Here is a 72,089-nt window from a genome sequence, read left to right as displayed (position 1 = left end):
GTTTAGCCTCACTTGCTTCCCCAGGAAGACGAAAATAGCACAGGCTTCGACTCCTGCCCACACCAATTGCCTATTAGCAGCCATATATGCACCTTTCATATGTCGTTGTCATTTTTTTCCTTCAAAATAAGAGCTCGGTAGTGTTAGTAGATCAGTAGTGTTAATTGCATAGCATTGTTTTTGTGCGAAAACTCTTAAAGTGAACACGCACAGAAGCTACATGCTGCCACTGTCTTTTTTTTCTTTAAGCCGCTCACCCGGCATTACTCTTCAATTATTTCTACTCAATTAGTTTTCATTTCCATGAACCTGTTTGACTTCCAAGCTGGAAATTTTCAGATAGAGACTGGAATTAATGACATAGTTAGACGGTTCAAAACAGTCTGTACGTCCTTCAAAGGTCTGAGCTTCAGCACTGCCAAAAGAACTGTAGAGGAGGATGTTTAGTCTGAGACCGAGATAATAGATGCTGGGTTGTGCAGATTTGTATATTAGTGCGTTTTAGATTTTTCTGTTGTTTCCCACATTAATTTGTATTTTTTTTAATTCATTCCATTTTATATTTTATTCTATTTAACTTTAATTCAGATTTATTTTTTTTTCCACTTCAATCAGGACAAATAGGTCAGAATTGTAGCTACAAAGGTCCCAATATTGATTTAATAACCCTGGATATTTGGGCTGTAATGTTAGGAATAATTATAACTGTATAGCTAAACAGTCATACCAGGATAAAGTTGTAAAACATTTGTACTTTTGAAAATGAAAGGATTCAATTTTAGGAGTGTAAATATTAACCTATTGCTCCAGCAGCATCGCATTGCAAGTTCTTTCAGTTTTGTAAAATGTAAAAGGTTAGGAAAATAAAAGTTTGAAAAATCTGCTGAAACTCAAACTTCTTCACTGAATGGAAGGACACGCACAGAAGAGCCCTGTTTAAATGTTAAAGGTCAAAGATCAGGTTGGGTGTTATGTATATATATATATTTACACACACAACACTTTTTCTCCTTCTAATCCGGTGATGCAGTTACTTTAGACGCCAGTACTGATATAGCAGAATCAGTTATTTATACCAGTTTCGTCACTTCCCCACAGTTTTTAGGCTTTGGAAAGACAGGTTAGACTCTCCGCTCCGACTGACTGGATAATGGCCTGGCTTCCTCATTGGTAATATATAATAAACACATCCTGAAACGTACAGAAGAATTTGAAACCTGAATCATTAGAACCTCCACAGGCCTAATGACGAATGTGGGAGACATTTTGCCGCAGTTAGTGGGCCCCCTGAAATCATCGGGTATGAGCCCCACACCCAAAACCCTCCCCAAAAGGAACTGATCCAATACTGTTTATGCATTCCTTCCATACGCGACGTGTGCACATTACATTCTGCATTGCAAATGTGGGTGCAGGTAATGAAGCTTATGCAGTGTGAAAAGGCCAATTACTCTGGTGTGTGCTAGCTGGGACAAGAGTGTGCTTAGGCTCCCTCCAGGCTACAGACAGAACCTAGTAAACACCTCATCAGCTGATGAGACGCACACACACACATGCTCACGCACACACCACACACACACACACACACATAGATCCCCATTGCATGACTATTGTGAGATACAAACACACACTGAAGCGAACATACTGTACCTGCACTTAGACGTATTAATCAACGTTCACATGTGGGCATGTGTAAAGGAATGTACTTTATATAAAACAAGGCACATAAAAGGAAAGGCAAATATGTGTCTGATGCAAAAAAAAAGTGTAAATCCAAAGGGGAGCAATGTGATGGACACACCCAGCTGTGAATTCAAAGTAAATGTTTAAAATATGGAGCCAATCAATCTGCATATTCACTATCCTAGTCGCTCCGCAAGTGGAAGGGTGGAGCAAAGGGCTGGAGCTAGGATGAAAGAGGAAAAGATGGCGTCTTTGTCTCTCATAATCCTGTCAATGTTTTGCAGCTGCTGTCCTTTTTGTCACATCCCTTTGCTGTCCTGAACCACGACGTAGACGCACATTGTTCGGCCGCACGCACGCACGTACGCACATTGGGAAAGTAAAGATTTCCATCCATTTTTTTTCCAGAGGACACTGTTATATGTGACAAGAGGAGAAAAAGAAGGTGAGAGAAGATTAGAAAGGAGAGAGGGGGGCAGTCAGGGAAGGAGACAGAGGAGAGAACAGGAGAGACTGGCAGCAGGGCGTCGCTTGTGTCACCAGTTGTAGAGGGTCATAGTGGGGGAGGTGAAAATTAAAGCACGCAGGTGGCGTCTTGCACCTCGGCCCAGACTGACCCCCCTCTTTTCCCCTCAGTGGTGTTGCTGGTGTGTGTGTGTGTGTGTGTGTGTGTGTGTGTGTGTTTGTGTGTGTGTGCATGCATGTGCAGGATGGGTTTTAAGGGGGAGTGATGGATCATGGGTATCTCAGGGTGCGGACATACACAGGTGAGTCACAGGTGTAGCTGCTGTCACACACACTGCATATTTCAGGAGTTTGATCATGGGGCAGAGGGGCATTTGAGCGTGGGGCGCGCCATGTGCCACCCTGCTCGGCAGACAAATTATTCTGATGGCTCATTGTGTGGAGCAGGGAGCTTTGAGCTGAGCCGTGACCTGCCGGCTGTGCTGAGAGACGAGCAGTGATTTCAGCTTTGCTTTTCTGAATCCTTTCAAAATAAAAAGATTATTGGTCATTTGCATGTCAAACAACGAAACCAGAAGTTCTTAATGGGGACAAAGGAAGAAGGATAGAAAACATGTTTAGTGTTATAACATACAGTATGTTGTAGATTATACCACTTCTTCAGCCTGGTAGATGATATTAGCAGTAACTTCATACAACATGTGCATGGTTACTAATCCATACTTTTATTTTTTGTGGTATGGTGCTGCAGCATTCTATGTTTTTTTTTTACATACAATGTTATAAAGAAATGACTAATTCTCTTTACCAACACTGAAAATCAAATCAAAAAATAGTAAAAATCACACATTACAACTTGTATTCTTATTACTTTTTCTACTTTCATTAGTGTTATAATTATAACCTGTATAATTATTGTTGCTAGTAGTAGTAGTAGTGTTGTTGTTGTTGTTGTTGTCGTAAATGTTGTTGACTATTATTTTTAGAATCTTAATAAACTTTAAGCATTATTATGATTAGATTATATATTTAAAATCCCAGTTCAGCTCAGCTCTGTGTAATAAAAATAAAGAAAAAAATAAAAGAAAGTGTATTATCACAAGCAAAAGGCAAATGTAATCACTGTTTTTGTAAATCATGTAGTTAAATGATGCAAAATAGTTTATGTGAGAAGCTAAAAGAGATTCATGTTCTGGCGGATATAAATGACAGTGTTTGAGTCTGTCCCAATGCTCTGTGTATGAGTGTGTGTGTGTGTGTGTGTGTGTGTGTGTGTGTGTGTGTGTGTGTGTGTGTGTGTGTGTGAATGTGACTTTTATTCACATCCTATCTTGACCTCCGTGACTCAGCATGGGTTTCTGCGGCTGTATAATCGGGATGCCCTGGCATATGAACCATAATCATCTCCCTTTCCATCTCTCAACATTAAAGGCCAGTCATTTTTTTGTACCATGTAATAATAGGGAACTACCGATTCATGCCCCACGACAGCTTGTAACTTTGTACAAATCACATGCCAATGAAAAAGCTGCTCGCTCCTCAAACCCAAAGTTAAAAAGGCATTTAAGATATTTTCTGTAACTTTGCTTTGTAAGTCTGTATTAAAAAGTGCAGGTGGAAAATATAATACATAAACACCTAAAAAAGGAAGTTACACAGGCAGGCGGCATGAGGGGAAAAATCAGGGGGGGTTCAGACAAAGAGGAAGATGCAGATAAAGGGGAGGAAAGATAAAAACGGAGACGTTGAAGGTCAGACAGAAGGAGTGACAGGAGAGCCAATCTCTGAGAAACTGAGCTCCAAATAAAGCATGTGAGGGAGGGAGTAATCTCTCTGCTCCGCCAGAGGAGAGGAGGGTGGGGAGCTTGGACCTCAGTGCACACACACACACACACACACACACATACGCGCGCACAGACACATTTCCATGCAAACAACTTGGCCATGCCGGGCGGTTAGGTGGGAGGATGTAAGGGAGAGGGCTACACCCTTGTGTGAAGCTTTGTTGTGTGACACATAGACAGCCCACCCTAGCATTCCCACCCCTATATTTGGCCTTGAATACAATTGCAGGTTTGAGAGTGACAAATCAGACCGGGGCAGGCAGGCAAGCAGGCGGGCGGGCAGGCGGGCAGGCGAGCAGACAGGGGTAAGGGCAAAATTACAGCGGCTGTTTTGTAACCTTAGTAAAAGCAAAACACAGACACACACACAGAGCTGCACTTGTCCGCCAAGTCGGTTATGAATGATTAAAAGTTAGGTGTGAGAATGGAATGACATTTTTCTAGTCTATACACGCTGTGATGAGTCGATGACCTGTCCGCGCTGTTTTCCTCCCGCTATCCACAAATGCATGCTGGGAAAGATTCCAGACTCCTGTGACTGTGAGGAAATATAAATAGATTCAACGTAGTGAAATCAGAGCGCTGCAGCTTGTTTTGAGTTCTGATTTGATAATTACAGTTATATCTCTATGATAGTAAAACGGTTGAGGAAACCCAGTATAGAGGCTTAACCAGTGAAAACACACACACACACACACACACACACACGGAAGTACCCTACAAAAGAACTTTATCAGTATTTGCATTTTTCAGTGCTATTTGTTTTATTCGTATTGGAGTGTAGGTGTGATATGCACGATTAAGCAGAAGGACTCTGTGCGTGCGTGCGTGCGTGCGTGCGTGCGTGCGTGCGTGCGTGCGTGCGTGCGTGCGTGCGTGCGTGCGTGCGTGCGTGCGTGCGTGTGTGCGTGTGTGCATGTGTGTGTGTTTGGGTAATTATACAGTAGTGGATTGGTGGTGGGACAGTAAATCAACTGTAGAATGACTTGGATTGGTCTGCTGTGCCGGCAGCACTCCGCACCCTAACCGGTCATCAGGGAGGGATACACTCAGAATAAATACTGTGTGTGTGTGTGTGTGTGTGTGTGTGTGTGTGTGTGTGTGTGTGTGTGTGTGTGTGTGTGCGCGCGCGCGTCAGTGTGTTGGATGTGTGCACTTCCTCGCTCATTGCTGTATTCATGTTTGCATGATGCTATTCTCTCCCTGGATGTGCAAAGCAGGTCCGTGCACGTGTGATATGGGCGTTCATGGGCGTGTCCGTTGCATGAGTGTGTGTGTGTGTGTCTGTGTGCAAACTCTGGTGGTGTGTCAGTAGAGTTCCTCACCCAAACAGGTCATGAAATAGGGACTCTCGACTGCTGCCTTCGCACCGCACCGGCCACTCGGCCTGCAGCCACACGGTTAGCTGCTACTAAAAACACACCAGGGCCTCAGAGGAAGAGAGGGTTCAGCACGTCACTCAAACCCTGGAGGCTTCGCTCATATGTAATGACACCACGTCTCTATAAAAGAAGAACTGATTATTTCCTCTCTTTGTTTTTTAACCTGTGGTGGAAGAAGTAGTAACAAAAAAAGGCAAAAGTACTGAAAACAAATCCTCAAAATTATTGTAATTATCATATATAATGTAAATATCAATTTTCTCACTTTCAGATGAGCTGAATGTTACTTGCAAGTTAAAATTGTCGAAAATATTTAACAACAAGGCTTCTTTTACCAAAGAGACACAATGTTTTCTGACTTAATGACTCTTTGTATGCTCAAGAAAATTTGAGTATGTTGAATTTCCAAGAGTAACTATTGCAGTCAGATAAATGAAATGAGGACCAAAACAATATTTCCCGTCTCAAAATGGAAATACTGAGAGTACAAGTACCCCAAAGTTAAACGTCATTATCATAATCTCCACCTTTGCTCTTACTGGCATGTTCATAATTGCATACATATATTGCTTTATTTAATAAAACCTCTATGTTTGTTTGTGTATGTGTGTGTGTGTGTGCACGATGATGATGATGATGAAAGTGCCACCTCTGCCAACACAGAGAACGTGACGGACAACAAAACTAGATATGAAACACAGGCATGTTCCAGCATGAGTCACCATCACCCTCACAAACAAACACACACACACACACACACACACACACACACACAGACTGTCCACATTATTGGAACCAGTGATTATTGGCAATAAACATCAATCAGCTAGATTGCGGTGTGTACTCTGTTCCTTATGAAACCTGCGTGCATTTTATCGTCTCCGTCCAAGTCCCCTGTTTCACATGTGACACAGAAAGCAAATTGCATTATGGGAGTGAATCAATGACGGCCTGAGTACACACACCTACACACGCCCACCCAACAAACACTCACACACACACTGTAATCACGATCACATCTTTTACCACAGCTACAGCATATTCCCTACCTTCCCCTCACCATGACAACACATGACCAAAACCCGACTGCAGACAGTGTCACATTCATGGTACACACACAGACAGACACACACGTACTTTCACACACATACCCGACTCTCCAGGGTCAGAATTAGTGGGCCCAGATTTGGGGTCCCACCCTACAGGTGCTTCAGCTTTTGTCTACACTGAGATCATAGCAGCTAAGTCTTTCAGTTTCAAGGAGGAATCCATCATAAGGTGTCAAGTTTTAATTCCACCACTTGCAGCCCAGCCCGATTTCAGCCCAACTGAAAACAATACAAGAACAAAACTCAAAGAATCTAATCACCCTTAAAGAAAGCAATATAAAGTTGTGGTTGTCACACTGAAGCAGATCTAAGAATAACTCCTTACACCTCAGTGACTAAAGCCATATGCAAGGACACTGCTAACACCATAGCAACTCTACATTAAGAGTCCACACCACCACTTCAGCAAGCAAGTGAACCTGCCAAATCAGCTTAATTTATTTAGTTAAACATAAAACAAGAATTAGATATCCATGATTATCCAAGACTCTCACAATACCAGTGGTTACCAGTGATTATTTTTGAATTTGAGGGCTTGGTCAAGAGAATGAAACAATTATTGCCGAATTTAGATATTAAATGATTCTTTTTTTGAGTCATACTGCTGTGGATATCTGACTGCTAAAAAAAAAATGCAAAATATTTTTTTTGGCAATATTTGGTTGCCAAGGAGTTGTGACAAACATGCAGAGTTAGCTGAACAGTAAACCTTTATTAAGTTAATATGAAGTAAGTAAATCTGATTTTGAACTTCAGTGGAAATTAAATGAAAGAAAAACAAGCATAGTACAAGTAAACATAGTGTATCTATCAACACACCAATATAGATGTGATCTTATTTTATTATATTATAATAACATTAATATCTGCTTTGCCATCATGTTTGTCAGTGCCAATTTTAATTTATTTCTCTATATTGCATTTTATTTTAATGTAAACGGCTTTTGCTTTAGCTATTTTCTTCTGTATTTAGGTAGTGTTTTCATAAGTCCTGATGATGGTCATGATGGTAAAAAGTATTAGTTTGTTTGTGTATTTAAATATTAGTTTATACCCTTAATCCCTGCATATTTTACTATTCATTATTGATTAGAATTAACAATACATCTCTCTACTGTGAAGACTCTGGGGCACATTTTCAACATATTTTAGCACATTTTCGCATCTCTAATTGTAAGCGGAGCTGAGAGCTGTAAATATCCTAATTAAAAAATGGCTGAAACCATCACAGACAGAGAGAGTGAAGTGAGGAGATTTAATTAAAAAAGGGCCAGTAGAGCCTTCAGTCTCTCAGCCTTGTGTGGGACGAAGTCTGGCTGGGCGTAAATGCAGTGTATCCAGACACACTCCTTTTTTTCCCCCTCCCAGACATGACACAAACAAGCTCCCTTACAAACACACACACACACACACACACACACACACACACACACACACACACATTCTGCTGGATCATTTTAACGCCCGTCACTGACCCTAAGGCACCTCGTGCTATCACTCCGCATTGCACAGTTCAATCAAGGTCAGTTAGTGGGCAGAGAGTTCTGCTTTAACACCCCTAGTTGGAGTCCTCCCACTCAACACACACACACACACACACACACACACACAAAAGATTGAGTTAATATGAAACCATGTATCTATATCATGCAGATAAAGATGCATGGGAAATAAATGAAAAACAAAATACTATGGCTACTTCGTATCAAAATCATTGAGCAACAGCAGCGTCTGGCACAGTGACAGCCAAAGCCAGAAAAGCAGAATATCAGTAAACAGACAGCAGACAGTATGTGTGTGTGTGTGTGTGTGTGTGTGTGTGTGTGTGTGTGTGTGTGTGTGTTGATGTGTGTGAGAACATTTTTCAGCATAACAAAAGTGCAGTGAATTAATTACTGCATATTGGAAAATCATCAAACTTTTTGATTTTGGAGAATTAATAATGATCATATAACGTTGGTAACAGCTATGGCAGCAGCTCCAGATGCTTTGTCTTCTTACTTTTCTTTGGTCTCCACATGACTTGCACCACATAAGTACTTTTTCGTATATAAGACAGCATAATGTGCATCAGTACATGTGTAACGGGTTGATAAATGAAATTAATAAATGATTTAGTTATATAAATAATATATAGTGTTAAATCCTACGTAAATGAATCAGGACTTTTATTTTGTAATTTATGTGCATTGGTTGCATGTGGGTATCCTGCGGCAGAAAGAACGTCACTGTTGCAGGTGAGTTGGGCAAGTTTTATTGATAAATTCCCCTCTAAATCGTATTAGTGTGATGTTTTTTAATTTTATTTTGTATTTCCAGTTGCGCTTGAAGCACGTTTACATTGTATGGATGTACATTTTAATTCGACATTTATCTTGTTTAGGCGGGCCAGATATTTGTTGTATACCCTCTGAATATTACTTCCTGACCGATACAGGTTAACCAACAGTGTTTGTTTGTTATGTAATGCAAAGTTCGCGTGTATTGTGTGTTCAACTCGTGGCATAGTTAGCATAGCATGCTATTCTAGAATGTATTTTTACGTTCGGGATGCAGTACTTATTTATGACCACAGGGGTTTAGTATTTACTTCTTTACGGGTTCATAACTTAAAATGGATGAAGTAGTGTTGTTAATTGTATGCAAGCTGTCCAATTTCTTTTATGTATGAATGTTTTAATATACTTTTAGATAAAGATTAGAAACATTAAGAAATAGATATGACTTGCTTAAATACTTATTGTAGTGTAAATGTAAATGTGTTAAATGAGCAGAAAGAACTTCTACTGCTGCAGGCAGACCAAGTTTTGTTGTATGCCGTCTGAATATTATTTCCTGACCCATGCAGACAAATAAATCCCTCTTTATCCTGACTATGAGTTCATCAATTGCCAGAAACACAATGCAGGTTACACATGGATATTAAGGAGAGCTGGTTCAGTGAAACAAACTCCCTGCAGACTGACGCAAATGAACACGATCTCAGGAAACTTGTCATGGACATCTGTCAGGAACGTTCAGACTTCCAGAGTGGGTTTAATAGATTTAAACAAACACATTACGGCGTGTTGGGCAGTGTCCATTTCTGGTTTGTGGTTACGTGAAAACACAGATCCGTAAAGTGTTTGTCCTCCATCTTTGAGCCATGAAGCTTGAAGAGATACATTTATATCATCTCAAATAAATCCATATCTATTGTGACTTTTAATAACAAGTACTGTGGCATTTTTGCGAGTCAATTTCAACAACAACTCCAATCTGCCTTGGGTCAGAGGTTGAAGGTCAAAGGTTGCTTCTCCTTCTCTCCCTCCCTCCCTCACATCCTTCCATATCCGTCCCCCACAGCAACCACCCCCCACCTCTCCCCCTAAACCCTAATCCTCCACCCTCCACCCTCCAAATCCCTACCTGTCACCCTCCCCTCCCCTGTCTCTCTCTCTCTCTCTCTCTCTCTCTCTCTCTCTGTCCCTCTGGTGCCTGACACTTCTACCGCCTCTCCTCCTCCCTTAATCTTCCTTCATGTTTCCCCACGCCAGCCACCGCCATCTTCCTCCTTCGTCTCGCCTCTGCTACCTTTCGCTCTTCCCGCTGCCCCCCCACCCCCCCTCCATCCCTCTCTACTTTCCGACACTCTCTATGTGTTACTGGTGAACTTCCTTCTGTGTTCCATCTGCCCCTTTCCCACCTCTCCCACTCCCTTTCAGCAGACCCACCTACTCAACGGGTGCTCGGCGTACATGCAGACAGGCACAAACACTCGGCCCAGAGCTGTCAACACACTCGTCGGACAGCCCCTGCTCTACTGCAGCTCAGCAGCAGAGGGAGTGTCGGGTGTCTGAGGGCAGGACAGAGGGGGGTGAGAGTGGAGCAGCCCCCCACCGCCCATCTCTGTGCTTCTCACACAGTCTTACAAGCATACAAGCATTCTAAACTCAATAAATTTTCATAAAATGTCTAAAATTTACAACCCATTTAGGTACAGACCTTACAGAAACATTTCATGAGTTTCTTTCCATGTTAAAGTAAAAGTATGTTGCTGTAAAGGTAGAAAGTAGAAATACTCTAGTCAGGTACAAGTACTTCAAATCTGAACTGCAGAAGACGGTTGAATTCTCCATTCATTTCAGACTGGAACAGTAACACTATAGTAATACTGGTATTGTGTCAGATTTACAGTTGTACAGACTTGACTTGACCTGCACATTTTGACAGCACAGCTCCATACCAAACAGCCATGATTTGTCTGCTGCCCCCACCTGCTGGTTAGAAAGCTATTCTGTTACTCAACAAATCGAATACTGGCCAGTCTTAGTGTGTTTATTTATCTCTGTGTTAACATGTGTGTGCGTGTGTGTGTTACACAAAGAGCTTTTCAGTCACCTCCACCCACTTAGTTTCTTGCTATCTAGTTTAGATTGATCTCTCTCCCACACCAAAGTCCTGCAACGAGGCAACCTGGGAATAAAAGATCACAACCGCAGCAGCAGGCCGCTGAATCAGGACCACGAGGCCGGATGAACTCCACGTATTGACAAGTGCGAGCGATCACCCCCCCTTCCCCTCACACACACACACATTTTATGAAACCACCACATACAGTAATAACAGTTTGCCGGTCAGTGTTGTTTATATCACACTGTTGCTCTCACAAGCCACAGGAGGGGAGAGTCTGTGACCTAAAGAGCCTGTGCTGGGGCCTATACTGTCTAATTCCATGTTTATGGTTTTGCCTTTTATAACACACACAGACGGAGCAGCCCAGGCCACAAGCACACGGAAATATCATCATGCGCCCTCTCCACTGCTAATTGGTGCCTTGGTACCATCCCTCTGGTTAAGACTCGGCTTCTTACAGCTCAACCTGAGGATCCACGCCAATTTCTGCCTTTGCCTCTCGACTGTGTTCACAGTGCATATCCACAAGTCAACCAAATATCTAATTATATATAAAGAAAACAGTCACATTTGTAACAAGGCGTACACTTGTACATGTAAATGGATTACACATGGCTGCTGTGACTGAGCTCATTACACTCGCTCACATTTTACAGACTGGCTTAACGCATTGCCAATTCCTTTTCTACAGGGAAAATGCAATATTATCTCATCTGTGGGTGTTAATGCTATTGTTAAACATATTAAATGAAACTCGTGTTTCCATTCTAAATGGATTAGTTAAGCTGAACAACTTTTCAAAGTAGTGCGTGCCCTGCAACAAGTGTTGAACATTTTTAGACTGCTGAAATTATATAGCAGGCCAACATTATGGTTTCCTTGGCAACAGTGCAAACGACTTTCAGCCTACCATGTTTTGCAACTTGTAGCTTCTCACAGCCTCAAATCAGTGTTTCTAAAGAGCTACTGATTTGTCTGAATGATAAGATTTACAAGAAAACAAGTGGTTAACCATGGTAGAAGCAATAGATAAGAAAACGTGAAGAGACACACAGAGAGCTACAGAGAGAAAGGGATGGATGACTTGAGGTGCTGCGATGCTGCAATGCTGTGATGTGAGGAGGACAACAAAGTAATTACAGGCTAGCTAATGACCGACAGACAACTGGGTGAGGGAGTGAGAAGGAAAAGGAGACAGAAGCAGGAGGGAGGGGTGTATAACGGGTCGAGTAACCTGCTGGATCCTCCATAACGCTGTGGTAGTTAATTAGTTTCCGACTGTGGTGAGTAACATATTCTGGGGCCACCTGGAGCAGTGAGGGACTCAGGATTTTCACCCAGCTGTCCGTTTGTCCACTTCCAGCCTCGTCTGTCTGTCTCCTCTGCCTGCTTGTCTGTCGGCAACTGCATATGTCTGTCAGCCTTCCTGTTTTTTTAAGGTTTGGTCATGTCATGTATTATTTATAAACATGTACACAAACATGCACCGGCATCTTAACACACAGAACATGCTTGAGACCAAGACAGACGCCGGGGCACTCAGTTCCTCTACGCGTACTCTGCTCATTGTCCACAAGGGGTCGTAATTAGGCTGAAAAGATTATTTTTCAGGTTTTCACTTATCTGCAGTCATTTGTGTTTTGAGGATAATCAGACACTGGAGTGTAGAATCCAACAGGGCGTTTAGTTGTATGCAAAGCTGAAAGTGGTATCAGTCCAAACTATTTGAATAGGTTCATTTGCAAAGTTTGCTGAATGTGTCATTGTACTTCACCAGAGCAGAGTTTCTGCCATTTACCTACAGTGCAATTATAATTACTACTAAGAAACAGACCGTTACTACTAACTAGAATTATTACTGAGAGTTACCCCATGATTCAGTATAACCAAATTTTATCAACTTCGCATTAATTGGTCCTGGCTTTTTTTTTCAGATTTTATTTCCCCAAGATTCTTTTTCAATATTATCAGATTTGCCCCATTCGCATCAATTGATCCTCGTGCCAAACCAAACTCTCTGTTACAAGCCATGCTAAATAGCAGAAGGCAACCATAATTGATCATTTAAAATTAATAAAGGGGAAGAAATCGTGATATCCTATAGCAGTACTTAAATAGTTTAGAACCTCCGGACAAAATGTTGACCAAAAGAATGAGGGAGTAAATATGCCATCTTCATATTCAAATAACACTGATTATCAGTTGTTGTGCACGAAGCGGATGTGTTTGTTTATTGCCACGTTATGCTTGCATCGCAATTATTTTGTAGTTCTATTTTAAAATATATATATATTTATAATAAATGGAATTTTTGTCACATTTGAATTGTATTTTTCATTTCATCATTGTCTCAAATGTTTTTCAATATCATCAATTTAATGTTAATTACAGTCAAAACTGGGTTGAACGAATGTAACGTTACTATGCCAGTGTTTATGCTAAGACCTCCATTTCCCAGAATGCACCACTGGGGGCGCACGTGTCAGCGCTGCCAGCAAACCGGACTGTACGTCACATTCCTGCATTCCCTTTTTCCTCAGTGTGGGACGACGGAGTTACCAGCAGATAATCCTCTCCCCACATCTCTGGCCGCAGAAACACACCCATGACACGGCGGATTTGATCTCAGGAGGCGCTCCCGGGTTCACCTGGGACTCGGAATCTCACTTTCGGGTGAGCCTCAACCTCATTTTAAGCCCGCGGACGTGTTTGTCTGATAGAGCAGTTAGCCATAACATTGGTAACCGGATAACAGCTCCGTAAAACGATGTGGATTTGCGGCGAGTTAATGACTGCTAATGACTTGGATATGATTCGACCTGAGCGTTGGCAAACCTGTTGATACGCCGCAGCAGACGTAAGATGCGTTAGAGTCGTTATGCTTCGGCCTGTTTTCATTGGTGTATTTGGCTCTGTGGCTAACATTAGCCGGTTAGCCGCAAAGCTTGCGTCACCTTTGTTACCGGCGATACGCGGGCAGACGCATCAGGGCGTGGGAGCGCCTCTTCACTGATGTGGCCAGATGTTGCTTTGTTAGTTTGTCAGGACACATGCAGAATAACTGCTACTAACACTCTATTACACCACCGGGCTAACGTGCATAACATCCCAGCCTCATGGGCGTGGTTACGGGAGTGCTAAATAGGAAAAGTTGTTGGATTGAATGGGATCGGGTGCTCAGCTTTCTATCTGCTTGCTTTCTGTAAAAGATGCTTGCAGGTTGCAGGAATAGCTGCTAAAATCGTTAGGTGACAGGCTCTCCTGGAAATTAGCTGAGCTGGCTGCAGATCAGCAGCTCGTCTCAGCTGTTGACCCTCACAACAAAGAGGGAGGATCACTGCTGCTGCATGCCTGCCTGCCTGTGCAGCCTGAGGCAGCACACTGGAAACACAGGCGGCCCTCCTATAGAACGCATCCGTAATCTGTCATGATAGATTGACTGTAGGTAAAAACCGGTTGGAGTAGTCTACCTCTCACTACGATGTCATGAACCTCATTCCTATGGAGTGTGGACTTGCATAACAAACTTGACCCGCCATCTAAAATCAGGCTGACTTAAATTGTGTTAAACAGAGGTGTGTAACAATTCAATCCACCAGTCAATTCTGTCTCCATGCAACATGTTTTGTCCAGTCTGTCAAAGGTATAGCTGGTGCACTATTGTGTTATAGAAGAAGGGGAAACTCCCCCCACAAGTATGTAGACGCAGCAGAACAACATACTTGAAACATTTGATTGTAATGCAATCCCACCAGTAGATACACAGCCCCAGAAAAGAAGGCAGGCCTAAACATTTATCTCAAACAGCGCCAACAATGTGAGTGGTTGTTTGGCTGTTGTATCAGATGTTGTAATAACCACTCAGCCTATCACACTCCACTCCTCTGACTGTCTTCAGGTAGTTGCTAATGTCTGATTTATGTACAACATTCCTGAGACTCCTGCCATACACAGACAGATTGGATCAGAGTGACTGTGGTGCATTCAGTCAAGGAATCTCTGCACGCTTCCACCAGTCACCTAACGGATCCTGCTGCCTCGGCTTTGACCGGGTCTCCCACACTTTCATGCAGGAAAGTTTGTCCTGAATTATCTGTAATTACTCTGCGGCTGCTGTTCTCTGACTGAGAGGAGGTTGTGTACGCGATCATCTTGACGCAATTTGGCCTTGTGTTCATTCGTTAGTGCCTACAGTGAGTCAGGCCCAGGCATGCTCTCATCCTGTGACTGTCATTACAGAGACATGTCAGTGTTTGTTGAGTGTCTTGTTATCTCAAATCTATCCAGACTGATTAGACTGATTGATTAGTTACACTGTTACATTGTATGAATATGGAGAAGTCATACATTCAGTGGATAACACATTTCAGTTTTGTGGAATATTTACCCAAACAACAAACAAATCTATTAATTTTACTCTTTGTCAACATAAACTGTTTCTTTGTCATTCCTGACCGAACTAGGCCAAGTCTGTGCTCCATATAAAGTCATGTTGGGTTTGTAGTTACAGACTTGTGCTGTGTCTGGTTGAGCATCATGAAGGACATACTGTATGTGTTAAAGCACTAGAACATGCTACCACCTGTTGATACAAGCAAATACTGACGAGGGCAAACCATTATGATAACAAATATATGTGTGTGATTTTACCAGTAACAAGCAGTCGTCTTGGTAGCAATGCTGAATTAATAAGGAGACAGTATGAAGATCAATCTAATGCTCCTTTAGTTCTCAGGCATGCTGGTTTTGCTTGAGTGTTGAACATGTTTGTGACACACACTCGTTGTCGGCACGACAGAAACACTAACTTATCGTTGAATCTGGTTGTTGGACTTTAATCCGAGTGTTGACATCCAGAGACCACAGTGAACATCAGCTCAGGTTAGATTGACAGAGCCGAGTCATGGGGCCGGTGATCACACAGGCCAACTGCTGCAGTGATGCAATGGCGGATGGAGCCAGCGGGGTTTGTAAACTCTGGCCTCCGAGGTCAAAAATTGATCGTCCCAATCGCTGATTACTCGTTAGAAATAGTGTTGCGGCAGTGAGTAGGGAGGCAGTGGCTCAGTGGGTAGAGCTTCCGCTTGGGAACCGGAGGGTTGCCGGTTCGAGCCCCTGCCGAGGCGCCCGTGAGCAAGGCACCGAACCCTCAATCGATAAAAGCGTCTGCCAAATGGTCGTAATGTAATGAGTAGCGGTCTGTGTGTGTGCTCCACACTCAGCCTCGTGTTATGTAGGGAAAAGTGGAACGCTCAGTCTCGGGCTGCGTAGAGAGAACTCTAGCCTCCTCTCTGTGCTTACTGCTGCTCATTGTGTTGCAGCATATGGATGAGTGAGTGGGGGAATAAAGGATGGAGATCACAAGGGGGCATGATTCAGGGAAACATACAGTTGCTTTGTAAGAAGAGCGTATCAGATGGTGGCCTTAATCAAGACCTAAACCTTTCATTCACAAGCGTATGGGATCGTTATCGGCTTCACTTTGTCATTGTCGAGGTGTTTTTATGGCAGACCTTTGTTTGCAAAGCAGTGTGTGGTGTCATAATGGTGGATTGACCTCCCTGACAGTGACGGTCACCGCTGTGTTTTAACACAACCTTTGTCCCCACTGCTTTCACTTTTGTTGCCCTTTCACTTTGAGGCCTCAGTTCTACTACTCCTTTACCTCTCTGTGCATAGAGTAAAGCCCATGAGCTGCATAACACACCCTGTCTTGTTTGCCAGGGTTGTGTGTGTGTGTGTGTGTGTGTGTGTGTGTGTGTCCAAACAGAATAGCATTGTCGGGCTACAATGCCATCACTTCTACAGCAACAACAGTACAGTATTTTGCTCGTCCCCGATCCTCTCCCATCAGGTCGCACCAGGCGTGTAAGTGGGCACAATGGGGCTATTGTCAAAGGGGGGCATTGTAGACGCACACCGTGGACCCCCCCCTTTGTGGTATGTGCAGTGTATGTGGCAGTGGGGCCGCTCCTCCATTTTCAGGCCACGCTCGCTATGATAAAGTCCTGTTTACTCACAGCACTGTGTCACAGCCGAGGGAAGGTGGGAATTAAAACGACCTCATTTAGAGAGGGGATGTCATCTTTCTCCTGTAAGAATACATATTTCTAGCTTGGAGTTAGATCAGCGTGGGTGTCACAGGGTGAATATTTCTGGTTAGAAATAGAAGCAAAACAAGTCGGAGAGGGAAAACTGTTTTCCGTCTTTTGACAGCTTTGTGGCAACAAACCAGCCGGCACACGCAATACGAATCACCTTTTAGCGGAAGGAAACGTATTCAGTCTGTCCGCAGTGTTGACAGGGTGATGATGATGTCGTCAGCTGTGCTCGCCACGGCAAGTTATGGCATCACAACTCCTGCCTGCTAGTGTTGCAGTGTGCGACTCTCGGGTCACGTATCGCCTCAATAATATGGAATTTTTAAAAGGGATTTACATGAACACGAGATTAGATCGGCCACCGGCTAGACTGCCTCTTCGTGAGCTGTGCTGTTTGTATGAGTAGGATTATGGTTCTCGCCGTTTAGTGGTTGTGTAACCATATAATGCTGCTAATCACTGCTGTCTGAATGCTTTTATGGATAAAGTAGTGTTAACATAGTTTTATTGTTTTTTTATCACACATACAAAGCTTGTGTAGGGTTCATAGAGGATTGTTAGAAGTTGGCGATTCCTTACACAGAGAACAGCACCTGTGGTCAGCTTCAGTCAGGCTTTATAATATGTCACATAATGTACGCCAACAGTCTTTCCACAGTGGAAAGAAAGCCTCAAAACATCCAAACCGCTCTCCTGATCTCTACTCTGCATGGAGTCAAGCTCGACGGACACTTTGGTGCTGTCACAATGCAAGACTTTACAGTTCAAACGAAACAATTCCATGCACATACTCGCAAACAAAGGAAGTGAACGCGTCGGTTCAGTCCTGCACTTTCAGCGTCGGCCTTTACTTGCTTTGAAAACAGAAAAGAACAAGGGACACCATAGGGGTAAGTAGCATCAATAATGGCTGCATTCCATTTAGATGTGTCAGTGCCAGGGCTCTGGTGTCACACACACACACACACACTGATTCACTGGCACGACTAAACATCGGAAAAGAGGAAATTGCAACATCATCAAATCTCAGTACTTTCTTTCACAAATCAAAGATCTGTGCGTATTGGCGTGTGTATTGGCCTGCTGTCCTCTTATTGGGCCATTGTGCCGTCGGTCGGTGTCGTTTTCCGCCTCACTGTTTATTCCAACCCCAAATAGACTTAACACATGCCAGTTAAAGTGCATGTGTGTCGCCGCCTGAGCTCGGCATTTTGACAGGGGCAGCCGGTAAACTTTGTGTTGATGCTGCTGATGCGCCGGAGCTTTACTGCAGCAGAGCCCAAACTGTGGCAGGAGGCTCTTTGTTAGAACAGCTGGTGAGCAGGAGTGAGAGAGGGGGGGGAGACGGCAAGGGAGGAGGCAGGAAGAAGCAGGGGAGGAGCTGTGGGGGGGTGGGGGGGGTGGGGGGGTGTGCGGTGGTAAATGTAGTTTGGGAAGGAGAGCAGGACGGACGCGAAGAGGAGGCCGTAGACCGTGTTGACACAGACACACCTCTTTCTCTCCATCTCTTCCTGTGTGTGTGTGTGTGTGTGTGTGGTGATTTTCATTCAGGTAAACATTCTAGTAGCTTCTTTTATCATGCTGATTCCTCATTATTGCATCATCATCATCTTGCAATAGGAGACCCCACACCAGTGCCTTATTTTGAAGTGTGTGTGCGTACGCGTGTGTGTGCGTGCATTGGCTTTAAGAATCTGGTAAATGTGAGACACATCCTCCAGTACTTTCCCTAGTTTCTGTATTGTGCTCCCTTCCTCACAGTCTGTCTGTGATGGGGCATTCGAGCCACCATCCCTGTCCTCCTCCTCCTCCTCCTCCTCCTCCTCTGCGTTTGGTCCTTTCATCTACACTTAACCCAGCAGCCCCTTTCTACGCCTGGACCAGATGAACCACTTGCTCTCGACCTTCGCTTGGCTCTCCTGCCTCCTATAATCTTGACGAAAGCTGGGCTAGTGCGCAGGGACGCATCCACCAGTGAACGTGACCACAGCATGACACCTCGTATCACAACTGAGGACTCTCTAATGTTAGATATGGGCATGTACTGTATATTATCGAAGCTCAGTCACTAAGTAAAGAGTGAGAAGTGTACGGGAGCTGTGTGAATGAATGGATCAATAGTTATCGGCAGCAGTTTTGCTCGGGGCAGTAATTCTACTCTGTTCCAAGGACAGCAGAAGGACATGCTCCTGTTCATTCCATTACTCTATCTGAGTTACGTGTTTGCTGGGTGTCTGTTGCCGTTTACTTTGCTCAGTTTTCTGCAATAAGAACAGCAGCTGCAGTTCTTTGCCCTTAAAACTCGTCCTACAATAAGAAGTTTAAAATGTCCAAATTTAGAGGCCGTTGTCGCTTCACAGTAGAAGCCATTCTGTTCTCTGCACTGTGAGTAAGGCATCATTAATTCACCACATTCATACTTTCGCTCTTTGCTTCCTTGTTTCCCTCTCAGAAGCACTTTTTCAACCCCTTAATGCCTGTAGACGTTTGTTTGTAATGCATTTGTACATATTTACATGGATTAGTGGGTTAGTTTTTGTACTTTGATGAGTATAAGCTTCTAACTAAACCCAATACAAAACTGCCACAGTAAAGTCATGACTGTGTAAAGCCGCAGGTTGTCAGCTGCTCCCATCAGGGGAACATTTGTTCGTCGGCCACGTCTGTCTGCAAGCTGCCAGTCGTGGCTGAGACAGGGATGTCCCGGCAGCCAGGGAATGACAGGGCTTTGCTTATTGGGTAGGTTCCATCTTATTAGAGCTGAGCAGGGAGGGAAGCTGGTGGAGACGAGGCGGGCCTTGGGGAGGGAGGGGGCCGGTGGGGAGGCGGGGGGGCGACATTGCTAACACCGCTGGGACAGGAAAGGGAAAGAGGAACAATAGTCACATCAAACGCAACTGGAATTCACCCAGCTAACTTAACGAGACGCCATCAATGTTTGGGGGGGATTATATTCTTCACACCATGTCAGCTTAGAACATGTTGACCCTGCTGCATTCATGCACACAGATTAAAGCGTTTGTCCTTAGACGTATATAAAGGAAACGTTGAAGCAGGAGGCGGTGGTAGATTTGTGTAACTCAAGTAAAAACCAAGACACCGATTCCTCCGGTGTCCAAACGTACAGAGCAAAGCAAAGGAGAAGATGTAAAGTAATCGACTGGAGGGAGGCATACTTGTCCATATGGCATTTAGTGGGACTGTTGCCAAAAGTGTAATGAAGGCTTTGCTTTATAGCCCGTGTTTGCTGAAAACGCACAGGGCTCCCCGGCGGGCGAGTCCCGGCGGCTCAGCAGATACGGTGCTGCGTGCTCCGCGGCATAAATCCTCTTTGCATGGCTGGTGATCAAGGCGTGATGTAAAGGAGCTTAGCAGCAACGGGCAGACAGACAGGGAGAGCCGCTGCACTGTTCTGTTGGCCGGCGGTCAGGTGATCGTCACAAAAACACAGCAGGGAAGAGGAGGTCAAGCAAGAAGGGAAATGGAGGTTGATGCTGCGATGCGTGTCACAGGGAAGAGAGTTCCACGTGAGGAGGAAATACTGTTATTACAATTTGTTGTTGGAAAAATGAACTGTAAACAGATGAACTGTATTTATGCCTGTTTGGTCATCATCTGTACCATAAAGTAGACATGGATGCAGGTGTGTGTGCTGTCGCTCCCTCGCAGTCTTTTTCCATTTTAAGCTACCTCGCTCGCTCGCTCGCTCGCTCACTCACTCACTCTCTTTATCCTCATCTTCCTCCCCGCACAGGTCACTCTCCTCCCTCCCTCCCTCCCCCCTCCTCCCCGTCCGCTCATTGCCGGAGCCGGTTGCTATGGAGAACACTTCCGTGGCGTCTGCATCGTCTGAGGCCGGGAGCTCTCGCTCGCAAGAAATCGAAGAGCTGGAGCGCTTCATCGACAGCTACGTGCTGGAGTATCAGGTGCAGGGGCTTCTGGGGGACAAGGCGGACGGAGACGTGGATTTGGACAATGGTGTCAAAGTGCCGCAGGTTGGAGCCCCGTTACTGATATGGATGACACGCTTGTAACAGCTAACAGGGCTAGTTGGGCCTTTAGGGCTAAATGTGTTCTTACTGTCAAAGTTGTAGGTTATAGTTTGATGGCGGTGGTTGTGCTTTAAGGAAATGATGGAAAATGTCAGCTGGCAAAGTGACGAAGCACCAAATGAACGGCAACTGAGACATTTCACATTTAAGTTCAAGTTCATGAGCCTGACAAGATGGCGTCTGTCTATTTCTATTAAAAGTCTATAACTTCCATACAATGTATACAAACCATCAAAGAAGGTGTGTCAGGATGTATAGAATATAAAGGTTCCTCACCTAATGTTAACTTGCGTAGGGTCAGTGTTTACAACTATAAAGCTATTCTGGAACTATAAAGCAAGGCTATCCCATAATATCTATCAAAGCTGTGAGCCACTGAATTTAAAGTTGATGTTTTAAAGGTTATAACTCAGTAAGTCAATAGAAATGAGGCCCTCATAGACTTCAACCTGCACACGTTGCTGCTCTATATTCCTCCCTGGGATCCTCTTCTTCTTGCTGCTTTAAAAAAGGTCAACACACCGCTGTGACATTGACTTTCTCCAAATAGCCCAGAGACTGTTAGATTAGATGAAAGTGCATTTGGATTCAGACAAAATGCCCAGAAAATCCAATTCAAGCTAAAATGGTTGTCCACTTTTATTTATCGCTGTGTAAACAAGTCCTCCATTTTTCGTTTTTTGCGTTTTCCCTTTCTTCAGTGGACAGATGACTGCATTGACAAGAAGGATGGCAGCTGGTCGTCTTCAAGGGGGAGAGGCTCATCCAAACCAGTATGTGTCCGTTCCACTTCCTTCCACTTCCAGGGTCGTGCTCATTTCCCTGTAAACCCGATCGACCACCCGAGTTTAGAATCTCCAACACAAGGAACAGAGCTAGCATGAAATTGTTATCAAGTAAATTGAACAAATCCCAGGTACAGAGATATTCTACATTTAACTATTTCTACTCTAAAAATATGAATAGCTCAATGTTTAGACTCTAATATGTCCTGATCAAAGGAGAACACTTCTGTTGCACCAAAAACACACATAAATCACCGGCAGTTAATTTAATAACGGCTCTCAAAGTGCACAGTCATCTTCACACCGTGTTCTGCGCTAATGCATGAGGCTCCCTGGAGCTTCATCATCATCCACCCGCCGGGGATCGCTCAAGACAAAGTATGCTTTTAATGAATAGCACAAGATGTTACCACGCTGGAGACGCTTATTGAATGAGTAACCCTGCATGAATTATAAAACCGGTTCCTTAAGGTTTGTGTGTGTGTGTTTGTGTGTGTGTGTAGCTTATGTCTGCCTACACACTCCCTGTCTCTCCCAGACAATCTGCAGTGGCTTTGGGTTGCTGAGCCCCTGGGATTCTTGAAGAGGACGGCAGCAACATTAAATCAACAGCATTAGTCTTGAGTGATGATTTGCTATAATTAAGATCTCATATTTATTATAAATGTATTATGTTCTTTTAGCAGAAGGTGTAGGCGACCCCACTTACAATTATTAAAGCATTAGAAGTACAGAATTGGGTGAAGTTGTGTATCTACATGACTTAACTTGGACCATCTTTAGTCATGTGGATTTTGTTGTATGGTTTTAAAATACTTTTTGCTTAACTTCACGTAATTCCCCATTTATTCCCCCTTCCTGACTTATTCCTCTCTGTTCTTTCCCCATCCAGGATGAGTGGGAGCACAGCAGTAATGGCAGCACAGGGTCTAGGCCCAGTTCAGGGTCCAGACCAGGTTCTGGTTCCCGCTCTGGCAGTCGGGGCCGAAACAATCAGTTCAAAGGCCCTGCCATGATACAGGTACACGTGTGTGTGTGTGTGTGTGTGTGTGTGTGTGTGTGTGTGTGTGTGTGTGTGTGTGTGTGTGTGTGTGTGTGTGTGTGTGTGTGTTAAACAAACACATAGGATGCAGCTCTATGTGTAGAATGATAAATAACATCTTTCAGCTCATCATAATATGTATTCAGTTATTATAGAAAACTAATATTTTTTCCAGCTTTGTTTAGCCATATCTTCAATTCTTAGCAACAGAAAATGTGTATGCAAATGTAGAGTCATTCCACTGGTGTTAGTAATTGTTAGATACAAGATCAGCTCTGCTTTATTGAAAGTCTGTCATTAGCAGATATGATCACAGCTGCTTTTGTAGGTAAGTTAAGTTACACTGGCTGTATTTCACAGATTGTACTTTCCCTTCCTTGTGTGTCATGCAGAACGGAAACAGAGATTGCTCCTTTGACATCCTGGGCACAGACATCTGGGCTGCCAACACAATGGACTCACACGGGTAGGTGCAGTCTCATGCGGTCTGGATGCTGTAATCGCTCTTTATATTTCCCTGTCAATGATTTTGAGTTTATTTCATGTATTTCAAGCCGGTTTCTGATTTTAAGAAACTTGATTGAAGCTTTGGCCGGCCAAGGTTTCCCAGTGAACCCGGATGAAAACTTGTTTTTATTGTAGATGTCCCAAAAGTTAGACAGTGAGCTACACTGCAGAACTGCACAGTGTGTCCCAATGAAAAACACAGCAGTGTTTAGTTTCAGTGTGCTTCTCCTAGAGGCCAAGTTTAGATTACATTTGGCCTCAAGAGACTGGATTGCAAAGTCACAGTCATTTTTCTGCAACACTGGGCCTGAAAGGATTGCAGGTTACTTACAATGCAGGTTAGTCCCTTTGTGTGTGTGTGTGTGTGTTCATGCGTGTGTGTGTGTGTGTGCATGTGCGGAAAATTGGTGGAGAAAAAATAGAAAAGGAAATGAGTGAGACATGAATCAGTGGTACTGGAGGCAGGGTTGCCACGGTAACAGCTTCTCCTGCCTAGGTTTATGCAAGTTAAAACTTCTAATCACATACATCCCCACTCGCCAATACACACACACACATACACACACACAGAGTTTTGATTAATGCCAATTTCAGTGGCGTTACTGTGACACCATTTGAGCAGATCCTGTGTTTATGCTGCTGGTTTCTGACCCTGGGTTTGTCTTGGTGTCTTTGTTGCAGTGGTGCAGGCTGGGATGTGCAGCCAGAAAAGCTGGACTTCAGTCACTTTCACAGGAAACACTTCAGAGGAACGTCAAAGCCCCTGCCGCATATCGACAGAGAGGGGTAAGGTCTGCCTAGGGCTGCCCTGCACCTTTCATGTTTTATGTTCAGTATTATCATTGTGTCTCTTGTTTTTAGAAGAGTCCCAAATAAGTCGCTATGTGTTGTTTTGTCATTTTCCGTCCTAATTATGTCACTAATAGAGCCGGTTCATGTCACAGCAAGATGATTCCTCAATAGTTCCAATTTACTAATGATCACCGTCTCCCACCCCACTCAGGATGAACAAAACCAAGTTTGAGGAAGATGACGGCATTGACATGAACGACATAGAGAGGTTCTTACCCCATCTGCGCTCTGTAAGTTACACATTTTCACTGAATGTCTATTTAAATGCTCCCTCCTTTCCTCATGATAATGGAAATTTACACAGCAGTTCCCATGAAAGGTATACACTGATTTGACACAAGTAACAGAGCTATTAGTTGTCAGAGAGTGACCCCTAGTGGCAATAAGTATGTAAGTACACTGAAGAGACCAGTTGTTCCAACATATACTCCCACAGCACACACCTTGCCCTGAGTATAGAGCAAATCTTGCTTTATATTCAAGGCTTCACTTTCAGTAAATTATAATATTATATTAGTAATGATTAGTAATATTAAAAATGCAATGATGGCATGGATCATTATGGATTTATTTTCAGCTGAAGAATATTTTCTACATCTAATAAACTCATCAGAAAAGAATCAGATCAGTCAAATAGTTACTGTTGTCATATGCAGTAACAAATGAAAGCAGTGGACCAAATATGATGCTTTGGCGACCCCTAGTGGTCAGTCACCGAGCTTCATGTGAGTGGAAAGTAGAAAGAGATTGCGTTATACTGGCCCTTGCTGGCGATCTGTAGACACAACAGTTAACAAACTTGAGCTCATCCATAGAGATTGGTGAGGGTTAGAGATTAGTGGGAAGACTAGTTCTCTTCTAATGATATAAAGGGGAGATTTCAATATTAATTTGTTGTTTTAGTCGTCTTTATTTGTTAAGTACGTATGGAAATTATGACTGAAATTAAAAAGGTTGGTGTGGATTTAACTGGTGGTAACTTTGTGTTAATTGTGAGTCCTTTGGCAGGGAAAGCTAAATGAACCATTGTGTTTTCCAAAGCATTGTGTGATCCATCTGGGGTTGCCAGGTTCACTCTCGGTCACGAATGTCACCTTTTTTTCCTGCCCTGCTTATTCAGTCAAAAACGTCTTCCTCTTTCCTTCCCCTCTTGGCTTCTGAACTGAGGTGTGTTTTGCTTCTCATAGTGTTTGAGCCAAGAGAGCTCTAGATCACTCTCGGCCTCTAGTACAGTCGCATGGCTGTGTTTACTTCCTCATTTTGGAGTTTGCGAGCCAGGATTGCCATTTCCGTTCATTCTTACTGAGCCAAAAGAAAGTTTGGGCCACATATTATGTTGGCTCTGTATGCTTGAGTTAAACTACGGGTGGGTACTGGGACACAGAAGCCATATGTAAGGAAACCGTCTGTGACTTGCACCAGCCTCACAGCCCCCAGGCCTTTCCACCCCCGGTCAGATAAGACTTTATAGCTGATGAAAGATTAAATAGATTCAATTTTTAAGCACAAAAACCTTTTTACACAATGACAGGTGTGATTTTCTTATTCCCCGGTGAAGATTCACAGCAGAGGAAACCCGCACACACAAAGCACCTCCTCCCGTGCTCTCTGCGTGGAGTGAGGAACACTCTCTTATCTTATCTTATATCTCTCTCCTCTGCTGCCTGCTGCTTTTAGTGTCACGTGGACCTTTTTTCCCTCTCATCAATAAGGTCAAACTTTAATCTCCTGTAGTGCAGAAGAAGCGTGTGTAGGGTAATGTTGTTGCATGTTTAACAGGAGGGATCCATTTTTGTTTCACAGGGGATGTATCCTTATAATCAAGGTAACCAAGCAGCAACCATTATACCTCTCTTCCCTAGTCTGCACCGACAACCACCGCACACCGAGGCAACGTCACACAAAGTCCCCATCTACATTCCACACGTCCTGCCAATATCCACTTCCCCTTTCCAGGAGCCAGAATAGATTTACAAATAGCCTCTGGATGTGGAAAACATCTCATCTGTGTGTGTGTGTGTGTGTGTGTGTGTGTGTGTGTGTGTGTGTTTGTGTGTGTGTTGGCGTGTGAGAAACTTGGTGAGAAAGGGCTTCCTCCCTCTGGCCTCAGATTCTTCTGCTCCTTTGTCAGCCTCTCTGGAATGTTAACCTGCACACACAGCAACGCACGCTGACCCCGTCCTCACACACAGTCATTATGTTGTCATGACGGGGCTAATTATTGATCTGCGGAGTCAAGCCAGACTTACAAAGGGTCCTGAAAGCCAGTAGATAGCCGGTAGAAAAAGAAAAAAAAATCAAGGTAATGAATGTAAAATGAAAAACCTACTTTTTTGCTGAGTAAGCAGTTCTGGTATTCGATATCTGGCATCACAGATACATGGCTAAATAATATCAAGTTATTTAAATGGCCATCGCAGCTGCAAAGTGAAAGTCCCAGTCCCAGTTTGCTATTATTATATTGTAGGATAACAATCAAATTTGGCTCGAACCTAAATTTAAATTTGTTTACAATGTTCCACACGGTCAAGAAAAGGCTGTGACTAAATGATCTCCAGTCAGGCCCGTTCATATATTGTTAATCGATTTGTTTGCACAGTCTAAACAAACATAAGCCTCCTCTTTAGTCTCACCGTGTTCACGCCTTCAATATATCTGTATTTATACTCACTGAGGAGCATCTCAGACTTATGAGCGCCGTATACGAGCCCCACAGGCAGTGTGAGTGTGTCAGGTGTGGCTATGTGCTGTCTGGCAGCCACACTGGAAGACCCCCAGCAACAGTTTACCACTGAATGTTACATTTGCATGGAGCCTTTCCTCTACAGACGAGAGTTTGACTCGATCCAAGATATGATAAACATATGCGAACACTTTTCTTAAGCTGTAAACACATGAAGTCAGTGCGATGTCCCACTGTTTGGTGTTGCTGCAGCTTGGGGTGGATTTTCCAGGTTTTGCAGCTCTGCCCCCGTGTCTACACAAGATGTTGTTGCCATCTATGTATTATTTTACACCTGACAAATACAGTAGATGGAGCAGATAAAGGCAGTAAAGAGCTCCTGGCCTGGAATTAATTCAATTTTCATCTCGTAATTTTGATTTTAATTCATTTACGTGTGCAGCTCTACCACACAGTCCTTTTCTCTTACCATCTGGTCCCTTAGTGACAAATAGCACAGATGCTTCATCTCACTCACGCTGCCTGGCTCATCAGCCTGATCTTGTCAGCAAACCCCTCGATGCTCCGACAGACACAGTTGTGTGCGCATACGAGCGTCCTCGTGTGCAATCATCCGAGCAGCATTTGTTTAATTCCAAATATAGTCACCTTAATGCGTTGTGTGTTAGGCGCCGTGCTTTTATTTTCGTGAAAATATATCCCGTTAAGCCGTTATGTCAGCTGTGATGCGCGTCTTGAAGGAGTACGTGCAGAGGAGAGCGGGTGTATGTGACAGGATACATTTCTCATATATTAATTTAAGGTACACAGACATCATCCTAGCCCCAGTTGAATACATTCTTTCTTCCATTTGATCATAACATCCTTTACCCTGTGGGTGTTGGAGTCTCTTGGGCGCTTCTGTTTCCACACAATGTACAGTATATGAATGTCTGCGACCTGACATTCCTCCCCTCGAGGTCACACTGCCTGTCAAGATCACGTTACTTCAGTACCATCAAGTGCACAGATCATAACGACGACCAGGGATCTCTGGAACGTGGCCACGAGAGTTCGCCCCATCTTGGTACCCTCTCAAAGGAAAGTCGTTACCAACATTAACGCAGTAAACCATTGTCCTCAGTGATCCAATCTGGGTTGACTACGCACGTGCTACTCTCCACACAGTACTCGCACCAGAATTCACTTCACAAATATGAGTATTCTGCCGCATCATCAGCGCCAGAGTACTTGAGAGGGGAGGGTACCACAGAGGGAACAGAAGGGCAGGCTGGGACTCACGCGAACGAGAACATGACTAGTCAGAGAGGAGACATCCGGTCTGCGGTCGGCGAACAAAGCCGTCCAACTAACAGGGGAACAAAGAAGGAGTCTGGGGCCGAGATGCTACAGACTGGTTGGCCCCTTTTCGTCTGGAAGTGTACGTGCTGCTGAGCAGGACGCTCTACGGAGGAGGGATGCTGGGGGCGGCGTGGGCGGCTGGGGTTTTTTTTTGTTTTGTTTTGTTTTTTGGCAGTCTGTCAGTCAGCTGTCAGTTTGTCCAAGACCTGCATTCCACTCGCACGATTTACTCCCATTAGCTCATCCTTGTCCAGTACCCTGGGTTGTTTTCCATATGTTACTACTCATCTCACACACATTCTTCTCTGTCATGTGTATGTCTCCTTTACCACATCTCCATTTAGTCCTTCCTTTTCCAATTTTTCCTATTATGACCACATCACACACATAATCTCCCCCTCTCTCTCTCTCTCTCTCTCTCTCTCTCTCTCTCTCTCTCTCTCTCTCTCTCTCTCTTTCCCTTCTCTCCTCATGTCGTCCTTCACTCCTCCCCTCCATCCTTCGAAATGCTGGTGGGCAGCAGAACAATATCTGGAGGGTCACGGTGACCGGCAGCCCCCTCCCTGCGGTCTCTTCCTGCGATTGTCCCTAATTCCTACTGCTGCTTGGCTCCGCACACATAGCGGCTTAATCACCACTGCGCACACACTCTGCTGCCCTGGACTCTGACAGGGCTGGGGAGGGGAACACATGCTTTACTACACTCACCTTAAAGCATCCACTCGCAATCCTAAACCTATTTTAAGCTTCTTCTATTTTTCACTGTAAGGGTCTGAGGTGATCTGGGTGTTACACACAAATACAGCTCCCACACGCACACACAAACCATCTGCCGCGACAAAATGAGGTGACTGTCATCGTATTGTAAAACAGAGCCCACACATGATTGAAGTCTCGCTCCATCATTCAGAGAGATGGCTGGAGCCCGAGCTGTAATCATGCGACACCTGCTGTCGCTGGAGCGGCCGTTCCATAATTGTGTTTCCATAGGGTACGGCCAGTTTTTTTTCTTTTTCCTCCTCACTCCCTGACACTTTGATCCTATGTTGGCTTCATCTCCTGTAGCGACACACCTGAGTCCTTTGATGTAGCTGCCGTGTCTGTCTTTGCACCGCCGAGACTCCGGCTTTAGATCAGGAGTTAAATGAGACTCGGGTGTCAGGACCTCACGCGGTTGCCTCTTATCACCCATCGCTTAGCCTACGTGTCAGTGGCAGCTCGAAAAACTCTCTCTGTTTGTACTGTGACAGGCAACAGCTGCACGGTGACTTACAAACAGCCCACAGAATAGTGTGTGTTAAGGCTGTCAAAAGAAGCCAAATTCCAATATTAATCCTCCACAGTATAGATTCTACAGCCTGCACACACTCTATACTTCTTACAGAGGAATACTTCAACTGTTTAGAGATAAATGTACTATTTCAGTGAGGTTATTTTCATTTATCAACACCAGATTGTATAACATTACACATATCGTTTCAAGGATACAAAATAGCCTCGATTTTGTGTCTTTTCGCCAAACCATCACCAACCAAACTCAATATAATAGACCTTCAATAAAGAAGAAGCAGAATCTATTCAGTTTTTCTTGATGTGTAATTTTTCCGGCTCCTATTGTTTATAAATGACACAAATGTGAAAATACAGCAAACAGTGTTTTCCCTAAGCTGGTTGGAAGTAATTGGGGGGGGGGGGGGAACAGAAACAGCCTCTCTGTCTGTCTCTGACGTGCTTCGCCGCGATGTATTTACAGTCGCTCTCGTCCCCGACGCCGTCTCGCTCGCGATGAGCTGTCCTATAATGCCGTCCCTAGGGCAGCTTTAAAATTTATTGGATTTGGCATCTGGGCCCTCACACACATAAATAAGCTCGGAGAAACAATGGCCCGCAGACAGCAAGAGCTCTGAGCATCGCAGCGGAGTTGTTGTGCAGTGGAAAAGACAGGAAGACGCACACTTCACTTTCAACGCTATTTGCAGGGAAAGTTCTATTAATGGTTTTTCACAGTGTACTTGAACGCATCAGCAGTGACTACCTGACCCAGAGGCATTAGCTATTTCATACACAAGCTTTACATGTTACTTTATGGGGCCTATAAAGCGGAGGATCGGTCACTTATGGCTTTACACAAAAGGCACTTTACCACTTTTGCCTTTGTTGATGAGTTAAGCGCGGCTGCTTTGGTAAATGGATGTTGTGGGCAGAGTCAAAGTAGGATCACATCCTCTCCCTTAGTGTTTCAGGTAGCCTCTCCCAGTGACCCGTGACACTCCCAGCATCGCTACAGGCTACACAAACTTCCTCCCGTGGCCGACTCACACACCCAAGCACATAATGGATATAATACACACACACACACACACACACACAAAACTTGAAGCATCTAATCAACGGTCAACTCAGCGGAGGCCGAAACAAATCTGTGTATTCTAAGCACACCTGGTAACGGTATTCCCAACACCCCGAGCCCACACACTTCACATGCAGAGCGCTGTGTATTCAGACGGAACCGTTCCTCCAACTCCTCTCTTGCTCATTATTTTTCCGTCTTTCACTCACAAACAGACGACCAGATCAGGAGGGAGATGGGCTTTTTCCTGCCACTTCCTTCCCTCTGGAACTCAATTTCCTACAACATTAGTCGGTCAAACTCTCCTTCATCCAGTAAAATCACTCAAAAGAGACCGAACTCTTCCTCCAGTCTCGTCTCCCACGTAAGCTATAGACGCACATCCATAGGCAGTCTCTCTTTTGTCTCCTTTTATCCCCATACGTCCTGCCGTCCTCCACACACGCACATACACACACACAGCGAAGGCACCCACCCCGTCCTCGTCACGTCCACAGGACTGGCTCGGCCCGCCGCGGGGTGAGAGGTCGCCTGGCAGGGGACCAGGACAGCACACGCCTCTCTTTGATCTTGGCCTGGCTGGGCTGCTACCTGCAGATAGTGTATTCGCACACAGCCGGGCCGCAGACAGAATTCTGCATCGCTCACTTCCTCCCTCTGTGTTTGTCACATGCGCTGTAATACATACTGTGCACACCAGGGGCCTGATCTACTTTGTGTTTTCACCCTCCCTGACCAAACTCCAGCAGCATTTGAAAGGCACTTGGAGGCTCTTCGAGATGATAAAAGGCTCATTTCTTAGCGGTTGAATAACTCCACGTTTAACACCGACAGCAGGTAAAAAGTAACTGTGTATCCGCCACTATTTGGTGGTGGAGGAATGGTTTCATTCTTCTCTTTACTTTGTGTCCGTCACTGCATGCGTCACATTATACAGACCTCATGTCCTCAGCTGTGATTCACTCATAATGACTCATTTTGAGTTCATTCATGACTGTGAATCACATTGCAGTCTGTTATACAGGGTGTATTTTCTTCATAGACCTGTGATCTAAGAAATGTGGAATTCTGCTTTATTTTACTGCAAAACATGACATAATAATAATAATAATACATTTTATTTGTTGAGCACTTTTCATAGTTAAAAACAATCTCAAATGTTTGTAGTTTAGTTCAATAGTACAGTTTAACGGTTTAGTTAAATATGTGTAGTGTTTTGTGTTTACATATACTGTACATATAACAGACATTTGTGCTTGTTTGTGCACGGTTCATGACAAGCAACATTTCTGTGTGTGTGTGTGTGTGTGGGTGGGTGTGTGTGTGTGTGTGTGCTTTCTGTCATCTGGTTACCATTTGAAGGCAGAATTGCTGCTAATGATATCCTAGAGGAAAGCTACAGTAGCTAAACATGCAGCCGCTCCTCCGTTTCTCCCGCGTACCTCCGCCCACTTTTTCTCCGCGTCAGATGTTTCCAGTTTTTAACAGCTGAAGTTTGCGGTGGGGGGGGGGAAAAAAGCAGAATTTCACAGATATTAAGTCTCGGGGGGTCTAGACATGTTCAGTGATGTCTGCTAAATTGCTCCGTTCAATGTAAAGCTTTGTGTTAAGAGACGCGTGTTTCCCTTTGTGTGTGTGTGCGTGGAGGGGGGGTGTGTTACTGTGTGTTACTGTGCCACACAAACACAGTGCCCTCCGTCGCCCCCTTCTCCCTATACTTACTGCCCCTCACATCTGGATTCTATAAGACTCCCACAATCCCCAGGCAGCCTTGCTGAGAGTGAAGTAGGTTAGCGAGAGCGCCACTATCAAATATCAAGTTCCCTCTCAAACTCATTTGAATGTATATACGTTTCTGCCATTCCAAATAGATGTTTGTATGTGTGTGTGTGGAAGAAAAAGTAGAGGACAGAGAAATCCCACTTGCCTCAAATTGTTTTTTTCTGGGGATTTGTACCTGGAACCCTACGTCGGCTTACGTGTTATATGTTTTAATGTTATGCAGTGACGGTCACAAGCGTGTATGTACCCATGAATTCAGTCCCAGTGGATTAAAGACCGACGCCTATAGCAGCATAGCAAAATATTTCACTTCTATTGGAGATCTCCCCCTCTTTCCCTGGGTTCTATTCATGACTGTGCAGAGTCTCTTGTGACATATAAAGCTCCAATGGAAAAGACATAAGGTGAGGTGGTACCGCCGAGAGAGGAGAGAAGAGGGAGGATTGAGTGGGACAGATTCATCCAAATATGCACTATGACTGCTGCTAGATCCAATAAAGAGAGAAGTAGACAGTGATGTCATTACATGATGGAAATTCACCGGTCATGAAAGCAGACCTCGGATCTGAACTTTTGATCTCTCAACGCGCACACACACACACACACACGCACACATGCTATATACAGTATATGGCCATTATAGCAAACTGTAGGGTGCTATTTCTATAGCAGCACAGCCGGGAATGAAACCTTTCTCGTATGAAGTACAGAGCATAACTTCATACTTCATGACGTTGATGCTTCCAGGCTTTTGCACTCACAGTGGGAAAGGAAAAAGTCTCAATTGTCAAGTTTGAAAGTGGTTTCAACGCCACCTGCTGTCACTGGTTTCTTCATATTTATAAATACCGCTGCTGCATTTCATTTCATTGCATTTCATTTCAGTGGTGAAGCATCTTAACATATCTTGTTATTTCTCCCCGCAGGTCTTCCCGCCCCTTCCTAATGAGGCTGAGATCGCACACACCAAAAAGCTCTTCCGACGCAGGAGGAATGATCGGCGGTAATGACGCACACATGCCTACGCTTGCACACACACACTCACTCTCACACACACACACACACACACACACACCTCGGTGAGCGAGAATGTTTTTTTTTCCTGCGTTGATGTCAGACCAGCGCACATCCAGGCCAATATCCCTAACATCTCTCCGCAGCCAAAGCAACGTCAAGACAGGAATGCAGGCTGCAAACTTCCACTGCAGACAGGAAGAAGAGCATACGAAGGAAACCAGACACTTTTTCTCGACCACCCGCACACTATTTCAGAGTTCTCCGTCCAATCGTGGACTTACACGTTGCGGTGTGTTCAATTCAACCTGTCAACCTGTCAACCTGTCCTGCAAAAGCTGCAACCCTGCTCCTCTCTCGCACCAAATTCTGTAATGGCTCGAGTCCTCCGATTGAACTCGCTCAAAAATTTCCACCCAAGCCTGACTTCATTGAAATCTAACCCCGGTCCTTAAGAGAAAAATCTCTCTCTCTCTCGCTCTCTCTCTCTCCCTCTCTCTCTCTCTCTCTCTGCCCTGATGTCACTGGAAAACTGCTCTTCAGTTGCTAAGAGACAGGCAAAAGAGAAAATATTTGGATTGTATCTGCGGTTAAAAGAGGACATTTTTAATGTACCAAATGGGGAAAAACACTTTTCATCGTTGTACTTAAGTGGAGAGAATAATTGGCTCCGTTCTGGCCCATTGTGTTTACTGTATGTGTGTGATGGGTGCAGAACGAGACCCTGACTACAAGGAACCAGCACAAATATTGAGTTGCACCAACAGCAGTTTGCTAAGGTTTGACTCTTCTGTTTCGTCTTTGAGCTCAAAGGATTAGCAAAATCTCCCCCACCCCTGTTTTCTTTAGCACTCTGCTCACAAGCACTCCATAGTTTCTTTAGTGTTCCGCTTTACATTTGTGTGTGTGGTTAATGGATGTGTGTCAGCGAGATTTAGAATACTGACTCATGTTATACGGTCCTTTTTATATGATTATAGTTATTATTGTTGCTGCCATTAAGTGCCGTAGTCATGCTGCAGCTAAAATGACCATTTGTGGGGGTGGAGCTGAACATTGCACACTTACAGAGTCTTTAACAATTCAGTCATTTTCATAGAAAGTGAGCCCATGCAGACCGGAGGGGAAGGCTTCGTCTTGTTTCAAGAACAAAGCCAAGAATGCCCTGGTGTAATTAGTACAAGCACAGTAAAAAGAAAAGAAAGAAAAAAAGGAAAAGACGCTGCGTAGTCTGTGGGCTTAATGAAGGAGAACAAGATTCCTAAAATCTCTTTGTGTTATTTTTACACCCAGGGTAATCGCACATTTCTTCAAAATATCTTATTTGTTCAAGGAAGAACTCTGACGAGAGAATTGACGAGACACAGTTTGTATACCAAATAATTGAGAAACTCGCCTCTAAGGAAATCAAACAATTTTGATGGTGGACTTGTAAGAACCAAGGTTGGTTAGTCACTTCCTCTTGTTTCACAGTAAGATAAGGCCTCTGCAAAGTTCTTTTAACCTCATTCAGGGTCTCCATCGCCTGAAAAGAGGCTCGACACGGGCCGACCAGATGTCTCGCGCCGCACGCAGAGCCGGAGAGAGCAGGACGCGGCTGGGGGTGGAGAATATGAAGGGAGAGAGGAAGCGGAGGATAAGATGAAGGGGATCAATTTAACCCCGGGAGCAGAGGAAAGACTGGAAAAGAGGACGGAAGCTGCGACCGACAATGCAAAGATCAGTCTTCAAGCGATTTCTCTAGAAATTGTGGCTTTTGTATAGCAGACATCACCTAAATGAATAGAAAGAGTGAGGGGAGACTTGGGTTGTCTTCATCATCCGCGTCAGTCGCCTTTATCTGACGTGGGCTCTGTATTATTGTGCGGTTTAGCAGTGTTTTGTACAGAACAATACTAATTATCTGGGTTGTTGTCGTGTGACAGGTGAGCAAAAATCGGAAATCTGAAAACAAAATGTGTTTTCAGCTGTGTTTGTCTTTGCAGGACATCCAAAAATGATGTCAATATATTGGCAGAAGTTGACTGTCGCAGCATTTTGTGTGTGAAGAGGTATTGCACAACTGGAATCTTGTCAAATGCCAAAGAAAAATAAGCCCCACGGCTGCTCATTACTTTAATACTGACACAAATATCAAACATGCTATTGATTTTCTTTTTACATAAAGTACACAACCACAAGCCTGTGGCAATAATCTGTCATTGTTGTGAAGAAAAAGAGTGTTTCTACGCCTTAGTTTTACGTGTGATTTATCAACACAGCTGGATAAAGAGTCAACTGCTCAGCACATTGGAAGCAAATGTTGAAATATGATGCGTAACACAGATTGAAGATGGAGTGAAGGCATACGCAGTTATAGCTCATGTGGCTCTGAAGCGACTGGACCTTCAAGCTGCGTTCTCACATATGCATTAGTATTCGGTAGATCACAAGAAAGAGAAATGGAGGGAGAGCAGGATTGAGCCAATGAAAAGTGTGGGCTGACTGTGGCAGGAAAGAAAAGAAAGGGGAGGCAGTGCATGTGTTTCTAGTTTGGAAGGCACGTCAAGCAGGGCTGAAATTAGTTGTGATTTACCGGAATGCGCCGCTTACTGCTTTCTTCTCCGCAGCGAACAGGCTCCCTCTTTATCCCTTGTTGCTCTTTCAAAAGATCTTGTTCATTACCGAGCCGTTTTTTGTTCAGTCAGACTGCTGTTTTGTCTCTCGCCAGAGTTGCGTGGAGGTTAATGCATGTGGCCGCATCGATACTTTCTACAAAATCACTTACAGCACTACGCGTCTCCATCAAATTAGCATTCTAAAGCGTTTTTAAGAACAGCGTAGCCCTGAACCCCGGTGGAAGTTGTGAATGAAGGGGTCTGGTCTGACGGTGGGCTTACATGACCCCCCTGTTTACCCTACTTATGCAATTTCTTCACCATTGATGGGGCTGTTCAGTTACCATTCCTGGTGAGCAGGTGTGTGGGGCATTATCTGATTCTTGAGAGTTCCATAGATTCTTCTAGATTCTAGACTTTTCTCCTATTTTCTGTACCAGGAGGACATAAGCGAGTTCAGAGCGACAGGTAGAATAATCCCGGCTATAGTCAGCAGAGAGTCAAAGTGGTGATATCAGGATGGAACACATGCAGCACACCTCTCTGTGATGAACACGCCCTAAACACATGCAAGGTCATGAGATGCTCACAGACTTCCTGTGAGTAGAGCAGCGTAACTTCCTTGGCGTTTTGTTCCATGTCTTTTGTTTGTTCGCTCGGCTCTTGGCTGCTTTCTCTCTGCAACTCCTTTGAATCTTCCGCTTTTCTGCTTGTATTTTCTAACCACTATGACTCTTTAAGTTATTGACCGCCCTTGCCACTTGATGCATATAAAACGTGTATGGAAACACGTACGGAGGCAGTGGAAAGATTTTTTCATAAGCTATGTTAAGCACAAGAGCAAATACGTCTGTCAAAACAGCCTCTCCACTGTCCATATAATGGGCATGTTGTGGCTCTAGTGAAACACGGTCGAGCGTTATTGACGGGCTGCCCGGCGAGCTCCGGGCTTCTCCTCTCGTGGGCCGATCGATCTGCGTAACGGGTCAGCCGTTCATCCAAAGGGGCCCACACGGTCTCTGTCCACATACATCATCTATCGCAGAAGCGGGGATCAGTGGCCGGTGTCCTTAACTCCAGACATTCCAGCCAGAGGAGTCATAGGGATTTTGAAGGTAGACTCTAAAATACCCTTGGTGTCTCATCAGGCTGAGTGTAGGAGTATGAAGAGGCAGAAGAAGATGCTGAATTTTTAAGTGTTGAAATTAAATGTTAGTAATAGGTTCATGAATGCAGAGACTGGTGGGATGAAGTGCGACTTTGGGTTAGCCAGACGGGGACTCGGCAGGACAACATCAAACACAAAGCCAAGGTCATGATTATACAATGACTTCATTCATCTGTCAATCTGTAAAGCGCTGGCTGACGTCCCTCTGGTTCCAGGGGACAGCGGCAGCGGCAAACCTCACAACGCTCGGTACGTTTACATGCGCTTTACAATGCTCCCAGCGATGACAGGACATTGCATCATCGGTGTCATTATGTCTTTACATGATGATCTGAATAAAGGACAGGCATGTAAACGTCTTCTTCTTCTTCTTCTTCTTCTTCTTCTTCTTCTTCTTCTTCTTCTTCTTCCTCACTGCAGTGTTTGAGATTGATCCGCCTATAAGATTGACAACATATCCTCCACACGCTCATGTAGTTTAGGTCAGCGATCCACGAGGAGTAAGCAGTTGGTCCTCAACTTTGTAGCATTCAGTCAGCACTCATGAACCTCATTCATAAAAGTCTTCCAGTCGTTTGTCAATGTGAAGCAGCAGTCGTTCAGTCGGCATTAGCCATCGCACTGATAACGCCGTTTCAAATGATTAGTGTTGATTTTTGAATTCATTAGACGCCTCATTTACACGTACATATGCGTGGGTGGTGATTGTCAGAGTAAACGTTTGTACCACAATGCTTTACCAGGCTTCAGGTGGCATTTCCATGACATAAATAAATAGTTTTCGTTGGACTAGATGCTCCGTCACGCTCGACAAGCAATTCCTAAGGAACAAGATACGGTGAGATGATATTTCATCAGAGGCCTCATCATTTATGGTTAATGTAGACATGGCGCTGGCAGTAATGTGACTGATGGATGGTCACTCCAGGCAACACTCAAGCTACCGCAGCGCTCGCAATCGTTAAATATGATTAACATTTTATTACTGTCTCACTTTCGCCTCTCTGCATTACCAGTATATCAGGGGAATAGCTTATTAGAGCACAGCCTAAACTAACAGCTAAAGAACAAATTAATCATCGCGTGTGTGTGTGTGTGTGTGTGTGTGCGTGTGTTATGCAGGGTAGTCTCCAGTATGCTGTGTATGTAATGACCAAACCCAGCGTCACACTCATCTTTCAGACAGCGACGATAACTGGGCCAGTCTCCCTGTCTGTCCATCCACTTGTCCCTGAGAGAAAATGTCTCCGTCCTCGTCCCCGTCCTCGCCGCTCACACTCCTACGACGGGATCAAGCACCACAAAGAATTCACTCATCTTTATTTGATGTCTTGTCTGATTCTGTCAGCAGTATTTTTGCCTGTGTTTGTTAACTGTCCAGACAGATGAGATCCCTGAAACAGAAGAGGCAGCGAGTTTTGTCTTTCCAACCTTTCATGAATTCAAACTTTTGAATAGCATGACTTATGTGACTGGCCTTTGCTTAAGCATATGTTGGCTTTCAATCAGATGCAATGGAAAAAAGAATGTTCAAGGTTCTTCTTACTTGGATAGCGTAGGAGAAGAATTGAAGGAGAAGTTTGCAAACTACATTTGGAGTGGATGGTGTCAAACTTTCTTCTTTTACAAGGTAAACAAGGTTGAATTGCTTTTGTTCCGTAACCTTAATATCTGGCTCCATTCATTCATTGGTCATGTTTTGTTCAGAAAAATTTAAAAATTTTAATCAAATTGAAAAAGAAGGCTTTTTGAAGACTGTGGAAACCCACAGCCCAGCCTGAGCCCAGAATGGATCGACTCACAAAGAAAGTTATTCTGCTGGGAAAGGAAAAAATAGTTAATGGCATTTAGTTCAATAGTTTATTCATTTCCCTCAAGGCTTAAAAGCTAGGTTTTGCTTTTATTAATTGTTCACTCTTTCCACTGTATTTTCATCGAAGACAAAAATTACTTTCTCGTCGACCAATTGAGGAGCGGGAGAGAGCTGCAGAAATGTCCCGTTTAAATATCGACTTCACCGAGATGCCTATAACTATACGCTGCAATCAAGACATCTGCTTTGTGTTTGGTGGGGAAAGGGAGTGCATCGTTGGTGTTTTGGTGTTTCATTCACTAAACTAAACAAGCAAGATGACCGTTGTGTTTTTGTCCTCTACTACTGCAATTGGAATTCGTTTTGTCGCAAGGAGAGAAGAGGAACGATTGACACAAAATACAATGAATAGATCTTGAATCAATGTTGAGTCTCCTTCTACCCGATGCTCGGCCGGGTTATTAACATGGAGAAACAGGCCGAGATGTCTGATTTGGGAAAATTATAAACGGTGGCACATTTTCTAGTCGGTGTGAGAAGAAGTCCTTGCGGAGTTGAAAGTGTCCGAAAAAGAGGATAATTAACCGTTTCTTGTATTTTTCTCTGTTTACAAGCTGAGGCAGATGATAGGTTGCCTTCTCAATGCCGGAGTGACTAATCCCATAGACCATATGTCAGTGTTTCTTCAAGCCCAAAGCCAGTGCAGCACATGAACAGAGCTATGCAGGACAGGACACACTGTGCGTCCATATGTAAGCAGTCATTGGGCTTTTGAGTTGCTTAAAGATAGTGTTAGAAGAGGAGAGGTGACCTAACATGAGAGCAGCAGTGTTTAATAAGTCAAATCAAACATTTAATGGAGTACTAAACACCAGAGAGATGAGGACTAATGCAACTAAGCAACTAGCTTGCGTTTTGAGGAGGTGGGGAATGACGTTAGTGTGACAGAGAGTTGGTCAGAGCAAAGGGAGATGCTACGCCACTGCAACAACAGCATGAGGTTGACTGCAACCTGCTCTAATTTCAGGAGGCAGCAGCGGACACAGGGTGGAGGAGGCGGAGGAGGCGGCGGCGGCGGCGGCAGTGGAGGAGGCAAGAACACATCTCAGCAGCTACAGGAGTCACCACAACACCAGAGGGATCAAACCCAACAGCAGTCGTCGAACCAACAGCAGAATTCAACAGAACTGGGCGATAACAGAAACAATGGTAGCGGCCGGCCACCTCGGCAGTATCAAGTAGTGCAACGCCACGGCGCCGCCCCGCACCACGGTTACAGCCAGAACCGGCGATGGCACCCCAATCAGAAAGGGCCGGGTCACGGACAGATAACCCACACGGGTGACAGAGTACCACCTCTGAGGACAACCAAAGACAAAGATACTGAGAATGTAAGACTGGTGGAGGAGTGGAGCAGACCACCGCAGGAGCCTAGAGACTGCAGCAGTAAGAGTTCCAATGAATCACCCAAATCTGGGTCGACGCCCACTAAAAATGCTTTTTCAGATCCCAGCGCTAATCAGGACTCGTCCAGCCCACCAGGAAGTGGGCAGGCGAGCGAGGGCCAGTGCGAGCGGCCCAAAATCAGCTTGCTGCAGTCGTCAAAGGAGCGGCTGAGAAGGAGACTAAAGGACAAGGTAGAGGAAAGCCGCTTACCGCCTGTCAGTCAGCATTAAAGTGTGTACGTGTACATGGAACCATTAAGTCTTACAATTACAATACTCTATCTTTAATATATAGACATCCAGGCATACGCTGGCTTATCTTACACCAACTTTTCCATTAGTCCTTCCCTGACTTGTATATTTAGCATCCAGATCACGCCAAGTTGACTTGGTAAGGAGACGAGCACACGTACACACACTGAGGAGGTGAACCAGCTAAAGCAGCATTCAATCGCAGTGTTTGACTTTTTCCCTCTGTGCACTCAACTACTAAGCTCTCATTTCGTCATTCTACGGACAATTTCATAAGATTGTTTTTATTATACAACTAATTTAAGCAAAGTAGTAATAGCCACAATTTCCACAGTTATGCAACTACAACATGGCCTCCTGCTGCCTTTGTCCTGTCATAACGTTCTTTGGGCCGTCTGGCTGGTTGACATGCTGTAACGTGCACAGGCAGACCGCTGGACCAAAATAAGTCTCCGCCGTATTGGTCACAGCGCACAAAGCATTGATTTGGGTTGATGTGGTATTGATTGTGTCATGTCATACAGCCGTGTTGTGAGTGGGTGTTTGATCTCCAAGGTTTGACCCGATGCACACAGAAAACAAAGTGTCATTGGTTATGAAGATACGGAACATAAGTGGAAAGAAATCAGGGTGAATATGGATTTCAACTCCACACCAGCAGCAGGTTGTCAGTGTGTGGGTCTGTGTGTTTCACTCAGGAGTTTTTGTTCCATATAAAGGTTCAGAGGGTCGAATCAAACCATCGGTGCGTTTCCATACTGCATCCTCACGACTAACGCCCCGTCCTCTCCCTCTACTGCTTTCAGGAGGAGGCCAGCATGGAGGCGCCTGGCTCGGGCTCGCAGAACATGGACCGGCTAGTGGACCTCCTCAACAGCATGAGGAGCAACAGCGCGGGCGTGGAGCAGCAGCTGGCCTCCTTCATGGAGGAGGCCCAGTGCTCGGCGAGGTCCGAGGAAGCCCTGGCTCAGGTGGTCAGCACCATCTACGCCACGGCCGTGTCGGACCGGAGCTTCGCCGCCACGGCCGCAAAGCTCTGCAACAAAATGGCCATGTTCATGGTGGAAGGGACCAAGTTCAGGTCCCTGCTTCTCAACATGCTGCAGGTGAGGACGGAAATAGTGAAGCGTGCACCCGTACAGGCGCTTTGGTTAGGGTGCTGAGGCGACGCCTTTATGTAACCTGGAGAATAACGACGGCTTCTCTCATCTCAATCAGCAGCATCATTACATTCTGATGTTTCTTATCCAAATTGAAGGGGTCTAAATCTTTGGCCTGAAGGTGATTCCATTCCATTCCAGTCATTCCAGTCAAATTCCACTACAAATCTAATTTGAATCAAGTAATGCAACAATAATTCTTGGGCAAATGTACAAATAGGACTATAGAAAGTCAATCTTACATCATTTGCCAGGTAGGAAAAATGCAGCATGACAGTCTTTGAGTAGGTTTTAAGGAGGAATATACTTTGAGGAGGTTTATTTATATATATTAGTATATTATTTTAAAGTAGTACATTGTTGGTGGTTTTAACATTTCAGACTGCTGTTGAATCAGCGCCTTTTAAATATCGATCTTTTCTTTAAATAGCTCATTTCTGTGGGAAAGCAGGAAGCTTTCAGGTGGAGGCTGGCCATGTGTGTGATGTTGTAAATGTCAGTGGGCAAAAATCATCAAGACCCCCCCTCAGAGAGAGAGAGAGAGAGAGAGAGAGAGAGAGGGGCCTATCCCCTCACCCTTCACCCTCCATACCTTCATTTAAATGTATATGTATAGTTTCAGTTCTGTGCTGTCAGCCGTAGTGCCGTTTCAGTGCCTCTATCCTCCTCTTCCTCCTCCCTCGTGAGCTCTCTGTTCCCGTGCTCACCCATCTTATTGCCTCCCTTCACCCAGAACGACACGGGCCAGTTCCTTCACCACGACTCCCGGCTCCCTTCCCCTCTCTAACCGCTCCTCCCTTTCCCTCTTCCTCGCTCCCTCGTTCTGGCCTGAAAGGCAGGCGACCTCACCGGAGCGACAGGCCATCTTGACACACACACACACACGCACGTACACGCACACACACACCAGACTCGCTCGTCTTCAGATGACAATCCAGGGCTAAATGTCATCCCACCTGCTGCCTCGCTATGCCTCCCTCCTTCCTCCTCCCGTCTCCTCCTCCTCATGCTGATTTCCTGCTCTTTTCCTTCGCTATCTTTAATGGTATCCCCTCCTTAACGCTTCACTTTCAGATGAAACACTGAGACAAAGCACCTTTCCAGTCCCCCCCCCCCCCCCCCCCCCCTCGCCTCAGCAGTGGTCAATCTCGCCTTAATCCCCCCCCCTTCTCCTTCCCTCGCAGTCTGGTCCTCCTGTTCCCAGTCTTCCTTTCATTCCGTCTTTCCCAGCCAGCACGGACCCCCTCCTCGCCTTTGACATTTGGGCTTCATCCCTTTTAAAACATTTTAAATGTCATAAGTGGGCTCACAGAGGCGGTCATTAAGGATGTTCCGTGTTGTTCCGTGTTGTTCCGTGTTGCTTCCAGGCCCCTGCTCCCTCAATATGGGGGCAATTAGTCTGCGACCTCTCTGCTTATTAAAAGGGAGGCATCAGGGGGGGTTTGTTTTGCCTTTGATTGAACGTAACCAGCCTCTTATGTGTGAAGAATGTTTTTACGCGAGGCGAGAAAATGATTTGGTCTTTTGTTTCCTCCCCTCACGCTCGTCTTCCTCTACCCGAGCTCGTCAACATTCTTTAATTAGGGTTTATTTGTTTTCGGGGACGCGTGTTTGTGGCTGTATTTTCCACACGTGAACAGGAGTCTATCTGCAAAAACAACAAAAAAAACAAGCAGAACAGATAACAGAGTTCTTCTTCTCACACCTTTACAAGTGCACATTAATGCGTTAACCCATATTAACCCCCGGCTCTTTACGGGCCACTAAATTAACATATTTTCTACCTCTTGCAGATGAAATAGATTTGCCGAGTTGTTGAAATGTGTTTTTCCAACTCTTTCTTTGGCTTTGAAGTACCTGGAGTCAGAAGGTTAATGCGCGCCACCTACAAAAAAAAAACCCCTCAGAGAGTGAACATAGATGTTAATGGTGATTAATGCTGCCGCCACCGCCGCTGATGAATTTACGAAACACTTCACAACACGCACCCGCCCACCGCCGTCTACTTTTAACTCGCATTACACAGATTCACAAAAGCTCTCTGCCCTCCTGCCAAAAGCAATTTATAACCCGACTTGTTGTCTCCCTCCCCGCAGAGGGACTTCTCCCGTCGCGAGGCGCTCCAGCAGTCAGACGTGGAGCGGTGGTTGGGCTTCATCACCTTCCTGTGCGAGGTGTTCGGCACCATGAGGAGCAGCGCCGGCGAGCCGTTCAGGGTGCTGGTGTGTCCCATCTACACCTGCCTGAGAGAGGTCAGGAATTCCAGTTCCAACACACACACACACACAGACACACACAGAGACACACACTCCTACATGTTTTGCTGCAGATAAATCTGTAATCAGGAGAGGAATTGATCTCGGCTCGCCCGCGGCGCCCTGTCTGCTTTCGATCAATTCCATCCGCCGAAACCAGTTTCCTGTTTTGGGGGCCAGACTGAGTCTAGACTGCAGACACCACACACGGCTCGGTTAGCGCCGCAGACAGACAGACAGACAGACACACAGACACACAGACAGACACGCTGTGCAAGTTCCAGTAAAAGACGCGACCCCAGGTTCAGTTCCCATCTGCCGTCTTGCGCAGACTCCCCTTCTGTCGCCATGGAAACCACTTAGGGTAGCCGCAGCAGACGTGCCGCGACAGAGAAGTGGTTTGCAACGGAGGGGATTTCGAAAGGGGAAGCGAGCCGGGGGAGGGGAGGGGTTGAGGTAAGCGGGCCGGCGGACACGGCACGGGGCCGGGGGGATGGGCGTTGCACGCGGCGTGGACAGGTGGAGGAGAGGACGCGGTGGGAGAGTGGGATGGAATTTTGGGAGAGAAACCGATTTCACGCAGGGGCTTTGAGCGGGCAGTGGGGGGGAGGGGGCGAGGGGGGAGTAATGATAGGGTTGCGGCGCAGCAGGTAGTGTTACTCTCCATACCCACACCTCTGCCAGTTTGGCACTCACCACACATTCCCAGAGTCTCTTTGACAAAACACACAATCACACACAGACACAGACACACACACACACACACACACACACACAGAGCGCTAACAATCACATGCCACCCCACACCCTGTCTGAGTGTATCCTCAGCGCATTATCTCAGCTTGTTAAAAGGCTTCACAACACGAACAAGGGCGTGGACGTGAAATCTAACCACAGAAATACACACACACACGCGCACACACACACACGCAGCAGCAGCAGTGCAGCGTCAACCGCTTCTGAATGCTGCCTGATCAATGGAAGTAGATGTAGGTGAAAGGTCAAAATAGAGGTGTAATTGCACGCCGGCACCCCCGTGTGTGTGTGTGTGTGTGTGTGTGTGTGTGTGTGTGTGTGTGTGTGTGTGTGTGTGTGTGTGTGTGTGTGTGTGTGTGTGTGTGTGTGTGTGTGTGTGTGTGTGTGTGTGTGTGTGTGTGTGTGTGTGTGTGTGCGTGCGTGCGTGCGCGTGCGTGGCTGCATGTCCATGTGCTTGTTCGACAACATGGTATTTCCCCGAGCCTTTGTTCTGGATTTTGATCTGCCGTTCTGTCCGTCTTGTCTCAACACGTAGCTGCCGGGTTCTACTCATGAGCTATGCCGTAATATGTGTGTGTGTGTGTGTGTGCGCACACCGCCGCGGCTGCCTTCTGAAGTCGTAGCCTGCAGAACAGGATTAGATAACAACCCAAGGTGTGTTAGGAAGTGTGTCTGTCTGCGAACGACAGCTGTGTGTGGAGTCGGCAGATTAACGAGCACCAATCTTTTCCATTCTTGTCTGAACCGAAAAACTTAAGTGTCGCCTCGCATGTTTATTTGACTTTGCCTCCTTGTTTCAGTTTGTTTCTATGGTTACTTAGCTCAGTCAGAAACATAAAATTTAAACAGTGATTGAGAGAAAACTAAAAGCGTGTGTAATAAATGGTTGTAACACACACACACACACACCCTCTGGACAGCTGCAGGCCAGTATCTCTCTGCATTATGTAAGGAGCCGGCGGTGAAAGGGCTGAATTACCAACTGCTCCAGCAAAGATTCAATAATATATATAACAAGCATCGGACCACTTAAAATACAGAAACATCATCACACACGCGTCTCAAAGCTGGGAAAGCTCACTCAGGCCAGAAGCATCTATACCGATGACATCTGAGGTCATTTATCTCGCCTGCGGAAATATAAAACACTTGTTTTAGCTGTAAGTGCCTCCGTATCATTTTAAAAACGACAACTGTACCTTCAATGTGCACACGGGCCTCAAAGGGTTAAAGCTGTCGATTCATATTCAGTGCAAAATTCCCATTGTAACACAATTGATTAAGTTGAAGTGGTTAAACTAAATTGTGAAGCACTTTCCTGTTTGTTTTGATCTCATAAGTAACTTCTAAGCTGTTCTGCTCTTACAGTATATGCAGCTTTGCTAACGCGCTGGAAGTAAAGGTTATTGTTAGCCGACGGTAGATTGCCGATGCCGAGCATGCTGTTGCTATGCAACTGTGGGCAACACAAATGAAGTTGAAATTGTCCTCTCAACTCTGAGCATTCCAGACAAAACACGTTTTCTTCTGCATGTCGCCGCCACAGCGTGTTTGTTTGCTTTTCTTTAAACCTGCAGCGTGAACGCAAGTCAGAGAAAGTCTAAGAAGCTAATTAAAAACGTCTCTCTTTCTTTCTTTCTTTCTTTCTTTCTTTCTTTCTTTCTGTTGCATTTGTTGATTTATTTATTAGGCGGCACCACTGCGTTTTATGTTTCTTGCTCAGGCTTCTTTCAGATGAACCTATGTACATGTGTGTGTGTGGACTCGCGTGTTGCAAGCTTTGTTTCATGATGATGTAACCGACCACAGATCCAGCTCGGCCCCTTCCAGCTTCAGCATTAAGAGCGCGTGAACCGGCCCGGCGGTCGACGGCGTGGACTTCAGAACGTAAGACAGGCGGGGGGAGCAAGTGAGCTCAGAGGGGGAAGAAGTCGAGCTCTATGCCACGGTTTCTAAAGCGAAGGACAGATGAGCGTACTGCAGATTGGACCGTTTTTGAAACGCGCCGAGCAAAACTTCACCCCCGGCTCCCCAGGGAACTCATTACGAGCTAATCCTGTTTGTCGCTCGGCTCTGTTTCTCAGGGAGTGACGAGGCTTCAGTAACGTTACCACATCAAACAGCCACACTGTCACCACGCCCGGCCGAGCGCGCCGAGGGGCTGACGTCTGCGCCTGCGCCCGGCTAGATAACTGGAATAATATTAAGAGTTACAGCCTCTATTTCACGCACAACTGAGGAGTTTCTTTTGCGGAGTTTTTCCTTATTTTTGTAAACCCAGTCAGACTTCATTTGGCAGGTATGACAGCATGGAACCTGCTCTCCAGTCATCTCACACTAGTTGGGATTCATCAGTTGGCTGGAGATCTGATTCATCCTGCTGCTTCCACTCTGCTGGCAAGGCCTGCTCACTGTCTACATAATTGGGTGTGTGTGTGTGTGTCTGTCTGTCTGTGTCTGTGTGTGTGTGTGTGTGTGTGTGTGTGTGTGAGAGAGAGCACCACCACCTCACCATGCCACTTAAATACAATCCTTTGATTAATTTGCTTCTTTCCTCTCCTACCTGCAGCTTTTGTAATCAAAGCAGGACTTTGGACTTGTGTGGAGTGAAATTGTTCCTCTCCGCTCCGACCTGACGCTGCCTTTCTCTCTTTTTTTCATTCATATCGGAGCAAAATTAAATGCAATAAAAAATGTCTAGACAAATGGATGCAAGACGCAGAAGCACTTGAATGAATTGAAAACCATAAACAATGCGAGGACGCTTCTAATGTAGAGCAGCAATCTGCAACTACGAGAGAAGTGTGTCTGTTTCCAACACACATCTTTGTTAACCTATAGCCGCGGGGGTGTGTGTGTGTGTGTGTGTCCTTGGGTTTCTGAATAATAAATGAGCGCAGGTGGATTTTTATAGAATTATAGATGAAATCAGGTTTGGGTTCTTTAGAGCAGGAAGCTCTGGTCAGCTGGTGATGACTTCAGTCGGTGTGTTTACGTCCCGACTGACTCTGGTCTTCATCACAAATCACTCCACTAAAAATAAAGTAAACATACTGGTTTACTTATTTATTTATGACATCAGTTACGTCCCCGCCGCCCCGCATTGGCGCCACGTTTTTTTGTTTTTTTTGTGTAGCAGAGTGTAGCGAGTCTGGGCGTCTACGGTTTAATTAGACGTTGCTTTAGAAAACGCCGTCCCTCCTCTCCGCCCTGCTGCTTCCTCTCCCACCCTCCTCCTCCTCCTCCTCCTCCTCACCTTCAGCTGTAATCAAAGCGGCCACTTTGGAAAGGGGAATCTGCTCCAACCTGATGCTCCAACCTCAAACACGGGTGTCTCTCTCCCTCTCTTTGTGCCTCCCATTGTGCCCACCACACACTCACACACACACACACACACACACACACACACACACACACCCACCCACCCCCCTGCCGGGCTCTGGTTGAAAGTGCCAGTTGTATGCCCATCTGTCCGTGGGGCCAGCCTTGGGGAAAAGCCAACCGGCATGTTTGCCAACTCAACTGTTTGGTTTTGGATGCGTTCCTGTGTGTACGCGTGTGTGTGCATGTGGCCGCATGCATAAAGCGGGGGCCTTCATTTGCCGCGATTAGCGCGCCTGCCAGCCCTGAAAGCCCATTCTGTTGTCTTCGCAAGACTTAAAATGTAGGAAAATATTGACAAAGCGGATTAGTTTCCCTCCCCCTTTTCTCTTTGCGTGCGATGATTAGAACACACAAACACTTGCATGTGCCTAATCTGCTCACACAGCCGCGACCAAACGCATACCTGGGAAATCTCCCGTGAGGTCTTTTCCTCCATGATTTCCTCGCCGTGTCACCGAGTTTGTTTTTGTGGCATTATTACATTTCGTTCAGCTCTGATCCGTGTTCCTGTTTGCTTTCTCATCGTGTCGTCTAACTAACTGTGTCTTTCTTTTTTATCTCTTTTAGCTGTTAGAGTCCACAGATATCAAGGAAGACGCAGTCATCTGCTGCTCAATGGAGGTACACACACACACACACACACACACACACACACACACAGGTCAGGAGGTGGTACACACTCATATGACCCAAAGAACAAAATTAAATGCGATAAAACGTCTTAACAAATGTATGCAATAAGCAGATCCACTGAATTTATTGAAAACCATAAACCACAAGGACAAGGAGTTGTAATCTTTTAACTGTAGCTTCTGTATGTTTGTCTGGAGCACACACACGCACGCACGCACGCACACACACACACACACACACTCACACACCGACATGCGTTTGTTAATCTATAGCCGCATGGTTTGTGTCCTTGAGTTTATGAATATTAGATGAGTGCAGGTGGATTTATATAGAATTATAGATTAAAGACGAGAGCAGGAAGCTCTCCATGACCACAGTCGGTATACACACACACACACACACACACACACTCACAGACACACACAGTACTTTTTGTTGAGCCAAAAACTCAGTAAGTCACACATTTGGTTGGAATTTGGGTTTTGGGTGGAATTAATAGGCTTTAGTCATGGTTGGTCATTGGTGAGAGGAAGAACGCCAGGTGAGCAAAGATATGACCCCAAACTTCACACCAGAGCTGCTAGATTGTTTACATGGTTGAGCAAATTGCCCCAAATTTCCCAACACTCAGAACGACAATGTCAATTTTCATCTGATGGTGTTTATAGAAGTCTAATCAATCAAAGTATTAAGGTGCCCTGTAATGTACGGAGTTTGTGAGTGACAGCACAGAGAAGTGAGAGAAGTGAGCTCAGCCTGGCAAACCCCAGATGCACACAGCCATAACACAGCAACACTGACTGATCAACACACACACACACACACACACACACACACACACACACACACACACACACACACACACACAGCTCCATGGCCAGAGGGTGTGTGAGCCTCTGCTGTCTGTCTGTCTGTCTGTGTCCACAGTAACGAGGTGCCAGACGTTGTGTTTCGCTCTCAGTAAGGGGAACACACACTTTCACATGTCTGTAGCACAGACGGAGTGATACACTCTCTCTCTCTCTCTCTCTCTCTCTCTCTCTCTCCCCTCTCTCTGTCCCTCATCAGCTGCAGAGCACGGGGCACTTGCTGGAGGAGCAGCTTCCTGAGATGATGACGGAGCTGCTCGCAGCCGCCAGGGACAAGATGCTGTGTCCGGCCGAGTCCCAGCTGACGCGCTCGCTGCTCATGGAGGTCATCGAGCTGCACGCACACCGCTGGAGCCCCCTGGAGGCTCTCACCACCCAATACTACAACCGCACCATCCAGAAGCTCACCACCACTGCCTAGGTGCCTGCCCTCAGCAAGGAGAGGAGACTGACCCCTGACCCCCCACCATCCCATAATGTCTAACCCCCCCCCCCTCCAGCACAGCAATCCACTACATGTGTCAACCATAACCACTTCAAAACTCACACTGTTGCTCTCTCATCGTCACGGCGACTCAAACGGATCTTATGTGTATTGGTGTTGTTGGTTCTTCCTTCACGCTCTCACCTCTGCGCTCACCGCCCCCCCGAGAAATAAATACCAAACGTCCAGACGGCTTTAGAGGAACATCTCCCCCTCTAACTTCACCTCCTGCTCCCAACCTGAGCTCAGGTCATCAACATCAAGTCTGCGTTGGGCTCAAGGTTCCATTGTTGTTGCATGATAGTGTAGTGAAGGAACCGATGAACTGATAGAAACAAACGCAGGCTTGATGTTCAACCAGCGGCTTCCTGAGTTTGCGTTCAAAAAGCTCCAAACAAATACAAGTTAGTCGTGCAAAAGTCAATGCCATTTGTAGAAATTAGGCCAAACACCCCCCCACCCAACCCCAGGACCAGCCAGGAGCTACGCCACGTTAGCATTACACCCTCAGCTTTCACACTACATGCGGCCTTTTCTTCACACTGCGTCCATTTGCCACAGACCTGATAAGAACGAGCCGCCGGGTGGCCAGAGGCGGCGTGCTCGGCCACGCTGACGGGCCCCGGACCACGCTGTGGGGGATAAAGGAGGGGACAGACGAGAGCGAGGGGGTCACGCAGGGTCATACGGGGAGAGAGGGCAGCAGGCAGCACGTCCACAGGGAATAGAGAGATCCTTTACCCAAAGATGAATGGAGGAGGAGGAGGGGGGAGGGGGGGTCAGGGTAGGCCGTGTCAGTCTTTCCATTGTGTTCATTCACCCACTCACTATTCCTCCCCGTTCCTCTCTCCCCCTGCCCCCCTCCTCCTCTGTCTCTCCATCAGCCCCTAGGGCCTGTGTGCTTGATAAAAGAGGCAGCAGACACGGTGCTGTCTGTCTGGGGTTGTCTGCCTCGCCAGGGCCAGGGACCGGGGGTCAAAGGGCCTCGCCGTGGGGGCCGCGCTCCACGGCTACACCCCCCCCCCCAACTCCCACAGCTCCTCCCCGCCTTTGTCTACCGCCCCCTCCCCACCCCTCAAATCCCCCCCCACCGTCCTCCAGCCCTCCCTCCCTCCCTTCCTCCCCCCTCCAGCAGGAAGCCTTTTCTGCGGGGATGAGACAGCGGGCCTGCTGGGCTGGGCTGGGCTGGGCTGGGCTGGGCTGGGGGATAAGGATCAGGCTGGATGGAGCAGGGGCGGCAGATGGCTGCTTGAGCCCTTGCGAGACAGCGACCCCCGCCCCCCATCCCCACCCTACCCGCCAGCTCCACTACACCCTGGCTGACGTAGCAGAGGGAAGGGGGGGGAGACCCGGGGGGGTAAAGCAGGGTGGGGGGTCGTGGGGTCAGCTGCAGCCGAATAGGAAAAGCATTCAAACCCTATATTCCTGATCATTCCTGGTTCTGTCCCGTTCGGGGGGGAAAGCGTCTCCTCTCCTCTGTGGAGCTGCGCATGTTTATGCTTTACCTGCAACGTTCATATTATTTTTTTAATCATGTATTTTTATTATTATCATTATTATGGTCTTCTTTTTGAAGTCTTGTTTTTATGAGAATAAAGGACGGGTGAGATAGAGCAGTAGGCCTTATTGCACAGGTTTGTTTTGGTCGGCGCTCGTGGGTTCATGGGTGGCAGGAGGGAAGCGATGGAGTACCGTGTGGCGGCGGGCGGGCGTGTGTGTGTGTGTAGGATGTTTTGAAAGGACTAGTGGCCTTGTCAACTATTCCATTTTTATAGGAGCTTGTTTTGTCGGGGAGCGTGCAGAGACTGAGGCAGCAGAGGGCACGGCCAAGACACAAACACACAAGACAGCAACTGGCATCGTTCTGTCGCCGAGACAAACACTTGAGGCGAGAGAGAGAGGGAGTGAGGACGGAGAGAAAAGAAGAAGAAGAAGAAAAGAGCATGACACCAAGCCAAGGGACGGGTCTTTACATTCTGTTCTGCTCCAGCCATTCTTTGCAGTGGACATTTTGCAAGTGTTTAAAATCGACTGTATTTGCTTTGTTTATGAAAAGAGGAAGAAGAAGAAGAGAAAAAAACGAAACCTATTAACCCGTGTATTTGAAGACGACGACGAAAAGAGAAGAGACGTGTAATCGTATGACCTCATTAGCTAGTCACGTGACCCTTATTCTAGCTGGCCTGCTTACTTTTTGTACTATGATGTTGACGTACCAAGCCAATCATGTACCATTTGTAAATGGGCTCTATATATCTATAATCCAGCGTTCAGTATATTTACAAGTATTTAACAGTGAAGAGTTGTAGGAGGGGCATAGTGCAACAGAGATTTGGTTTTTAAACGAGGCAGAGTCTCTTTGTGTGGTCAGGGTTCCGTCTCTCCATGCATTGCTGTCAGGAATTTATGTTAAATTGCTTGGGAGTAGTCACACACACACACACACACACACACACACACGCATATATGCATTTACATACACATAGTTGACCATTGAATCTCTGTGGGCAGTTAAATGTGTTTTTGATATCATTTTCTGTGTCTTGCATCAAGAATAATGTTCCTGTGCGGTAGAAGCACGGATGACTTAGACGAGTCGGGGGGGTGTGTGACGGGAGCTTCCGTCCCCCCTCTCTTGAGTGTGTGTGTCTGCCCAAGATCACATGTGTTTTGATCCTGTTTTGTCTTTTGTCGTCTTTTTATTTTATTCCTTGGTTTTCTTATTTAAATTATGTTCAGCTCATTTATTGACACATATATGATCTGACCTTCCGGTGGGTTTTGTTTTGGAGGCACCTGACACACACACTGATGCCTGGCTTGCTGGCAAAGTGTGCAAGTGTGCTATGAGTTTTGTTTTTTTTTAGGTTATTAAAAAGGAAAAGAAAAATCTGCCCAGTGTCATTATGCAAAGAGCCGCTCACTATCATAGGAGCAGGGGGAAGGTGGGGGATCACCGCCCCCACCCTGCCCTCCCCGCGTGCCCTTAGACCCCTCCACACGGGTCACATGACTCTATCCACCATTGAACGCGACGCACCTTCATTTGCATATTCACATGAATATTGGAACGCAGCCGGCGCACAGGTGAGCCGCAGGTCTGCTGGAGTGGAACGACTGAGCTCGGGTTTGTCTCGTTTTTCTAAGCGATTGGAAAATAAACTAACAGGAAAAAAAAGATGTGACGGAGCGACTGTGGTGTGTGTTTCTTTTTCTTTGTGTGTGTTCGCTCGCTATCAGAGTCACGCACGGGTTCAAAGACGCACTACACACACACACACACACACACACTAACATCTCACTCAGCTGCACACGGCTTCACATCATCAGACCACACAGAGTTTGAAGTTTGTGTGTGTGTGTGTGTGTCTGTGTGTGTGTGTGTGAGGCTGCTGCAGGACGTCCTTGTCGAGTGTTTTGCCTTTCGGTTTGCCCTGACACATGCCTGGGGCTGCTCGACTGTGGTCACCCCCGACGGGAGCCTTCAGGCCCGGGGTTGCTTCCCCACTGAGCGCTGCCTTTGTGAACCTTGTGCCTGGAACCAAGAACGTCCTTCAGCACTCGTCGACATCAATCAGCACTCCCTGCACGCGTGTGTCTGTGTGTGTGCAAATGTTTTCATATTACATCTGTGTGAGTCGAATCAAATCAATGCCGTGAACACTGAACGACTTCTTACTCTCATCGCTGCGTCCTTGACAATGATGAATTAACCTCAATGGTTTTGTTTATTTAACAATCGCGCCGCACAAATGTGCTGCTTTTCTTCCACAGTACAAGCAGAACATTGTGAACAGGAATAAAAGGAAAAAGGACACAAAGTAAGGCCATTCTCCAGATAAAAGCAGTGTAAAATAATAAACTTATTCTGCTGCTGTAGTGGGAAATGAACAAATGGTGAGAAAGATGAATAACCAGAGGAGAACATGAGAACTGAAGTCGTTACATAAATTCAGATATGGTGGGAGGAAGAGAGGAACGGGCAGCAAGGAGATGGTGGAAAGACGCATGATATGTCATTTATCCTTTGTGCAGTGGAAGTGGTAGCCATGGGATACCACCCGGGACGGCTGTGTAATCAGCCGGAGCCCGAAGGCCTCGGGACGCTTCAAAGGAGAAGGGTCACAGAGGGAGAGATACAGGCAAACACTTTCACTTCTCTCCTCTATGAGCTGCTGCACAAATCTGAGCTCCATCTGCATCTTGATACAGCAGGTTATTACATGCATGACCAACAAGGGAAAACTCACACAATATTCTACATTTTTACACCTAAAAAAAAATCCTAAAATCCATAAACTAGATTACCTAGCAGGATTTGAAATTTGCCAATTCCTCTATCCACTATCAGACTTACACCAGACAAAGTTGGCCGGCTGTCACAACCAAGAACACACATAAAGCACTGACACACACTCTCCATTGTACACAATAGATCAGCAGGCCTTGAGGAGAGAATGTCACACACCTCAGAGTTTGTCAACCTTCACGGTTTGACTGCTTTATGCTTTGTGAAGAACCTGCATCGTCTTTGGTCCGGGGGGGTTTAGAAGGCCAAATATGGTGCGAGACAAAGTGGACTTCACACACAAAAGCATCCCCAGATGTTTTCATACGCTGCTTAGAGTGTTGCTATGGCAGAAATCAATACATGTGGGCTGTGGTGAGGTTTTTAACTCGCACCCTTGACCCTTCCATCACTGCTCTGGGGTCCACGCTCCTCTGAAGAAGAACGGATTTGAGCTCAGCTAAATATGCAGCTCTCGTATATAGATTCTTTGCATTTACTTAGTATGGAAATGATCTTATTACTTACACACACACACACACACACACACATATATTCACGGAGAGAGAGTTTTCTCACAACCATTTCGGAAAAGTCAAGCCTGATCTCATCCACAGCGGAAACTGGAAAGCTGTATTTCTGCTTCCTGGACTGGCAGTGGGGGGAAATGATGTCATGACCTGCTGACTTCCTGAATGAACTGTTTCAGTGGCTCTGTAGGTGGGGGGACCTGCTGAGTCAGTTAATCAACCATTTATGGGTTTCTTCTGTACGACAGTGGAGACCAGAACGGAGCCAGAACTTCATCTATAGAGAAACATTGGACTTGAGAATGAGATGTTTAAGAATTCCTAACCAGCACTCCTGTTCTGTTATGGAGGCCCGACAACCCAACATGTCCCCAACAAGACCCAAGACCACCAAGACACTGTAATCTAATGATCTTAACAGGTTTATATCAGAGCATTTTACAGGTTTTTACTTTCACCTTGCTCACTAGATGACTAGGATATTCGCCCGTGCTGGTTTCGAGTAGAAGTTCACACAATCAATAATAATAACAAACCTAAAGCCGTCTCGTCTGTTAGCAGTTCTTAGTGCCGCTGTGGGAAATGTGCAACACTCAATTTTCATTTCCCCATAAAGGGAGTCGTTCTGAGACACACTGGCTCACGTAGACGTTCTTATTTAAAGCCTTGTCATGTACGCAATGACCTCACATCCACAATACAGCGTCTGTGAGGAGCACACTGTGGCCTTTTCAGCTTTCGTAAAAACGCACAACCGCAACACACGGCGCGCTTCACGCAGCATTATTTGCACAGCGGAGACACGAGCGGCTGGGTTTGGTGCGGCGACACGTCTGAAACGCTGGGGTCTGGTCAGGCTGACGTCTTTGTTGTTCAGGATGCGTTGCCTGGAGGTGGCCTGGTTGAGGAGCGTGCTGCACAGGGCCGCTCTCACTTTGTTGCTGCCAGCAGAAACACACACGACGCCAATGTCAACAGACGTCTTCTTGGGGGGGGGGGGGGGGAAGAGAGAGAGAGAGAGAGAGAGAGAGAGCGAGAGAGAGAGAAGGAAGGTGAGGCAGGGGGACACACACACACAATGAGGAGAGCACTTCCCAATCCCAACTGAGAGTTTCAGGGAAAGGAATTAGGAGGTTTAACGTCCCGTGGAAACAAACAGAGAGAGACAGAGGAGCCGTTAGAGCCTTCTGCTGTTTGCTCTTCATCACGCTCTGGGTTCGGCCAATTCTGGCTGTAATCTAAAAGGAGGGAAGGGCATTTACAGTGTGTGCTCAGAATTTGTGTGGGTGTGTGTGTCATTTGCAAGCCTGACCAGACCAGCCACCCAGAAGTGTGTCTTTCTTTGCGGCTGACAGGCCAATGTGAGCAAAACTTCCGCTGTGAGTTGCACTCAGTGACCGATTACTGAGGCAGAAATCAACACACACACACACACACACACACACACACACACACACACCATAATTAGAGATGGCAAAGGGACCCGGGCAGCGTCAGCAGAGCTTATGCTGCTCATTGGTGCAGAAGTGAACATGCTGTACACACACACACACACAACCACATACACACACAGAAGCCACTGGAGGTCGGTGGAAGTGTCCGCAGACGAGCAGTGGGAAGTAACACCTGATGTCTTTGTTGCCAGGCTCCCGCCTAGCGACTGTCATTGTGACAACCTGCTACGACAAGCACGACCCTGTTGCTAGGCAACCTGAACTTCTGTGACAAATAGTCAGAAAGTTCTGCCGTAAGAGCAAAAGGAACATATAAAAATAAGACTTAAAGAACAGTAAGAGCTCTGGGCCGCTCACGTCAACACTCTGACCCCTGAGCGTCTTCATCATGTTTGTCCTCCTCTGCTTTCACCCACCCACTCCCCTGCGTGCCAGCAATCCTTTGATTTGTAAGGTGGTGTGCTGTGCAAGGCGTGTTCCCAGTGTGTGTAAACACACACATAAAAGAGCTCAGCACACGACCAGTGGATCACATGGACTGTACAAGGTACGGCTTTGTCTGTGTTCATGCAGACTCTCCCTCAGTCACCTCTGGCACTGATTACACACACACACACATTACACGATGTAAAGGCATCAGCATGAGGGTTTGAAGAAGTGTGTGTGCGCGTGTGTGTGTGTGTGGGGGTTACTCTCACATTGGTACCATTTTAGAGCCTGAACCCTATAGCACAGCTGGCTGCGGTCCAAGTCACAGAGCTGCAGCGGCTCAGCCTATAGTGTCTCTGTGTGTGTTACATATACACACTTATCACATCAATATTTATGTTATTTTATTCTGGGGAAAGTAACAGGTCACACACAGATCAAGGATGGACAATATGGATGGAGATGTATGATGTTGTAAGCACCAAATATGTGGTATTGCACTTTGTAAATGCTTTCAGGAATCATCTGTTCTATTCTACTGACGTCTGAGAAAGTCAAGCTGATTCTCCAGATTTGAAGATTTGGGTGAATCCCACTACTGGACGCACTGAGTGACAACAGGGGCGACATTAGGAAGGAAACATCAGGTATCCAACATCCCTATAGTTTGATTTCTCGTCTTTGAACGCCTCATACAGACGCAACATGTGATTAAGCTGAAGGGTTCAGCCTCTCAGAGTAAACATGAGGTGTAATCACAGTGTGAGCCTGAACTGAGATCACTGAGGGAAGAAGCATATTGTGCTTTGTGCCTGTTTCAATCTGTCTGTAAAAGATGATTCATAGCATTAATCGAGAGTTTAATAGTTTATGTAAAGGTTCTGACACCTGTCACCTGTTTGAGAGACAGACAGCCATGTCTCTCTGTCAGATTAAAAAGGCCGTACCCCCAAAATCCACCCACGCACCCCCGCCGCGTCAATCACACACCTCCCAACAACCTCCGCAGCCTGTTGGGATCTCGCCCCCGCCCCCGCCGCGATTCCCACGAGCTTCGTTAATAACGGAGCGGCGTCCCTCTACCTGCTTGAAACAGAGCGTGGCATCATGCCGGGTTAAGGAGTTTTTCAAAGCGCTCCTCCGCTCCTCAGCTCCTCAGCTCCTCTCAACTCAATCCAAAGTCAACAGATTCCAGCCTCCACAAAAAGAAACGTTCTCACCGTCTCACCCCACCTTCTTCTGCCGGAGGACTTTTCCAAAATCTCCTCTCAGTCCACTCAAACCATCCGCTCCCCCCTGGTTTCCTGTCTCCCTCTCTCTCTCTCTCTCTCTCTCTCTCTCTGTTCATCTCAGCCTCCCTCGGCCCTGACAGCCCCCCACTTATACGCTTCACCCAGCCATTAACTTGACAGGCGTTCTCACCTGACCTCTGCTCCTTCACGCAGCTACAGCAGCATCCCTCGCTGCTTCTTTGAGCGCAGGAGGGGGAAGCAGGGCAGGGTTGCGTTCAGTCAAGCCCCCCCCCCCCCCCCCCCCCCCCTGTGCTCTCTGAAGGGCACTGAAGCAGAAACGCAGGTGGAAAGTAAACAAGTCGGAGGAACTTTTCTTGCACTTTGTGACCTTTTTCTGCTTTCCGCTCCTTAGATTTCCGAGGGGAGCTTTCTGTCGTGCCTTCAGAAGCCCATTGTCACTCAGTGTGCACAGAGGCGCTGCAGCAAGGGGTGGGGTTGTTTTTTTAATGCACTAAAATTTCAAAACTACAAAAATAACGCAGTAGGAATGTGAAGAATTTGAGTTCTGATCAGGCAGACAGTCGGGAAGGCGAGTGCGACTGCGGGAACAAAGCCGCAAATTGAAGTCAACACTTGCTGTCGCGGTGAAACGGACCTGTGTTTTATATGTAAGCACCTCTGTGACAGGGTGCTAATACACAGGTATGCACAGTGCGACTGACAACAATCCGTGTCTGGCCTCCTTCAATTGTACTGTTGAATGTTGTATGTATGTAAATGAAACAAGCCCCAAGCCACGACTGCAATTACATATAATGGTGCATCAATGACGTTTTTGTCCCTAAAGCGAGATGTGAGTCACGTCGCTTAGTCGGCGGCAGGAGCAATCACGCTTAATGACGGCCTCGGGTGATTGAGTAATGCGTCTGCGAGCTGCTACACCCTGAGATGCAACTCGGTCCGCAGCTCCGTTCCTATTTGTGTTGTGCCAACGCTTGTGATGTGTGAGTCAGAGTGATTTTGGCTGGTGGGTATCGTACGCCTACACGTTCAAGGGAAACGCCGCCATTTCTCTCTCTCTCTCTCGGTCTAGATCGTGCGTTTCTGGGGGTTGTTTTTGTTCATTTTTTTTTCTTTGGTTAAGCAATCAACTCGTGCAAGTTGACTCACCGGTAGCCGACCATCCTTCAAATCCATCCCCCTTATGTTCCGTCTGTTAAGCGTCTCTATTTTTGCCTCACATTATTGTTGAGAGCTAATATGCACACATACCCTATGCACATATACACACACACACACACACACACACACACACACACACACACACAGCCCACACAACCACCACATAGACACTGTGCCCCAACCTCCCATTGTTAGTTGGCTGTGAGCGAATATTGGCAATATGTTGTGGATGATACACAATCCAATCTCAGTATGTGGTATATCTATGTATGTGTGTGTGTGCGTGCGTGTGTGCTCGTGTGTGTGTGTGTGTGTGTGTGTGTGTGTGTGTGTGTGCTGCTGTAACGGTAGATTCACAGTTTGTTTTTTACAGATTATCATGCTTTATTCCACCGCGACTCTCAATCTCAGATGAAGAGAACATTAAATCCAAACGCGCATTTTTCTTACTGAGTGAAAACGAAACCCTAACCCAGAAAAAACGAGGTGTGAAATTTGTTCATTTCGTTTCTTTTCTCACCCTTTTATTCCAATTGATGGGAAAATGTGCGAGCGGCTTGCCATCACACGCACACACACACACATACACACACCACTTTAACCCCTATCAGCAATCCACAGTCTCCTGTCCACCTGATTTGTGTCTTTGGGTTCATCCTCAGCAGCGCCGCCTCACCTTTCCTCCCCCGTTCCTCTTGAAGATTCCATCGGTGAGATTTTGTCAAGGCGACTCAGAGAGAGGCCATTTGTAATGAATGTGCTGTGATCCGAGGGAGATGGAAAGAGAAGCGGCAAATGCGTCTAATTACCGGCATTGTCTCAGGTGTGCACGTCTACGCGACCTCTGGGTTCATTTCTCCCGGCTCAGCTTTGAAGACGATCAACAGAGAGTTTAAAAGATTACAAGTATAAGAGCGAATCCATCGCACCCTCGTGTTTCTTCTATAATATGAACATAATGACACGTCACTTAGCACCTGCAGGCACACACACACACACATGTATTAAGCACAATAGGCATCTTTACACATATAGTCATCTGGCCTCCTAGTAACCGGAGTGGTGCGGCAGTGTGCAGCTGCTCGTCTGTCTGTTAACATTAACTGGGATACATGTGAAAGCTCGTTTCATCTTCTTTGGCCTTCCATTCACACCAGGGCCCGTGTCTTTGATTGAAGTAAGTAAGTAAGTATTGTAGTTCTCACAAATCCTAGCAACAAGTCCCGAGTGGAGACGGGCAAGCCAAGAGTGAAGACTGACGCCTGCCATGATTAGAAAATCAATGAACAAATCAATCACTGTCCCGCCACCTGCTGTGAGGTAGAAACGGCTCAGCTGCATGATCACACACACACACACACACACACACACACACACACACACACACCTGTCACATTACTCAAAGCCCTTGGATGGCAGAATGTGGGTGGACATAAACCCACGGGTGTGTGTCGTCTCTCACGTCTCCCTCAGGTTTTCACCGCTGACCCTCTGCTCCTCTCCTCATCCCACTCCAACTTTTAAAAAAGAGACAAGAAGCCTTTTTGGGAAAACCCGGAGACAGGACCGGCTGTCCAAAAGCTGGCTGAGTCTGATTCACATCCTCCCACACACACACACACACACGCACACAGTCCCCCGACACCACAGGCTAAAACTTGGATCACCACAGCCAGTTGGATACGAACAAACACACACACACACACTTTACTGAGAGAGGTCTGACGTCACTGAGTGGTCAGTGAGTCGCCTAGCTAGTCATATCCTCCCTCTCTCTCTCTCTCTCTCTCTCTCTCTCTCTCTCTCTCCCTCTCTCTCTCTCTCTCTCTCTCTCTCTCTCTCTCTCTCTCTCTCTCTCTCTCCCTCCCTCTCTCTCTCTCTCGGGGGCCTAAACCACAGCCCGTCCGGGGGGTAAGCAGGACTGGCGTCAGCTCTCTGGCTATTTTGTTTTGCGATGGTGAATGCTCCATTGTGTCGTCGCACTGAGAATAAACAATCACTGCCTACAGGGCCCAAGATGTCTTCAACACGCACACAAACACACACACACACACACACACACACACACACACACACACACACAAAGTCGTTTTTTTTGTTCTCCTTTCCATCACCGTTTTGCTGTAATACGTCTCCATCAGAATGTTTTCAGCACAGCCACAGAAACAAATTTTATGCTGGTGATTTCAAGGTGAGGAGAACAAACTGCACGTTTTCCACGAGAAAAACATTACATTTTACCACCAAATCCTCAATAAAAATGCGATATTTCTTTATACTGATGCGTTGAATTTCCATGACAGCTTTGCATCTTTATTACTCTCTGAGCTCTAATGTCCATCTCTGCTGCTTTATGACAATAATAACATGCTTGATGAGATGAGGTATGGTACATATGCTATATATATGCTATATGGCCCAGCACATTATGTTTAAGAGCCCTGCCTTTTATTAAATATGTACCCTTTTTGACATTGAACCATGAGTAAAATGCCAATACAATATATATGTTAATTATGTTGTGAGCGCTGGGGCATCTCTCACCTCTTTAAAATCACTCATTACAGTCTCCCCAGGTCTCTGTGTGAGCATGTGTGAGTGTGTGTTTATGTGAGTGTAAGTGCCTCTCTTTATGTATGATTTGACCAGGCTGTTATCTGTGCCTCAGTCTGGCCTCTATACGCGCCAGAATTATCCAGTTACAGTATAAGTCCATGTTACAAGAGAGAGAGCCAGTGTGTGTGTGTGTGTGTGTGTGTGTGTGTGTGTGAGTGTGTGTGTGTCAGAGTCTCCGTGGCTGCACTTCAGACACGAGGCCCGCAGACAAAGCACCATTCATTGTCCCATTGAGGCGATCAGGAGGCCTCACTCGGAGACGCCGGGGCTGACGCCGACATTGGTGGCACCAGGCGCGACAATAGTGACATTATCTGGTGTCCGCAGGGCCGCGCCACGCTTCTTAGAGGCACGACTCCACGCCGAGGCGCTGAGTGTTGAATGCGCAATCACACACACACACACACACACACAAAGGCTGATGTGTGTGTGTGTGTGTGTGTGTGTGTGTGTGTGTGTGTGTGTCTATGCGCATGTGTGTGGCACAAATAACCCAGAAAGTGTTCCACAGCGATGGTCGGTAGGTGTTTAGAGGCACGTTGTCTTGGAAACAGCATATTTCTCATACTCAATGTGCTCGGTCCTTCAATTCTTCGCATATTCCCACAAGTCGGTAATTTTTTTTTTTTCTTTGTTTGTCTTTTAATAGCAGAGCACAAGGTTTGATTCCCCAGGTATTCAAAGCCGCCTTGCTTTTATTTGTGCCTTTTCTTTGGCTCACAAAGCGACCCGACCCAGGTTTGTTGAAAACAAAAAACAGTACAAATCAAGCTTCGACTTCAAAAAAACGCATGTGTGGTGAAAGACTGGAACAGAGGCCTGAACTCAGAGAGACGGAGAGAGAGAGGGAGGGAGAGAGAGAGAGCGAGAGAGAGCGAGAGTGAGAGAGAGAGAGAGTCATTTCGGGTTAACTTCCTTTTTTATTCTATCTGCGTAAACAGTTCCCAGCAAATTCTTATTATTTTGGACAGCGAACGCCCTGCTAAAAAAAAGTAACGAAGACAACTAAAGCACAAAGTAAAATCATTATTTCTGAAGTGTGTGTGTGTGTGTGTGTGTGTGTGAGTAATACTGCAGTGGCTGTGTTAAAGTGCTGAACACACAGAACAGACTCATTTGGTAATTGCTTTGGAAAGCCATCATGAAGTGCTGGCGCTGAAGCAAAAACAGGAGGAACATCTGATAAACTGAGCTCCACTTACAAACTGTTAGACAGACACATGGATTCTAATTGATTTTTATTTTCTAACCCAATCCTGTATTATTGATGAAGTCATGCTGCGCTGGTTATGGCGAGATATCATTGGGCTTGATTGCTCATCATGGTTCGCGGTTCTCCCAGACAGATTGATTAAGTTATTGATCCCCGTGGAAACGCTGCCTTTGTGGCTCACACGTCTCCCCTCTGCAGTGGGTGTTCGGTCTTCCTGTTAATGGTTTTGTGCTCTTGAGCAAGAAGATCAAGGCACAGAGTGAGACAGATAGAGCTTTAAAGAAGAGATAACCCATCCAAACATAACTGTTGACACTATGATATTTCAGTAAAAGTCTTTTAACCATTGATGTTATTTTACTCAAGCACCATACGTTTCTTGTTTTTTGTTTTTTTTAATAATAAATGTACTTAAGTATGGAAACAAAATTTAAATATATGTTTTCCTACTGTGGGACATTGTGACTTTCTTCTGGTTTTATTTCAACAAATTTTGCAAAATATTCCAATTCAATTCTAATAATATGACCTTCTTTTCTCAAAAATGTCCCAAATCTACTGTATATCCAAAATCTTTTCTTTCATCCTCTACTTCAGGAATACTGTAGAAGAAGATGTAGTAGTCGTAGTAGAAGTTGAAGTAGAGCAGTGGTTCTCAAAGTGGGGGGGGGGGCGGGGTGCGAAAAACCTCTGATCTATAAAAGCCACTGAAGTAGAGGAATAGGAATTAATTCTCCACTAAAGTGCTAAAAACTACTAGTTATCCTAAAACTCACATAAATACGCTTATGTAGTATTTTTACGTTCCTCCTTTACACCTCTGGGTACGTTGATGGTACAGGTAAGTGGAAAGATTGTGAATAAGGTGAAGTGAAGGGATGAAGAGCAGCAGACAAACAGGTCCGATTCCATAATGCATCAGAAATCAGGCGACACGGAGACGTAAAATGCCTTTTCCAGCTTCTTCTCGCTGGTGTGTGTGTGTGTGTGTGTGTGTGTGTGTGCGGTGCAGTGCAGTGCGGTCTAATGTGTGTGCAAAGTGACTGCCCGCCTGTAATTAAACTTCAGTTTATCTTAGCACTCGCCTCAGAGCCAAGACAAACGCCAAAGTGTCAGAATTAACACACAGGTGTCGAAACTTGTCCAGCCCTCTGTTATAACAGCGCCACAGGCCTTGGCTGATGTATCCATGTCAGCACACATATCTCATACTGCAGGCAGCTAACAAACACAGGCCGGGGTGTATCGGAGTGTCTACAGAAAACCTTCAAAGTAAATGAACTGAGGGCGGGGGGGGGGGGGGGGGGGGGGGCGACCTGAAAAGGCCAAACACTCCAGCGCCAGATGCAGGGGCGAGTAAATCGGGTACGTGAGGTCAGCGGGTGAAAGATTGTTGCTTTAACAGTATCACTAATCTAAACCTGGGTCTGAGATCACAAAGAGGGGACGTTCAAATACTGTACTTCTTTATTTAACTGCAAGACAAAATGCAGGGGCTTGCGACAGATTGATTTAAATGTAATCATGAGGAGCTGAAATGAAGCAAACCCATCATATGTCAGCTCAAGAGAGAGAAACTCAGACTAATGGGCCGATCTGTTTAGGATTATGGTTGATGAGTTTGCAGGCGTTGCTTTTTGGGAGGTTTGGTTTCAGGCAGTTATGAGACTGAGGAGCCAATTTGAAATCCTTTTCAGCTGACACACTGAGACACACACACACACACCCACACACACAACTCAGCTACCTACTTTAGTGGAGACGGTTGGTGTTGTCGTCACCGTCATAAAGTCTCTCACTTACGACCACAAACACAGCAAAACTCGCCTGTGTCTCCTCGCATGATCACCGCCTCTCTGCTCGCAGCCTTACTGTTGACGACTCAAAACAAGAAAAAAGCAGAATGCGAGAGGCATGCTGAATGAACTCACACACACACACACACACACACACACACACACACAAACACCTGCACCGTTCCTGTCTCTCTCTCACTGTGCTCTTTGTCCTTTCTCTCTCCTCCCCCCACCGCTCCATTCAGCCTCTCTCTCTCTCTCTCTCTCTTTCTCTCTCCCCCTCTCACTCTTCGCTTTCCTTCGCAGTCACTGCCTTTGACCTCAGCTCCCATATAACAGCCAACCTCACACGTCACAGGGAGGTCAAGGAGAGGTCGAGTTCGTGGCCCGGAGCGGTGTCAACCTCCCAAAGGACTGTGGGAGATATGACAAGAACGGGTGTGTGTGTTTGTGTGTGGGGAGGAGGGTTCAGCTGATGTATATACACAGCATATATACTGTATATGTGTATGTTCCTGCTGTGGAGCAAGCTGGTCATTATGTCACTGTGCTGCATGTGGAGCTTCTGTACACAGGCTCCCATACGTATATATGAATAGTAAGAATACCATATTGATACCTTGGTGCACTTTTTCTGCACAGGGTCCATTCCCTTTATATGGAATCCTCTGTTACCCTTGGTGCCCTATAGAAGTGGGGGTCTGAATGATAAGCTGAAATGTGTCCACAGCTTATTTAATTCACAATACAAAATGGTCTTGAGGAATGAATAGTATGGTTGATATTATATGAATATGCTACATCTACATTCTGATAGCAGGTAATCATGGCTGTCTCATATTTTCCATTATAAAAATCAACCTTCCTTTCCTCTATCCCTCATTTTCCCCCATCCCAACCCTACCCCCTTGTCTCTGGGGAGTGTCTGGGGACTTGCTGTGTGTGTGTGTGTATGTGTGTGTGTGTGTGTGTGTGTGTGTGTGTGTGTGTGTGTGTGTGTGTGTCCAATGACTGTCTGTCTCTCTCAAACTGATCCGTCTTCCTCAGAGCAGGGTGACAGGGCCCTCTGTGTCACACAATAGAGAGGCAACTCATAAACCCCCCCCCCACACACACACACACACACACACACTGAACAGCCAGATGGGCTTGTGTCCCCCATCGCCAGACAAATTAAGTTTGGGCCCCCAGATTAATATTCAGGCAAAGCACTGGCTCTATATAATTGAATCATGGTACCATGAGTGTACAACAGGGGCTACTTTAGATGCAGCCACCAAACACACACACACACACACACACGCACGCGCGCACACACCAACACCAACACTTGGCTGCCAGCTGCGCTCAGTATCCTGTGTGCTGGTTGGGGGTTGGTCATGAATACAGAAACTCACTCCCCTGTACCACACACTGTTTTATGGTGATCATAATAATTTGACAAACATAATGTTAAAAAGGTAAAACTGGATTTGTTTTAGGTACTTTTTACCAGAATATGGAGTCCACTACAAACTTAAACTGATCTTAATCACAGCGAACGTTTACTTTACCACCCTCATGTCTGACCCTAACTATTTAAACCTTTTATACATGCATTGAACCACCAGGATTTATTCCATAACATTGCAAATTTAAATTCCTTGTACAAACCCGAGCATCCAGGCTCAACCAGAACCGCTGCTGGATCCTTTCCTTGGTACGACCCATTTGTTTTCCACGTAGCTGTGATATGTGCTGCTCACGTGTGTATGCAGCGGCGGGTGTGTATCAGAGATGGAGAGAATGAAATATTTAGCCTCCTTTTGATGAGGATTTCTTTTTGATTATCTATGCTTTTTGAGTCAATGTCTCTCCATTTCATTTGTGTGACACTTCTCTCAATAGTTTTTGTGCAACACTTGCATGACTCCAAATAACATTTGGAGCATAATTTATAGTTTTCATTACCTCTGTATTTGTAAGATATACAGTTTTTTGAAGTATTCTCTCACACACACACACACACACACACACACACACACACACACACACACACACACACACATACACACACACACACATACACCAGCACTGAGTATCTGCAATGGTTCAGTGGTTCTGTCTTTCAAAGGAGCAGGCCTGGTTTAATAATTAACAGTGAAGGTACGCTTGGTTCAGAACATAAGGTGACCATTAGCTGCTAGATCTATAATACACATTACAAATCAATAAATATGATCACTCAAATAACCTTTTCTCCTGCAGGAACACGTATTCCCATATTCATTCTCGAGTCTTGATATCTGGATAGACTAAATTGGTCCTAATAATAGAAGTGCCAGTGCCAGGCCAGTCTCCCAGCTAGTTGCTAGACTGCCCACTTATCTTTTACCCCCTGAAACACACACACACACACACACACACACACGCACACACACTCACACACACACACACTCACACACACACACACACACACACACGTACACATACACACGTACACAGTCACACTTTGGAAGTCTCCTCTGCTTCCTGTTTGCTCACAGGCTGTCGCCTGCACAAGTTGTGATACAGAGAGGAGGTGACATGGACACACACACACACACACAATATATAAATATATATGTACTGTATATCTCACTTGGTTTCTCACCCGGCCTTTTCCGCGTCTCCAACGCTTCCTTGCACTCCTGGCCGTCTCACACTCAGGGTTTCAGTCCTGGCTTTGCCTCTACACACAGATTTCATGTTAGCTGTTCGTTGGATCGTTGCAAGACAAAATCCATATCCTCAGTATTTCCTACACACAGATCAGGCTGCACAATCAGATCAGGTCCTGTGGCCTTTTCCCTCATTTCAATCCCTCACATCTTTACCACATATTTCCTTTTCTGCTAAATGTGGCTCCAACGCTCCTCGCTTGCATGCATTTGCCTCATTTGCATGCCTCCTGTGCATACCGCCTTAAATCCAGTGTGTTGCTGCACGTCTACCATAACAGTGCATCAATGTTCCCCGATGCCTCCTCTCTTACAACTACAAGCCTTTCTGTGCCAAATTTATGGTTTCTTTAGGCGAGTAAACATGGCCTCAGATATGCATGACCTCATTCATTGTGATGATGCAGATGACACAACGCTAAAAGGATTCCATTGACTTTTCTGATTGGTCTTGTATCCATGTTGCACCTGCCTGGTTCATCTTTAAGTGAGTCTGAGTCTGGGTTGTGTTTCTGCAGGCCCTCGTGCCTTGATGCCCTGCAGAGACCTCCACTTTCTTTTCCTTTCATCTGAAGGCGGTAGGACAGGTATGCATGTGCCACTGGCAGCTATTCATTAGAGGGATGTGCTGGAAAAGTTTCAAAGCGCGGCTCCGCTACACACACACACACAAACACACACACACACACCACTTCCTGTGTGCCCAGGTTACAGCTTGTGCAAGCACAACAGGAACTATGATCCCAAAAGGCAGAAGCACTAATGACAATCATCACGCCACACCTTTGTTATCACAGAACCACATAACAAACTCCAGAAGAGAAACGGAGTCCTTTGATCAACAGAGCGCTCGTCTACTCCACGCTCACGCTTTTCCCTCCGTAGGGCAGAGAGGGAGAGCTGGAGCCGCGACGTACGGCGCTCTCCTGGGCCGCATGAGGGTTTTCGCGGTGTGGATTAATTAGGCCAGATGTCTTGTTGTGGCCCGACGATACCCAAGCGAGATCCCCGGAGCTCAGCACACGTGAAGGTAGGGAGAGTCGGGCACAGGACAGTCAAAGCAAAGATGATGAAGAGGAGAGGAGAAGACCTAGATATCACTGCAAGCCCCTGCAGTCATGTTTTTCAACGTCTGAACCACTTACGGAGTGAGAGACACACACATACACAGAGAGAGAGAGAGAGAGAGAGAGAGAGAGAGAGAGAGAGAGAGAGAGAGAGAGAGAGACACATGAATGTAGCAGCGGTGGTGCAGTTCTGTTAATGAGCACATGAACCCCCAAAAGGCAGATTCTCTCGTTCTTTGGTGATCTTCAAATCTTGCTCACGCCCAAACTCGTCTGAAATGTCCCCCCCCCCCCCGCCCCCAAAACAAAAATTAAAAAAAGGCAGACCGGCTGACCGCCTGCCCGCATGACTGACTGGCAGGCTAACTGACAGGGTGAGTGAAATCGATGTGGAGAACTGAATGTGCTTTTCAGCTCCATTGACAGCGCAGTGGTTCAGTAAGAGTTCAGCATGCCACAGTAAACGGTCCGGGGGATCTGTGTGTGTGTGTGAGTGTGTGTGTGTGTGTGTGTGTGTGTGTGTGTGTGTGTGTGTGTGTGTGTCTCAACCGAACACAGAATCATTCATGTTTTCACGATGAATACACTCCGTGAGATGCATAAATTGATTTGGCGTTAGAGAATTATCCAGAAATCCAGCTAAACCATGTGTTTATATAAAGCCACACTTGTAGATATTTGGCCTGTAGAGAGAGAAAACAGGGATTTGTGTCCATCAACTTATAGAATCAATCAATTGCCTACATTCAAGTGCAGAATGCTAAACAAAACACTGGAGTTGGATCAATGAAAGTGCTCACGTTGAGTTTTAATGTTTACACGTCTGGTCCAGTCAATTTGTATTCACACCACCTAAAGGCAAGCCGGCTTTGATTTATGCTGCTTTCAATCAGTTTCCAGTGTTTAAAGGACATTTGGAAACGATCAATCCATCCATTTGCTTTAATCTGTACAGAAGTCAAGTTTTGGTGTTTGTGTAAATGTAGCACAAGGTCGTTGGTTTGATTCCTGAATCTGAATACCAGAACATTTCACCACCAACCTGTGTTTGAAAGACAAATCATCGCTCGCTCAGAAAACGAATAATGTGTTTTCCACAGAGGAAGTCGTTTGTACAAATATGGCATGAATCTCGTGATTTTTACCCTTTTTTTAAAATGACTTTAACTTCAGCAACTTGAAACTAAATAAAGCACAAAATAAAGCACAGAATAAAGCGAAAGGCTGCAGTTTGTTGGCGGTTGGATGAGCTCGCCTGTGGTCAGCTACTTCCTGTTTAAGGGGAATGAGGAAGCGGAAATCTCTGCGTGTGTGTGTGTGTGTGTGTGCGTGTGTGATTTTGCTATAATTTCCCTAATTAACCCTCCGTATGGCACAGCTGATGGATGTTGAACCAAAAACATTGTAAAAGATGCATTTTGTTGGCGCGTTTTATTGAAAGAGGTACTTCCATGTTATAAAAAGCCACTCGATTCAGTGTTGATATCAGTCTATACGGGGACTAGCAGTCATTTCTCTGTCTCTCTTTATCAGGATTGTAACTGCTTGATCAGTCACTTTGAAGCCAAGTGAGAGACTTATAATGGAACAAGGCCATTAGCTTTTAATGGTGCTCGCAGAACTACACACACACACTCGCAGAAACACACAGCCTTGATGTTTTGGCCTCCTCTCCCTCATGTTTCAGGGTTGCAGTGAGACTTTTCCTCAACATGCACACACACCGACACACACACACGCCTTCACACAAATACAAGCGCACACAAACACGGATGACACACGCACACACCAGTTGTTCATGCTGGTTTCCCCCCCTCCAACGTCCGGGGCGGCTGGAAGACGGGCGCAACGTTGAAATCAGTCCCCAGGAAAATTGGATCCCTTCCACTGTTTAAATTCCACCGACTTTGAGGCATGCAGTTGCTTAGCAACAGTGGCGCTGCATCCCCTCCGCTCATATCCATTTCGGTTTAGCTTCTGCATATTCCGGCATTCACTCACACCACAACGACAAAGTTAAGGACCTACAATTTTTCATTTATGTAAATGGTGATGACGCTTTACTCAACATTCTGAAAATGAAACCTCTCAAGTTAAAGGTTTTCTAGTAATAATCTGTTGTTTGTAGTTATAGTTAAACACCGGGAGAAGATAAGCAGCCGCTGTAACACTGATGATATGCTCAAATATACAGAAAATATAACCCAGCATCATATTTGGATGCTCCTTGAATATAAACATGACAAACGTGTACATGTGTCCTTTGCTTTGCTGAGAATTGTGTCCGTATACAAACACAACGTAAAGCAAAGTACAGCACGTCTCTGCTCTGATCCAAGCTGATGCGTGTTGGATGCAGAGTCTGATGGGAGTACGGCGCTCAAAGAGACTGTGTGTGTGAGCGTGTGTGTGTTTGTGCATAGATGTGTGGGTCTGTGCGTGCGCTTTGTATATGCCGCTCTAATCATTGTAATAACTTCTCCTGCTGCACGTCGCAGTCCCCAAGGGTGTTGCGTTTGTGCACGAGTGTAGTCTTTGTAGATGGGAGTCGAGCGTGGAGACGGATTCCTCTGGCTCATCCCTGAATTCCCCCCTAAGAACTGGAGCAACCAAATTCTTCACCGTGTGTGTTGTTTCATGGAGTGAGGGCAGGAGTGAATGAAGTAAAAAGGTGTATGAGATTCGACGTGTTCCGATCAACCCTGTTCTCTAATTGCCGCACTTCTGCCTCTGCTCTCAAAGTTTCGACGCTTTAAACGCTTTTAGTCAGTCAAGTCTCGTCTGGAAGTTTCTTAAACTGCATCTTCCCTTTGTTATGTCACAGTTTCATCTCCGCCAGCCTGTTTCCTCCCCCACCTGCCCACATGCTAATGCTATATGTCAGCGAAAACGGAAACACACACACCACAATTAACACAATTAACAATAGTGTTTGCACATGATAATTGGTAGTTGCCATTAAAACCAGCATTGAAACCGGGCCAACCTGATCTGGATCGTGTGTTTCTGAGTTTCTTAGGGTTTGGGATCTTGGCCAAGCGACAGAGGAATTTTCCAGGGTGTATGGTAAGAAAATAATAATAATAATAATAATAATAATAATAATAATAATAATAATAATAATAATAATAATGATAAGACATTGTATTTAGTAGGTAAGCTACTGAAATAGAATAAGGAAATAGTAGAATATTCAAATAGTATCAAGGAATCATCTGATCTATAAATGAAATAGTATTTTTAATGAAGTTTACACCATCTCACCATTTTATCAGGGACACCTGCACAGTGTGACGCAATAGATTATCCCTGCAGTAAATCCCACCTTTTGTTTGGCTAAGAATATTCAGTATGTTGACACAGAGTGAGGTCAGTCTCCA

At 45.7% G+C, this 72,089-nt stretch overlaps 1 protein-coding gene across 1 annotated transcript; it reads left to right on the top strand.

Moving 5' to 3' along the window:
- The first annotated feature begins 13,383 nt into the window (after window positions 1-13,383).
- On the top strand, window positions 13,384-52,243 carry ctif (CBP80/20-dependent translation initiation factor). The gene is made up of 13 exons (XM_076163996.1): window positions 13,384-13,551; window positions 20,734-20,974; window positions 21,733-21,804; window positions 22,709-22,837; window positions 23,251-23,324; window positions 24,047-24,151; window positions 24,369-24,447; window positions 33,300-33,376; window positions 39,993-40,602; window positions 41,469-41,768; window positions 43,919-44,074; window positions 48,785-48,838; window positions 49,919-52,243. The coding sequence occupies exons 2-13, from the start codon at window positions 20,798-20,800 to the stop codon at window positions 50,138-50,140; spliced, it is 2,055 nt and encodes a 684-aa protein (XP_076020111.1). The 5' UTR covers window positions 13,384-13,551; window positions 20,734-20,797; the 3' UTR covers window positions 50,141-52,243.
- Window positions 52,244-72,089: the final 19,846 nt, after the last annotated feature.

This window comes from Genypterus blacodes, unplaced genomic scaffold (genome assembly GCF_046128005.1).
Source record: "Genypterus blacodes isolate CSIRO-AG114 ecotype Tasmania unplaced genomic scaffold, CSIRO-AGI_Gbla_v1 ptg000133l_1, whole genome shotgun sequence".
In the NCBI taxonomy this organism is placed as follows: Eukaryota; Metazoa; Chordata; class Actinopteri; order Ophidiiformes; family Ophidiidae; genus Genypterus; species Genypterus blacodes.
The sequence above is the reverse complement of the archived record's forward strand: the minus strand, read 5'-3'. Positions and strand labels throughout refer to the sequence as shown.

What these genes read in the sequence shown, in the direction of transcription:
- ctif (XM_076163996.1), top strand. Translation starts at nt 20,798, where the DNA reads ATGGAGAACACTTCCGTGGCGTCTGCATCGTCTGAGGCCGGGAGCTCT. An exon ending in CGCAGGAGGAATGATCGGCG is followed by an intron (nt 33,377 to 39,992) that starts GTAATGACGCAC and finishes CTCTAATTTCAG; the next exon opens with GAGGCAGCAGCGGACACAGG. An exon ending in GAAGGAGACTAAAGGACAAG is followed by an intron (nt 40,603 to 41,468) that starts GTAGAGGAAAGC and finishes TACTGCTTTCAG; the next exon opens with GAGGAGGCCAGCATGGAGGC.